The sequence below is a fragment of the Passer domesticus genome, chromosome 10 (assembly GCF_036417665.1).
Source record: "Passer domesticus isolate bPasDom1 chromosome 10, bPasDom1.hap1, whole genome shotgun sequence".
NCBI classification, from domain to species: domain Eukaryota; kingdom Metazoa; phylum Chordata; class Aves; order Passeriformes; family Passeridae; genus Passer; species Passer domesticus.
Genome location: NC_087483.1, coordinates 10,798,292 through 10,870,380, shown reverse-complemented (window position 1 = coordinate 10,870,380; position 72,089 = coordinate 10,798,292). Strand labels below are relative to the sequence as shown.

Here is a 72,089-nt window from a genome sequence, read left to right as displayed (position 1 = left end):
TAACCAGAAAAAATATTGTCCATGATACTATGTAAAATCTGAAAGATAGTTCCCAGGGTGAGGCAAAACAAGCAAAATGTTGAAGCTTTATTTTGCTGATTGGGTGGGTACAGACACATTGGGAAAGGGGTAACACAAATTACAGAAGTCCATCTCAGTTTTTAAAATAACCTATATGTACAAAGAAGAAAATAACATAATATTAATATGAGCTGAGAGTCTCTAGCTACACATTATAAAGAATGTTGAAGAGGCAAAGCTTAAATTTTTCAAAGCATAATGACAGAACTGTACAATCAGCAGAACTGAAGAAAATAAAAAGGAAAGTACTACCACAAAAATAGTAATTTCCACAACACTGCCAGTATTGCATGGTAACATTTTAACTTCATAACAGAAAAAGACGACACAGACAAAACCCTTTTTTCACTCCCTGCCAAAATGCAGAATGTTATTTATGTGACAAGATCAATTGTTTTATAAACTAACCCTGGAAGATGCTTAGAACCCATTTCAACCTGGACATCACTCACCACACCAGATACCCGCATCCAGGCCCAGCCAAACAGGATGATGTGGGAGCCAAAGAAACAGCAAGAATGGCTGATAGATAATGACTTAAAGTTTTAACTGAGTTATCACATAATTAACTATAGCATCTACTGCATTTATGGAACTAGACTGTGTCAATGTACCCTATGCTAAAACATTTTGTTCTACTCAAGCTACATCCATATGGGACAAAGATATTTAAGCACCAGAAGTAACTGTTATATCCTACATCAGATACTTAGAGACCTGCCAAAGGTGTCTGCAATGATACAGAATGAGCTTCAAGGTATACAACACTTAAGATGGTGTATACCCAGAAGCAGAAAATACAATTGGAAAGCAGAAATCATTCTATGCACATGTTGCTGGCCCAAGACCCTCCATTAGCCTTGCATTCCTTACTGCTTTCCTCAACAAGTAGAAGACAAAATCAGGTATCTTCTGACAAATCATCTGGAATGCACCATTAATATGGTTTCTTTCATATAAAAGGCAATGTATTTAATGATGAACACTATCCTGTTTTAATATGAATTAGAGACTTGTTCCTATCATGCCTTGATATATTTTTAATTGTTTTATAGAAACATCCTTATATGAAGCATGCAGTGAATGAAACCATATGTAGAGCCATATTTCCTCCCTCACAAGCAACATCATAATGAATACAATTTCATTTCACTGACATTGGGACAAAATATCACTGCTAAATTAATCACAGCTTGTGGTGAGGCCCTGGCACAGGTTGAAGTTGTGAATGCCCCATTCCTGGAAGTGTTCAACAGCAGGTTACAATGGGCTTGGAGCACCCTGGTGCTCCTGCCCATGGGTGATCTTTAAGGTCCCTTTCAATCCAAATAATTCTATGATCATCTATTTTTGCAAAATTTAGCTATAACGTATTTTTATCACCCACAAAACTATAAATTGATGGCACTAGGCTTGAACTCAATATAAAAAAATACCAAACTTTTAGTTCCATATTTCTGACTCAGAACACATTAGAAACATCCTGATGATTTACAAAAGGCAATGATATTACCTATGGGGCATGCCAAAATGAGCCATAAGAAAGGTATATATTTGAGCTGTGTGGGAGAAGGGGGTCTGGTGTCACTTGTATAGTTTGAAATTCAAAAGCAGTTTAAAAAAAGAATTCAATTAGCTCATGCATCTACTGTGAGTAGGAGGTCTCATTGGGGCTGTCAGAGGAAATGCTATTTAATCAACATGATGTCAGTCAAATGCTTGTCAAACATACCACAATTTTTCAAAATCCAAAATGTTTTAAATAATAATTGATGGCAAATTATATGTAGAGATCTGGCCGCTTTGAAATAAATTACAGTATTTGAATTTTTTCTAGAAGTTTCTGGCAGGAGACATTGTTACCACGTTTATTTCAAAAGCCTCCATTTCTACTCTATGGAAGAAATGTTTAATACCCATCCGCCCAAGTAGGATTTGGACCATCTACAAGAACACTTAATTACATAATTGTGAAATTACATGAGACAGGCATTAATTTAACCTGCAGCACTTTCTCCCTGAGTTGCACTACAGCAAGTGTTTCTGAAGAGCTAACCACAGGATCATCCAGATCCAGGCTTCCCCCAGAAGTGTGCTGGGGCAGGTTTCTCTGGAGAACTCACACCTGCTGCTGCACCCACCTCAGGGGTTGACCAGCTTTACATTAGACCATTTCAGTGGCACTGCCTGGTGCACAGAGGGACTAGACCAAGGTTAAAGACTCTAGAGAAGACAACACAAGATCAACAAGGTCCAGAAAAAGCTGCAAGGAGCTCAGGGCTAACACCAAAGTCAGAGCTATAGATAAGTCTCCAGACCAACTGTTGACCTCTGCTTTGATGTTTGAGTAAGGTCAGCCTGGAAACCCCTGAATTCCTGCATGCTGCTGTGTTGCATGGTGAAAATCCTGGAAAGGACTAGAACAGGCACCTTGAGACAGCAGTGGTCAAATCAACATGTGAAAGTCTTGCAGAATTCAGTCTTTCTGGAGGACTGAGAATCAGAAGCTCTGAAAATCTCTGGCACAACCTCTTTTTAACTTACTACATCTATCCATATGCCCAGAAAATTTCTCTTAGGTAAGAGAATACTATTTTTTTAAAATAAAGTGAGGGTCTAAGCAGCAAATGAGATCAACAGTATTCCATAATTCCTAAGTACTGTCTGTTGGAAATACCATAGGTTTGTATCATGCAGAGATACAGGTTAGGCTAGGAGCAGTGTGGTGAGCCACCATAAGGCTCATGATACTAAAGAACCATGAGGGCTTCTCCAGAGGACTAAAACCTCTGCATCAGCTTTTCCCAACAAAGAGCAAGTTCACTTCAGATAAGTGTTGGGTCACAGAACAAAGCACATTCCAGCTTGTGCAGAAGTACATAAAAAAATATGATGGATGAAAAACAGCTTCATAAGCATTTCTGAGTTTCAGCAGGAGGTCTCAGCACAGACAAAGCTCTGCAAATTCAAAAGGAATTATTCATAAGAGGAACAGGTTTTTCTGCAGCAGTAGATGAACAAACTATTAGACCTAAATCAAATGGAAGAGTTCATGTTTCTGTGCTTGAGACTCCGGTCACCAGCTCCCCCCTAACTGAGGAGGACTTACTACAACTACACAATAGGAGACCAGAGGTAAACAGATTTAGATAAATTGGAACAGAAAAAACTTAAAGTATTGGCAATATCACAGTAAGGCCCTACTCAAAGCAAGAGGTAGTTTACTGAAAAAGCTTAGTTTGATTGATAAATTTTTGAGTTATTGCACCCATGAGAATTATTTGCAGCCTTCCAGTGAGCTCAGGTTATAAAAGGTGCATTTCTGAGAAACATAACTTCATTTTTCTTTGCTTTGGTGACTGACAATCCAGGAAAAGGCTTTTGAAATCACTGGGTTGTTTTGCAGCTACTGCTAGAATCAGCCAAGCAATGAAAACAGTTTTCTGTAATCACATTGAACAATAAATTGCTATTAAGACAGCCATCCCTTTCACAAAGCATGATCCAAAATGCTTATTATATACATAGATTTAATAAAGAAATTCCTGCAATGTCTCTACACACATAGCATCACCTGGCAAAAATGCAGTTGGTTATTTGGACAGAAAACTCTGCTTGATCACTAATTTGGCTCAGAGCATTCCCCACTACTGATACAGATGTACAGATGAGATGTACAGATCAGAGCAGGCCTGCTGAGTAGGACTTGGGGACCCTGGTGGACAAAAGAAAGACATTGGAATAGGGCAGCAATGCACACTTGCAGCCCAGAAAGCCAGTCTTAACCTGGGCTGAATAAAAAGAGTGGCCAGCAGGTCAAGAAGATGATTCTGCTCTACTCCACTCTCATGAGATCCTCCCAGAGTACTGCATCCAGCTCTGGAGGCCCCGTAAAAGACAGACCTTTGACAGCAGCTGCAGAGGAGAGAGAAAACAGAAGGCTAATCTTAGATCAGAGAGGAACATTGTTTGGGGAATGTTCAGTCTGGAGAAGAGATGACACCTCAGAAACCTTACTGCAGCCTTTCAATAAAAGAGGTGGGCAGGGAGGTAGGCTTATAAGAAAAATGTAGAGGGGCATTTCACCAGGATCTGCAGAGTAAGGACAAAGGGAAATAATTTCAGACTCGACCGTATCCAATTTAGATGGTTTTAAGTAAGGCCTTTTTGTTTACTTTTTTGTTAACGCAAACAATGAAGGTGGTGAGGCACTGGCACAGGAACAGAGAATTTGTGTCTGCCCAATCCCTGGAAGTGTTCCAGGCCACACTGGACAGGGCTTGGAGCAACCTGGTCTAGTGGAATGTGTTCCTGTCCATGGCAGGGAGATTCAAAGTGGTCTCAACAAGCATTAAGGTCCTTTCCATGGCAAACCATTCGATGATTCCATGAACCATCCAACAGCTGACCGGGACAGCCTTAATTTTCAAGTAGGAAACCACCACCATAGAGAGAGTTTTGGACTGGAGGGGTTTTTTGTGGGATTTCAAGGGTATTTTTTGTTGTTGGTTTGGGGTTTGTTTTTCGAAGTTCCTTAAAACCAAGGTATTTTAGACAAGCAGCAGATCAAGTAGTTAGTTGTAGAAATGGATGTAGCATTTTATATCATATAACTGAACAACCAGACATTGGTTCACTCTCTCCATCTTTACCAACAGAAATCTGAAAACTCAGAATAATGAAACTGCTCTGGCTGGTGTCCTTGAAGAAGTGGATGTCAAATTGTTTATTATCATAACAACCTGTCACCAGAGAACTACTCTTATGTAGCAAATGCACTATAGATAGATGCATTTTAGTTAAAAGCCTGAAAACTCTGAAGCATTTGGGGGATAAAATAATGATTCCAAACCTAAACAGCAGATTTAGATGCCTGCCTGTTGCCACATCTAACCTCTGCATCTTCAAAACTGATCTAAACAGTGCAGTCAAACAGATTCCTGCCTCCACTAAGAGTCATGATTTAAATGGACTTTTGTTCCACACTATCACAAATGCTGTAGTCCATTCCACAAACACAGGATTACAGTTTTATTTGAAGGTCTTTTTCTTACTGTCAGGCTTATCCTATATCATTAGAAAGACTGAATGTTCAAATTGGCAATCACCCAAGTTATGCTTTTGTTTCTTTATGCTTGTTTGTCACTGTGTTTCAAAGAAGCTCAAATGTAATTTTCAGAATTTATTACAACCTATTTTAAGTAGTGCAGAAGGTCCAATGACAAATTTTTTTTCGTTTTACTGTTTGGTATAAGATGGGCATTCACATTTAATCATATCCAATGATTACCTCAATGAATACAAATGTGTTACATTATCTTTAAATAAATGAATGTCAATATGTTCCAGGGTAACAGAAGTAATTGCATATTGATAACAGTCATTATCATAAGTCATGGTTGCTGGCAGAAAACCCACTTGTATTTTTTAATAAGGTGCAATATTATGGTCTATTTTGAGATGATAGCTTTCTATTTCCCCATACATAATACAGTATCACTTCAATATAGCTGGCAGACTGTGGAAATAGATAAAAATTCAGAATGCAAACCTGCACATTGTAAGATTTTACAGTCTTTTGAAACTAGTCTGGATAGTCCAAGTACCTCAGAAAAAGTGATATGAGGGAATCATTATCTATGCCAGGCTGATGTACCTTCTGTTCCACTCACCACAGCAGATAATAGCAACCAGCACATTATCCCAAATTGATACAACCAGATATTTCAGACTTTGCATTGTAGCTCATTGCAGTTGGCAAAGTAATCTGAAAGACACTTGAGAAAGGGACACGTCCCCCCTGTTTTTTAAGGGGAACCAAACTTTAAAGCTAACTCAGATATTCTGTCTGCATCTGTTACAGGAGAGCAGGGAAGTCCTAACATCCCATATCAGCATTGGAGGCTCTTGTTCTGCACTACTGCTCTACTTTATTGCTTTAAAGCAGCACAAAGTCAGGACTTGTTAAAACAAGCAGAGAACTGCAGAGTCCTGCAGTGTGGACAGATTATCCCCTGGAAACTGCCCAGGCTGAAGATAACTGTGTAGCAGGTTTTGCAAAAAAAAGCTCCTGCAGGGTCTTATCTGAGCAAGGATTTTAAGTTGGATCAGTAGTGTGTGGATGGGCAAGGTCGCAGCAAGGTCAAAACTCACTGATTCCCTGCTACTTGGCAGCTGTGAGGCCATGCCTGGAACACTCCACCTAGTTTTGAGTTCCATATACAAAAAGTACCTACAATGAGCCCTGAGGGGAGACAAAAAATAAGAGTGCACCTTTAATTTTCCAAAGAAGCCGAGGCTTTAGTTCATGAAGCATAGAAAGAGACTGAAGAAAGAAGTTTTACTCATGCTGGAGAACAGCAAGTTTGTGAGAAGTGGGTGTTGCTGCTGCTCTCAGCAGCCTAGCATAGCAGTGCAGAAGACATGGCTTCTACTCCTCCCCAAGATCATCAGAGAAAGGATAAGCAACAAATACTGCCTGCAGCAATGGAAACTCCCATTGCATGGAAAAAGGACAAAACACCAAAAAAAACAACCACGAAAAACCACAAGTGCAATTTCATAGTGGGAATGGATAGACTCTGACAAAGTGAATAGACTTGCTAACAGAGAATTCACCACCCCATCACCTGCAGAAATTTCAAAAATCCAAACAGCTGGGCCTGCCTAGAACAGAGTTTGTTTCCTTCACAGGAGCTCATACAGTGCTGTAGGTTAGATTTTTGACCAAAACAGTTCTGGTAACTCAGTGATGTTGTCACTTGTGCTGAACAGCATTGAGGCCTTTTCTTTGTCACTCTGCCTCACCAGTGACCAGACTGGAGGAGGGTGTGCAGTAAGCTGGGAGGGGACATAACCAGGCAGGTGACTCTAGCTAGATATTCCATGTCACACAACAGCGTGCTCAGCAGTAAGAGAGAAAACAAGGGGGTTTTGGAGGGTTTACCATCTTTTGCTCAGAAACCTGTGTGCTTCATCCTGCACACAGCAAGAGACTGAATCACTTCACAGCATCACCAGTGTTGAGAGGGACCTCGGGAGATAACCCAGCCTAAACCCCTTGCCAAGGTAGGGTCCCCTAGAGCAAGTGACATAGGTAGTTGGGAATGTCTCCAGTGAGACATCCTGAGCAGACTGTTCTAGTGCTCTGCCACATTCAATGCCCTCATGCTGAGGTGCAACTTCTCACGGTTTAGTTCATGGCCATTGCTCCTTGTCCTGCCACTGGGCACCACTGAAAAGAGCCTGGCACCATTCTCTTGACATCTGCCTTTGAGACATTTACATGCATTAAATATCTTGTTTTATTTTTCCTCTAGTAAAACAAGTTTATTCCTTTCACTCTTGACACCATCAAGTCAGTTCCCTAGCAGTCACAGAAAAGTTTGTGTGAGGGATTCAGCAGAAACCCCGGTGAGCAGCCCCAGCAGAGCACTGTGCCAGCCCTTGGGAATGCACTGCCACACTGAGCCCCACCACTGCCCCAGAACACCTCACCAGGGAGAGCTTCACTTACAATCACTCATAACTTCACATGATAAATACATAATAACACTGTTTTTATAGCACTCTTCTATCATTCCACTGCAGTCTCCCACAGGGAAAAGCAAAGTGTCAGCTCTAACTTTTCTTAGTCACAGGCACACAAATAAATATGTGAAATAAAATGCTCAGGCACCCAGAGGTCACGGGCACCATTAAAACTTTTTCCTCATTTGAAGAGTGAAGTCTTGGGGTGGGGGGCAAACAACCCCTGAGTGTTCTCCTGAACTCGTCTGCGAGGAGGCATAATTAAACCTTCATTTGTTTCTATGCAACTATTCCATCAAAGTCTCAAGCCCGAAGCTTTCTATCCAGCAGCCAAAACTTTTTAAAAAGCCGAAATTTTTGAAGCATTATCGCATAAATGCCTCAAAGGCATGCCCTGAAAGCAGCCTGCACCGCCCCGAGCCCTCAGGCGGGTGGGCACAGCCACCACAGTGGCAGCACAGTGGCCCTCGGGGCACCCATCAAACATGTGGTATGATGTTTTTTCTGGGGTTTTCGTGGGGTTTGGGGTTTTTTCTTTTGGTTTTTAAGTTATCTCTGGCCCAGGCCCGGCTCAGTCGGGCCCGCCGGTTGCCTGGCAGCCCTGATCCACTGCAGCAACCGGGGCCGGCCGCACAGCCAATGCTGAGCTTCTCTAACTAATTATGCCTCATTACCTGGTCTAATTAACATTGTTACCTCTTCATAAGTATTGTAATTTTTCCACTATAGCCAGCACGTAGCAAAAGTTTTTTGACAAGTCGCTATTGTTAGGATTCGGGAACATTACTGAGTTTTGCTAAACCAGCCTTGGTATGTATGAGAGGACAAAAGCTGGGGGAGAGATGGATTGCCGAGAAGTGGACACAAAAAAGGCAGGATTTATGGACAACGAGACGTGTTGCAGAAACCTGAGAGGAAGAAGAAGCTAACAAAGACAATTCAGCAATTGCACGGAAAAACTCTCTGAGAAAAAGATAATAAAAAGACTGCAAACATGGTCTAATTAGCATGCGAATAGAGAAATCAATAAAAGAATACTAATTAATGAAAGTAATCATGTAATTTATAACCAATGCACACAAATTTCTTTATTCGCTAAAAACACATAAATATTGAGAAGTTTTCAGTGTGAGTGCGTACATTTGGGGAGCAACTACACACACACCAAGTGCTGTGAATAAAGTAACACCTGCCTGCTAATACTCACACTGGTTTGATTCATCCCGACATTTTTGGTGACAACAGGGCACCACCACAAATTAAGAGCAACAACAACAACATGTGCACATACCTGTTCTTCAAGGCTGAGCTGCTGGTTTTCCTTCAGGGAGGAAAAGTGTGCTCCTGCAGTCCCCATCCCTACTCCTGGAGCAGCCCCAGGGTGCAGAAAGAGCCCAACCCCGTTGGCAGCAATTATATTAAACAGAGTTAATTGGGAGCAGCTGTGGCGCTGCAGCCACACCTGAAGCTGATCATCGTTAATTGGGTGCAATCAGGCCAGGGCATTGTGTTGGGAGAACCTTCTGGAAGGGCCAGAAGGACTTGGTGGAGTTCAGCCTCTTTTTTGGGTTGTCCCCATGATGCTGGATGTGCAATTGGGGCTTGCCTAAATGCTTTTCTTGGAAAGCATGCCAGGTGTTAGGATTTCAGAAATGGTTCTGGATTGGCGTGATATGAAGGAAAGTCACCTCTTTCACTGTGCCTTTCTGTCCTTCACAGGAACAATGTGATTCCTGAGAGCCTCCAGGATTCACCACAGACCCAAATTCTCCATGTGGGAGATGTGGAAAACGTCTCTGACATCCACCAAAAGACACAGCTTCTATGAGGGAAGAGAGGTCAATAAAAATATGTCCTTCAGTAACCAGTTGTGACTGAGCACATGAACTTAAAAAAAACCTCACTATTTGCATACTACTTATTTTTAATGTTAGAGGCCCAGCAATATAGTTAATTAGTACAAGTATACTGTAAAGTCAATTTGAAAGTGGGCATGTAAAAAATACTGAATTTGTAATATTTTACTGCCTCATGAAGGGCATCTAATTTGGACATTGAACATTTTTGCAATGAGTAAGCACTTCTATGAATTTCAATGCACATAGTTTCCCACAGAGTAAATTTTTATGGAAAGTTGCACAATTCTGAGCTGCAAATGCTCTGTGTGCTTAGTTAGCAGTTTTATGAGCAGCCAAGTTGTGGTTGCTATCAGGTATCTTTTTTTGTTATGTGCTCTTCTTTAACTTCACAGCAAGTATAAAGGCTCTTCTTAGGAGAAAATCGTCTTTCCACTGAGAATTAATCTTTTTTGGTATGCTCTCTATTTCTGGCTTTCACTCTTCTGCTGCTGTCAAAATCCAGGTTCTCTGCAAGGTGACTGACACATTGAGTACCTCTTCCTTCCCTCAATTTTAATAATAAAGAACCTACAGACATAATGATTTGTTTACGCTTTTGTGCATTTTCTGTTGAAGGAATTTTTCTTTTTATATGACTACTCTACTCCAATTTAAGGCTGAGATAGAGCCACACTGTTAAAACTATCCAATGGGGGCCAAAGAAGTCAATACCTCTCCAGTCTGTATAGCCTATTTCCTACCATTTTTGGGGTCCTCAAGACTTAAAAGGATTCCCAATTAACTGTAGTAATTCTGAAATTTGACAAAACTATCATGAATGGTTCAGTGAAGATCTCTACTCACTGAAAACAAAAAAGGGTAATGAGACTAACACTGATGTTATTTATAATGCACCTGGGTACAGTGGCAAGGCTATCCTTAGTATTGATCAATATAAGAGAAGTTATGTGACAAAAGGGGGTTAAAACAGAAAAGGTTACAATTTCAAACAAATCTTTGAATATGAGGTTGTTTATATTCAACAGGAGATGTATAAGGGAATACTTTTAAAATAACAGTATTTCAATTATTATATTTCAATTATTTCCATGCATCTCATAACACTACAGATTTGGCCTCTGTCTCTGTACTTACACATAGAAACTATATTATAATGTGAGTTATCCAAATAAAATAAATCCTAAATTGGGAGGGCGAGGGCATGGTATAAGCAGCAATTATAAAGGATTTCCTGTGTGGAGGGCTGGTAACTCTGTCACTGAGTGATGTAAATGAGATCAGAATTTAGTCCAAGGTTCTGTTCTCCATTTCTAAACTGGTTACCTCCCACTGTGGCAGATGTGAATACATATGGGAGAAAGAACAGAACGGATCAGATCCATCTAGTGGGAGGACAGGAACAATGTACATATTGATCTACTACATGTAACCACAAATCAAAGAATTTTCACATGGAACAGGAACATATGTATTTGTTCCATATATTACATACTTGCATTTTTCATAAGCATTACATTTAAAATCATATAAAGTAATAGCACATGAAGATATGATAAATGAACACCCAAAGTTATGTCACCAGGTATTCTTTAAATCAACACATTCTAATTTTTTAGCTTCATAGCTAATGTTAAATTCAGAATTTTTCCATGTTTGAGCTTGGAGTCCCTTAAATATACCTAATAGGAACTGAAATATTTCTAATAAGAAACAGGGCATGGTAGAACTGTTTCTTTCTAATTTTTCATCCCTGCCCTGTTTTTATTCTCACTCTTAATGCCATTAGTATTTGTTACTTTTTACAGTGACTGGTTTCCTGGAATGTATTTTCCAAGAGGAGTTCATGATAACTATTTATTGTGATGGAATCTTGTTTTTTGTTTCTGCCACATACTAAAAAGTTACCTTTACAACAAAAGAGCTGAAGTCATGATGAAAAATCATCCAGAAAGTTTCTGAATTATAAAAATATGTAAATTATGCAAAGCCAAGTCTTGCCTGAAGGGTGAGAGACAGGAAGCCTTAAAGTAAGTTGACACAGTTTGTGAAGTGACAGACAGGCCTTGTTCTTGTGCAGGTTTTAAAATGGTAAGAAATTCAAAGAAAAAGACCTATAGTTAAACTGAAAATCACACATCTCTGCAAATCCAAAGGAAATGTTTCTTGGGATGATTAATTTGCTGGTGTGAATGTCCAGCAGCTTGGCACATGAGAGTCACCCCTGTCTGGTCAAAAGTTTAATGGAACATGGGGTTCATTAATACTTCCACCAAATTTTCCAATATTTTTCAATTTCTGCAATAAGCAGAAATAGCAATTTAGCTGTTATTTTTTTTCCTCTATCTCTCTGTGTAGTATTTTTCTGCAGATGTCCTCAGCTGCATTGATAATGGAAAATGCATTGGATCAAATTATTCCTTCAAAATGGGCACAGCCTTGCAGGAAAAGGACAAAGAGGGCACATGAAAGTGAAGGATGTCATTCTTGATGCCCACGATGATGGGAGTGGATCCTGGCAGAGAGGTGCACCCATTCACCTGCCTGTTGTGCTCTATACCACTTTTATTCCTGTTCCTGTTAAAAGGAGTAACTGGCTGGAAATAAGAGAGAAATGGCAGAGCTCTCCAAAGATGGTGGAAGTTCTCATCACCATGACAAGAAAACAGAAGGAGGGAGATGTGTTGGTGGTTTTTCACAAACAGGAAGGGACTGCTGTGACACTCCTTGAGCTTTTATTGCAGCATCAGCCTCATTACATGGCTGAGACAATTGGAAGATGGCAACAGCTCACATCCTGTCAGCATCAGCCAAAGATTTCTTTGTTACAGGGCATTTTAAAAACTTTCTAGCCAATAGCATATTGCTAAAGCTCACAGCCAGTTGTTCTACCAATCACCTGCTTCACACAATGCTTGTCTGCTCTCTATTAACAACACACAATACTTCATTATTAAGCCTAAAACCTTCAACTATCTTGCTAAGCATATTTTTCTGCAGTCTTAAGGTCTATCTTAGCCAGGCCTAAAACTCAAGCTGTTGTTTCATGTCCTTGCTTGCTGTACTGATGTGACTTTTCTACTTTCAGACTTTGCAGCTGTAGCTAGTTCTAAGTTTTCTGTTCTTTCTGTCCTTTCCCAGCTTTCTGAAAATCATCTTACCTTTACTATTTCCTGCAGGGGGTGGTTAAAACCCTCTTACAGCTGTCCCCCCTCTAGAATATATCTGCTTAGGCCAGTGTGCTGTTTTACACAATTTCCAAGTAATATAATCAGTGCTGAAAACTGTTATTTGCATGCAGGTTCATGTAGCAGCTTTAGATCTTGACCACTGTGCTCAGGAGTATAGAAAGAAACACCAAAAAGTTGATTACTGTCCTGTAGGGAAAAATAAGCACTTAAACCTACTAAGTTCCAAATATTCTATTTTGCTTTATAACTGTTTTCCTAGAATTTAGAAAATTGGTTCGAGGGGGAGTACATCTGGTTTCCTGTGAGTCCATTCTTGTAAAGCTTAATAAATTATGTATTCATTTCATTTTCTGAGTCCCTGCAGTGGTTTTGCAACACATTTGTCCCAAAGCAGAAGTTCAGAAGAGGCCTTAAACCTGTCACAAGATAAAGAGGAGAAAACCTGAAACAGGGAAAAAAAATAAATACTTTCAATATATATTATATATATAAATATCTATCTCATATATACTTTAAATTTTATTTACATATATATGTACACATACAAGGTGTATGTCCTAAGGGCTGTATCTGCAAACAAAATCCTTCAGTTTGCCAGTACAGAGCTGCCATTCTGACACTCTATGGAAAAGTTGGCCCCTTTTATTGTACATCTTATTAGAGGAAAGAAATGTGAATTCTAAATCATCTTTGTACAGTTTCCAGGGCTACAGTAAACTATGGTACCTGAAAACAACCCAGAGGGCAAGACTTCATGTTTCCTCAAAAAGCTCAAAAATGTCTAAACCTAGTAGTGACTTAGGAACAGAGGCAAAAAGGAAAAACAAATACAAAATGTAACAACTAAATCTAGAGCATCTCAGCTCTATGCAAAAGTGATTTTTTTGAGATGCCTTCAGTCCCTCACGCACATGGTAAATTATTTATGAATATAACCTGGTACTAAAATTATATGAAGGGAAAAAAAAGACAAAATTAAGGCCATGGTAATCAGTTATCAAATATTCACTATCTAGATTTTCAGAGGATTTTTTTAAATAGTATTAAGTGCCTAGACATTGTTGGGTTCAATCATATCTACTTAGGACTAATTCATTTGTCAAGACACAGCATAATAACTACTAAGCAGTCCTGAATTAAATGTCCATATGTCAAATTGCTGTTCTGTTTGCTATCAGCTGATGTTTATTTGTCCAGAAGCCCGTCTATACTCTTCAGATTATCACCTAAATTTAAATTCTTTACATCTATACATTATTTGTGCTGTCTAGAGGAAAAGATGTAGGACCTTCAAAAGATTCTTCATAGCAAGAACTTAGTTTAGCATTGTGGCCTGTCCTCTCTCTGTCAGTCATATGATAACCTGAGGGAAAACATTCTTCTAACCTAGATATTTCAGTTGGTTGCCAAGTGGCAAGAAAGATATATGTCCTCGTTCCTCTTCTTTTTAAATACTTCCCTCAGGATCTCATTTGTTCTTGGGGTTAATTTACTATTTTAAAAGTAGAAGGATTAAGCCTTTAGCTAAAAACAAAATTACAGAGAGAAAGAATATGAGAAGAAATAAACCTATTAACTTGGCAAATAATTTAGCCATTTTTCTGTTTGCATTTTAACCACTTCTTTATAGCTAATTAAATCAGAACACTTGGTCGTACTTTTTATCAAGATATTGATTTTTTTAATCTTCCCTCTCTGAAATTATCAATTTGAAAGATTAGGCTGTAAAAAAACCTGCTTTTTTAATCCTGAAATGATCTTCCAGTTAAAATAGAAGTCAGTGAGGTTACCAACAATATAAAACAATCTACTCTAAAGATACCAATTTGTGCCTTTTGAATTCACCTGGTTAAAAAAAAATAGAAATGTTTTAACTTATTTGGTTCAGAGAAAAGTGATGGTTTGATTCTTGCCACTTCTACAATTCAGAAATTTCTAAATCTCACCTCAGTTCTCTTCCAGACCATTTCTTCATTATTTCTTGCAGCTTTTCTAGTTTCTAATATTCCACATAAAGTTTTATTTTCATTAATAGGTACAACATAAAGTCACTATAGACAGCAAGCACAAAATTTTAACAACAAAGGTAACTGACCAGTCAAACAAGCTCAAATTAACTGTGGAGTACTCAAAGCATTATCTTCAAAGCAATGCTGGGAGAGATGTGTTAGGACAATAGTGACCATTAGAAAGAGAATATAAATTAGGTTGGCCAGCCTCAGTTAGGGTGTTTGATATTTCTAACACAGAGGTATCAGGGTAAACATAGACAAGATGGTCTATATGTCTTTTTCTTCTCTATAGATTCTTGATATTTTAAAGTCATCAAAGCAAATGCTTCAGTCATGGCAAACTGCTGAAAATTAGAATTTGAAATGTGAGCTCCAGCACTGCCTTCTACATCAGCAAATTACATATATTATTTAAATGTATGCATATTTTTATGTGTTACCCACACTGCTGCTCGATGGATTTAACCTCATGTTTTCAAATCACATGTCTGGCAGAGTTCATAATCCCAAAATCACTAAGGGCCCTAAAACCTTGCAGTAGACTAACAGGGTAAGACACTGCCATAGAAATAAATAAATATATAATAAGCCACGCAGAAGAATTTAAAACTTAAACTATATATATATATATTTGAATTTTCCTAAGGCTTAGAGCCAATTCTGAGCAGAATGTTAGCTGGCATGAATCCAGATGGTGCCCCAATTTCTTTAAGGAGATGCCAGTGTCTAGCCTGGTGTATCTGATATTAGAAGAATAAAAAGAGGACAAATATTAAGCCCTGTTAAAGTAACCCATATGGGCCCCTGAAGTGATTAAGTGAAACAGCACACAGCGTTCCTTCCATGTGCTAATTTGCAGCAGAAATTTCTGTTCACTCCCCTTTTCTAAGGAGAGCTGTTTCTTTCTGTTACTAAAGGGAGTGAGGAGAGCAGAATAGTCCTGGAAATAGCAATTTAACCTCTTGCTGATTCAACAATTTAGCTAAACAAGTGGAGTCTTCAAATACATACTTATCTATGAGGAAAATTGCTTCTCTTAAACACTTATTGAAAGGTCTGGGGGAAACCATGTGTATTCTTGCCATGGGAATCCCCCCTTACATTAAATACTCCTTGCTCATCTCTGCAGAGATGATGTTCTCATTGGTCTAGAGGCTGATAAGATCTTTTTCGTAAGATATATTTTATATACTTTACCAGATATGTATAACGTATTTATATTTTAAAATATTGTTTTCATTACGTACTTTTGTGAAGCATTTATTGCACTTATATTTGCAATAGTGCTCAAAATAATTGTGACCACGTCTCAAGAAAAAGTAGGAAACAAAAAGGAACATAAGGGGTCAATGGAAAGGAAGAAGATTGAGACCTGTCTGACAGAACTGAATGTAAGACTAAAGGTTAATTTAGACATCTGATATCTGACCCAGAAATGTGTAAATCAAGAGAGCAGAACCCCTTTCATAAAGGCACAAGGTTGTTTCTTTAGACATGAATAGTTCAGTGTGAAAAACAGTGGTTAGCAGGGCATATAATTTAAAAATCCTGCTTCCACAACAGATGGCTTTATTTACCCTGTTTAGAAACTTGACATGGGGAAATCTTCCACTGGAAGCTCAGTTGTGAGTGCTGCAAAATAATTAGATGTGGGTCAAAAATCAGATTTCCCTAATACTTGATGCCAGTGTTTATGTAAGATTGTCACAATCTGTCCAAAGCAGAAAAAGATTCAAATAATTAAACGTATTTAGTGTGTGATGTTTTCCCTCCTAAAACAATTGTGACCAAGTCTCAAGTGAAACGTCCATAAGGGGACATCTTTCCACTGCTGCTTTTTTTCCATTTCATACAGTGCTTGCAGTGTGACTTTTGCAACATCCTTTCTTGCCTTCTGATAAGTTCTGGGAAATATGAAGCCATACAAAAATCAGGACGTGCTGAAGACTGAAGAGTGGCTTATGGATGGAAACACTGAAGAACAGCTCTAGGAGACACTAGAAGGAAATGCTGGAAACACTGCTCAGTGTTTCTTTGCTAGTGAATGTCTTATACCTGAGAGAGTACCAAGTGTTTTCCCTGCTCCTTTTTTTTCTGCGCAAGAATGCTGCTGGCCAGTCTGACCAGACAAAAAGTAAAAGGTGCTGTAGCACAAGGACACGCAAACAAGTAATCAAAGGAGAGGCTGGAAAATAGGAGGCGGGATATCAGAACTCTGTGTTGGGTGATGGGAAATAATGTTTTATTTGGAGGAGAAAATGGCCTAAGTTAAAATGGAGACGTATGTCCAAAAACCATGGGCATCTTGTGTGTATGATGATGATCTGCTAGGAGATGATACCCCTTTAAAAAATCCTTATCTTTCTGAGTTCAGTATCCATCCTGGTCATACAGTAAAGGACAAAATACCCAAAAAAAACCCAAATGTGTGGTTAGTTTATGGATTCTGAGGGTTTGGGGTTGGGGGGTTTTTTTCCAAATTTGTGTAAAATCAAGAGCAGTTTCTAATTAAATTAAGGTCATTAACCAGTTCCAATGTGAATTGCTAATAGCAGCAGCAACAGGACCAAATTCCCACAGTGGTTCAATCTTAAGCATAACCTAGAATATATTATTCTGTTGTTTGCTTCAGAGGAAGGTCATTATCAAATCAAAACTATGCTGGTCTGACTGGACATCTCTTCCTTCAAGCTGTGGAGCCAGAACAGAGAGAACAGAATTGGTAAATTAAAGTACAGAACTGGGATGGTGTTCAACATTACTAATTTCTAAACTATCATTAACCTAGAGCTATTACTAATTTTAAGTGGGAATGAACCAAACAAGAGTTTTATCAGTTCACCAACAACACATTTTTTAAGGGAAGTGAAAAGAAGTGATATCAGCACTCATCTACAGCTTCATTGGTACTGTACAAGAAATTGGGTGGCTCAATGGCGAGCTAGCAAAACTGTTTTATACAGACATTGGCTGAACAGGATAATCAGGATCTTGGGGCTTTTCAGAAAAAGAAATGAGGACTATTTTAAATGCAGTTCCTTTAAAAGTAATTGTATGTTGCAAGGGCTGGCAAGCTGATTAATGTTACCTTGGGGTTTATGGCTTGATTAGGTATAAATTCTGCAGTGCTGCTGCAACAGCAACAAAAAATATATGTAGGGTTTTGGTTTGGGGTTCTTATTTTTTAATTGTGTCATTAATTTCTCTGTTTGCTTCTCTCATTTTTCTTATCCTGAAAGTTTGACTCGCTGATTTTCACGCTGTTGGCTGTCCCAGCTGTGCCTGCCTCAGCCGACCCAGCCTGGCATCTTGGCTCCCTTAAACCGAGTGGCAAGCTGGCTGCAGAGGGAAGGGTTTCATGTGTTCACAGCAGATGTTCGAAATTGCCTCGAGGGCATTCTCGCTGCAAAAACAGGAGAACACGACAAAGCCTACACTTTCTAACATATATACCAAGCAGCTGGAAGCTTCTCAGGCTCCCCGTGTGCTGTGGAGGTATTTTGCAACATATCAACGTCAGAAGTTGCTGCTTCAACAATTTCCATAATTATTTCCAAGGAAAGAGCTCTAGAAGTCAGGAAAATGCATGGGTTAAGTGCTGTGCAAATTGTGTGTCGTTTGACATAAACTAACTCCTTTGAAGTGTTAATTTCGAGAATTGTCTCCTTACTCCCTAAGTTTAAAAGGCAGATAAAGCACCCTGGTAGTGATAGATTTTTGAGATAAGATAATGGATAACAAGGCTTAAACAGAATAGTCCTTTTCTTCTCTAATTTTGGGTACGGCACAAATTTCTTATTAGGAAGCCTTGGGGGCCACTAACAAAAAATATTTTTCTTTGGAGGAAATTTAATTTTTAAAAAAGGTAAACAAATCAATCAATGGATAGATATTGTGGACAAAATACTTTGTCCTTGCCTCCATTCAAAACAGTGGATTAAACTGGAGGGGGAAGAAAGGAAAGAACGAGACACTATTTTGCACATCTCTAACAATACCATGTATTTTACTTTTGAATTTTTCCTGACCGCAGCATTGTCTCCTCAAGGAAGTGAAGTTACTTAAATTGCTCCTGTATGTGGTTTTTCTATTAATACCACTTGCAAGCAGCCTTCCTGCAGAGTTTGACTCCGTGTCTTTCCTGGGCCACATCTACCGACTGCGTGGAAGCAGATGTGTGGGATCGGTGACATTGAGGAAAGGCAGGACACTGACACCACATTAATTCTCTGTGGCCAGGCTCTGCACAGGGGTGCAGTGGGGCAGTGACCCTTCTCCCTGCAGTGGTCCCTTGGAAGGGCATGTGCTAGGCAGGGACAGCTTGTCACAGCACCTGTACAGACTGAAGGCAGCTCTGCACATCCCAGTCTGTGATAATGGACTGCAATTTCTGCTTTGGGGGCAGAAAATGGTTTTTGTTGAAAAAATTGATCAATGTGATTGTGAAAGTCACAGAAATGACCATGTTCTGAGGCTCATGAAACCATTTGGGTTTGTATCATTATCACTGCTTTTAATGAAGGAATGGGACCACGCTGGGCTAAGAACCATTTATTGCTCAGATAAACATCAGTCTCAGAGGCACTGAGATTTTAAGGGAGCAAGCAGTCAGCCAGAGCTCCAAGTAGTCACAAGTTCCTTGTTACAGGACAATATATAACTTTCTAATCCAGTAGAGAGATGCCACAAAGTTTATTTTGTTTTTCTAACCTATTACCTTTACCTCATTTTGCTGCACTGCAGATGCTTTTGTCCAATGGGCTGCTATCTCAAATAAACACATGTATTCCACCATAACACACATATATTCTATCATAACACACTTCTATATTAACTTCCAAACTCTTAGCTTACTCCACACAACCACACCCCTATACTATAAACTCTTCACCACCTTATCAATACAGTTTCTCACTTACTTAAGGCACATTCTTACTTACAACTATAAAAACGTAAGTTTATGATTTTTCTACTTAATGTCTGTGTATTGTATTTTTACATCAATCTGAGCTTCTTCCAAGTCTGCAGATCAAACCCCTCAGTGCCTGTGGAAGTTTCTGTTTTTCCACTTCCCACAGGTTTGTTCAGAACAATAATTCCAATCGTGTATCATTGCTACAGTGATAGCAAATTTTCACTAGGTCCTACAGCAGTGAGTGTGGTTGTGGTTTTCATGAGCTTTATATCAAAACCAAACATCTGTGCTTGATTGCATGGGTGTTTTCTGGATAATGATAAACAATTAATTAATAAGACTTCAGTATTATCTTGTTAATAGATTTTTTCAAAAGCACTGAATTTTGTTAGACTCTAGCATTATGTCCATGCACATAAAAATTCAGAAGTCACTTCATTGACTTAAAATCAGTAACCTAACATCTGAAAGAGCCCTGTGGGATGTGTTTGATGGTTTGAGATGTGTTTATAGTGATAGATAACTACTTCAGGCACCAGGCCTCCCATGGTGAATGATCACTCTGAGAAGTCAGGGTTTGTGGAAGGTGAGGGTGGAAAGTCAGGCCCCTGTGAACGAGTTCATCCCTCCTTGCCAGACACACTCCTACCTGCTGGGACTTTCCTTCAAAGAGCAGCACTTTCCCTTGCCATGACCTGGCCCTGATCTCTTATTTAGACATCAAAACAGGCAGATATTTTCAGGCTGATGCGGTGGATCCTACCAGCAATGTGCACCTGAGGCAAAACACCTGAGCTGTCTGCGCTGAAGGGATGTGACACTGAACACAACTGCCTGTAATTAGGGAGATACAGAGACCCACAGGTGTAGGGGCTTTTTTAGTTTAACAAGGAAAAAACAAAAAACCTTCGATTTGAAAGAGAGAAAACAAACATTAGAATTGTTTTCAATCGTTTAAGCTACCTAGTTCTCACTTGAGAAGCTTTGATCATGTATAATCCTGTTGAAAGGCTGACTTGTAACCAGCCTCACATACATTATGTTGAAATGCTGTGGCACTAGTGCATGACAGAACTTTATTTTCCATTAATTCATTCTTTGCTGGAAATATAAACACTCTATATGCTTAATAGCCCAAAAAATGAATAGTATTGCTTTTTTAAATTGCCTGTTAATGAGAATTTTGCTTGCTATTAAAGAAATCTGAGTGCCTGAGGACCATCTTTCAAATGCTGACACACCTATTTTCAACACCAACAGTGCTGAACAATCAAAACAAAATCATCCCAGGCACTGCTTTTAGTAAAAGCAGCCATGTTTCCTAAATGATCAAAATAGATGTTTACAGCATCTGTGAACCACGACTAGATTCTAAAGTAGCTTTTCACTGAACTTATTAACAACTGCATATCGCATATCCACTCCAGTGCAGCAGTGATGGCTGTGCAAAAACATCCATGGAACAGGCAGTTATTTTCTCAGGAAAAAGCCTGTTGTAAGGAACAGGAAAAAAAAAAAGAAAAAGAAAAAAAAAAAAGGAAAAAAGAAAAGGCAGGAAAGTCTGCATTGAGCTGAGTCAAAAAATCCATATGCAAATACAGGGTTGGCACTTGTAGGAAGAACCCTTTTCCCCAGGCAGGGATACTCTGAGTGCAGGAGGGGGCTGAACACACACTGGTGTGTGAGGAAGGCTCCCACAAATTCCAGTCACACCCAGTGCACCAGCAAAGAGGAGGTATTTGTAAGGGCTTCTGTGTACTAACAAATCACCCGATCAGGAATAGCTGAAAGCACAACTGTGCACTCCAAAGCAAGAATGGAATTCACGCTGTTATCAGTTTTACAGAATATTAACTAAATCTGGATTATCCTACCTGCAGGGTTTCATGTCAGAGCAAGGGTTTCATGCAGTCAGAATCTGAAAGCAAACAGTTACCCAGACTTGTTGATAGAAATCTTGTGCCACAGGATTAAAAACCCTTCTTCCCAGTTTTGCAAACTTAAAGCATTACAGGAGAAACAGAACAATTCCTTATCTTGCTTCAATACATAAGTAAGGACTTCTGATAGCTTCTGGTGACTGATATTATACACCTGTGGAGGCTGGATTTAAAGCTTAGTGCAGTTTGAGCGTTTGGATTTTTTTTATTCCTATTTTCTACTTTCTTTTTCCTGGGAAGTAGGAGGGGGGAATCCCTTCAGCTTATTCTGGATATAAATTTTAAACTTCTGGGTATTTTGGAAAACTTTAAACATATATAGAATGTGACACTGATGAAGGAAATAGCTGAATAGCCTGTTGAAAAATGTTGGGATTATTTCTATGTAGCAACAGTGAAAGAGACAGCATTTCCCCAAATTTCTAAGTCTAGTGTCTTCTTTTTGTAGCTGCTTATAGATCTGTGATAAATTTTTTGGGTTATTATTAAATCTTAATCCTATCTGTAGTTGTGTGTAATTTTTGGCTGGCCCTAATAATGTAAAGAACATTTCCCTCTCCATGGAAGGGGGTTTGGAACTAGATGATCTTTAAGGTTCCTTCCAACCCAAATTATTCTGTGATTCTAATGTAAAAAAAGGTTTACAAAATTAATGGTTCTGTGTTTTCCATCATATTGGGAGAGAGATACACAAATAGGGGCATACTCAAACATAAAATATGGCTAAATAATCTCAATGAGAAATCATGTTTGCATTACATTCTAGTAGGATACAGAAATACCACATCAAAAATATTTCATTTTGTCCTTCTGCTGTCCTGTGGTGGTGTTCTGAGAGGGAGCTGGAGAGCTACGGGCAGTCATGGGTGTGTTTGTGATTGTTCTAATTCTGGACAAATAAAAGCAGGACAGAAATTAAGTTCAGGGGGAAAGAAAAGTTTACCTCCATTCAATTCTAAGTAGAGAAATATTGATACCACAAAACCTTCATTGCTGGCACCAGGTGCAATCACTGATTGACTATGTTTTCTCTATTATTATTTATACTAAAAATAAGTTGAAAGCAATGCAACATAATTTTTTTAAGAAGAGTTCACTGAAGATGCATTTGTAATGATGCATCCTGCACAGCCAGTCAAGTTTTATATCAAACATCTAATAATGTACCTATTGGAGAGGCCCAAGTATCATTTAGGAAACCCTATATATTCCCAGCACACCGCTGAGAATAGTGTAAAGAAATACTTTCTCTCCTGGTTTAATTTCCAGCATATCTGTTTGTAGGAACTGTGCACTATTTCGTTATGTATAAATACATTTTTTTCCCTACAGGCCATCACCACATAACACATAGTGGCTGCAAACCTTAACTATACATAAATAAATAGTCCCATAAAGGCTTTCTACAGAGACTGTATTTTCTGATATTCAAAACCACATTCTCCTGGTCTTTTGTTAGAGTTCTAATTTCTTTTTCACCTAAAAATATAGAACAAGGAACCAAGCCAGATCTTCAAACATTAGGAAACCCATGCATGCCCACAGTACATGGAATTATTGGCTCAGAAAGTCACCAGAAAGGTGTCCAGACACTAACTTGTCATTTGTTATATCAGGATTTGATACCAATCCTTATGTACCAGTCAAGAATTGCAACTTCAGAGTAACCTTCTTTAATGCTCTGCTTAATATTTTGTCCTCAATTCCACAAGGTTAGCTCATACACTGAACCAAAAAATAATACATCATTTCAGTGTTAGGCAAAATGCAAATTTGAAGAACTAAGCCAAGAATTTTATTTTCTTTCAATGGAAAAAGTGGTTTTTTGCATATTGTACAATTACAGACCCAAATGGAAGTGTGGTATAAACTACAGACATCACGGAGGGAAGACAAGCCCTGCATGAAAAGAGTTTACAGTTACTTTGCTTGTCTGCTATACTGGTGTCTGGAATAAAGATTAAATACTAATTATAAAAGGCTTAAAAATCTTGAAAGAATAAGGAGGAATAGGTCTTCCTGGTACCTGGAGCCCTGTTTCTAAGGGTAAGGAAATTGAAATCTGTCTGCTGAGTTCTGTCCATGTGACCTGGTTTCCTAATAGCATCCTGTAGGCCTGTGAAGTGGTACAGATGGTAATAAGCTGAGCTTCAGATTAAAAAAATGTACAATATGAGGAGAGAATACATAAATTGAAATTCCATAATTTTAAAATTATTTGAAGAGTAAGACAGTGTTGTAATTAAAGTACCTACATTTTTGAATAGGATAAATGAGGTCTACTCAAGTTGCTACGTGCACTGCAAAAAACCAAAAAATGAATTTGTTAGTTAAATAAAAATAAACTTGCAGCAGGTGTTTTTTAGCTACTTTTTCATGTACAAAGATATAGTGAAATAGTTGCTATATCAAACACAGGAAAAATTAGCTCATTCAACAAAGAACTAAAAAGAAAAGACACAAGCAACAGGCTATAGAAGGCACCTGGAAGTATTATTTTTAGATGCCTGATTATAGCCACTAAAAAAATTCTTTTTCCAGCTCTCACTCTGCCTCTATTAATCATAAATTAATATACATAATCCCTAAATTAATGACACACATTCTGGCAGAAATAGAACTATGTTGCACACTTGCCTCTGAAAACAGAGGTGAAACACATCTTCTGAGCCAAACAAATAAATCCAGGCTCTCAAAATCCCAACTCTAATAGCAGTCTGTGAAAGCAGGTGTTTGTTTCAAGCATTCAGGTTTATTTTACACCAAAGTCATATAATGCCATTAATGCCCACTTAAAAAGATTTAGAAGACTAGACAGTCTTCTCTAGAAGTGATGGCAGTTTTCATGGAACAGCGTAATTTTCCATACAGAAGAAAAAACAAATCAGTGCTTTAATGACAGAATAAACATTGTGATTAAATGCAGCAGGTCAGCAAAGCCTGCCTGGATTTATAAAGAACAGCTCACAAACTAAGATTTTAAGAGCAGAGTGAACTTTCCTTGACTTCTCCACTGTCCCTGCACAACACAGCAGGAAATGTTCCCTTTGGCTCTCATACTCCACTTTGCACATCTACTACCCAACAGATACACTAAACAACAAGTTCAGCAAATATTAAACAACATCAAACACTGTTCAGCAACTGTTTTCCAGTCTTACCTTATGATTATAAGTCAGTCTTTTCCATGCAATTAGGTCATGTAAGAATGGAAGCAATGCCAACAGCAGCTGCTTTATGTAACTCACTTCAGCTCTTTCCCAAGGTGAAGAATTTTGCCAGTCATAATTCACAGAAGGGATGAACGTGCTTCTTCCAGGAGTTTGAGCCCTGTGGTCAGACACCCATGTTGTAGCACTGCCTCTGTCATCACTGGCCTTCCACATCGTATCCAGCACTGCTGAAATACAGAGACGTTTCAAATGACAACTCCCTAGAGCCCTTCTATGAAGGACTCCTCTTTCCCAAGATTAGTGGTGATGTTCTGATGTGCAGAGCACTTGGCATACGTGTAGTGCATACGTTAATGTGCAGGCCAAAAGAAAAATTCAAACTATTCAATAGAAAATTAATTTCTTAAACTTTCCAGTTTTCCCTCAGGGGGGCAAGTGAAGATGTTCTTTTACCTGAAGGAGACTAAGAACATCACTGTGACTTTATTCCTCTAAACAATTTCTATCTGACAGATCTTAAAAGTCATTACAATCAAAAGCTGAATACCCAAAGGCAGAGCTGAACTTCTGTGTCAGCGAGCTCTGCTCAGGCCATGCCTTCACCCAGTACTAACCCTACTCCTCAGACAGCTCCTGTGTCACCAAAGAGAAAGTATTTCTTCAGTGTGTGACTGATAACTGGCTCAGAACATTTCACCCCAGCATAACTGCTGCCAAACCTCCATCCTTGGAGATACTCAAGAGCCATCTGGAGATGGTTGGAGGAGATAACTGCCAGCCTCAACCATTCTGCATTCAGTAAGGCCTCACAGTATAATTATTAAGGGCTTAATAGGCTTTAACAGGTTAGATGAAACACTTTTTTGATGGTGGACAAAAGACTGACCCTGAAGATGGTGGCAAGTACACCACAGTACAACATATATACTTTTCCCCTATATCATACATATAACACATGCTCCTTTTTGCATTATCATTGGCTAACAAACTGTGAGCATTTGCCTTCTACCCTTTTGTAATTGGCCATAAATTTCTGTTTCATGTTATAAACATCAACACACATCCACATTCCATGCTTCTTCTCCCTCAAAGTTGTTTACCTGGCTTATTCAAGGACACGGCTGCAACTCAAAGCCGAGGCTGCCTGCAGCCCCATTCCTATTCTCCTACATTTTATACTGGATTTACACCTGTAGATTATATGTTCATTTTTCAGGGCCTTCCCTTCTGTCCTTCCTCTCCATTCTAACCTTCAGTAATGCAGCTGGGCTGTCTGCAAGGCACAACTGGGTTGTATGAATCAAGCACATAGAGACCACCTCAAGGTTAAGGTTCCCACTATTGTACCTTGACTCCTTGAGTGATAATTTTCAAGTCATTACTCTGATGGATATTATTCTTCAGATTTCTTTGTGAGAATTCTTTTAATGTTCAATCAATTTCCCCTCTATTTGCTAAGAACAAATTTAAAAACTTAAAGTTGCTAAGAACAGCAGGAAGATGAACAAGAATAAAAGTAACTTTGCCTACATTTGGACAAGCTGGACAAGCCACCCACATAACAGCCAGTGGAATAATGTGCCTCTATGATTTTGGTCAAAGGGTGGCTATGGCTTGAGATCCTTTGCTTGGTTTTGAGTCTTAAAACTGAGGAGCATTTACCATTAAGACTTGTGCCATCTGACTCCTAAAGGGGATCTTTTCCTAGCTCTCCAGAAGAATAAAAAAAAAACAAATCTTCCCTTTGCCTTTCAAAACAACTCTGTGAACAAGGATTTCAGCTTCAACCTTAAAGAACCTTGGGCAGGGACACCTTTCACTAGACCAGGTTGCTCAGAGCTCCATCCAGCCTGGTCTTGAACTCTTCCAGGGATGAGGCATCTGCAGGGTGCCGTATGTGAGCCCCTCACTTTTGGCTGCCCCCCTCATGTTGCATTTCAGGGATGCAGAGCAGTGCCACCTCTCTGGTACAGCTTGGCAGAGCCACCAGCAGGTCAGCACACCCTGAGGGGCAGGTTTTGAGACAACATGAGGGGCCATGGACTAGCAGGGATTTTTTTGCAGGCTCCGAAATGTTCCTGTTCAGATGAAAATGGCAACACTGGCACTGTTTCCTTGCCCCCCAATAGCTGATTTCATCTCAGTGTTACACAGTCCTAGAGGAATTGGAAGGGTGAAAGCAGGAAGCAGCTTTAAAAAGGAAAGATTTTGTATTTTCAGGGTAGGGTTTATCACTTTGTTCTACACCATTAATTATACATATCATGCACATGATCTGACAGTTTTATATGCTTTGCATCTTAGGTGAATCTTTTCCCTGGGAGGGAGGAAAGAGAAATTAAACATTTGCCAGGGTTAAGACTCAGGAGGAGAGCTCCCTTGTCAGGATATTTTTATGGGGTTTTTTAAGTCTATACAGTTGCTGAACACAATTTTCAAAGAACAAATTTGTGTCTAAAACTCAGATCCTTAAACTCACACTACAGAAACTTAAATAAGAGTCTTGATGTAGTGCCGAGCAGGCAGTAATCCCAGGAATGCCAGAGAGCTGCTGAATGCTGCACAGGCCGAAAAATCAGACTAGCAAACTGCAGACACCACATTTGCAGGTTTTCATGAAGATATAGCTGTTGAAAATTCCCTGATTAGTTGGAGAATAGAGCTCTGGTTATCTTACAGGAGGAAAAGGAAAATTGATCATTTAGATTTAGATGCTGAAAATGAAGTCTAGGAAAACTTGCTTCCTACCTAACTCTCAATCAAAAATTTGAACCTTCACCTCTGAAGTATCCATGTCATTTTTTCCTACTATTTCTGCTAAGCTCTGAAGGTCTCCAAGGGCCCAATTCCTCTACTGTGTTTATGGAATGTGTATGCCCAGACACTGCTTTGGTGTACACCAGAATGATATCACACCAGGCTAGGGAGCACGGATAAGGGTTAAATACATATTTGTGAAAAATAAGAGTGTATTATTAGAAGAAAAGTCCATCTTAGTTGGTCACATCCTTATTCTCCCCTCTCCCCATCCCTGCAGCATGTCTTTGTTGGCTGGCTGTCCCTCATAACCAGGCCTGTTGGTGCCCCAGGCAGGCTCTATGTTTTATTGCCTTCTTCCACTCCCATAACCACCAGTGGAATAATGTGACTCCATGACTTTGGTCAAAGGGTGGCTGTGGGCTTGGGATCCCTTGCTTTTAATTTTTTTAATTAAAAATATATATTATTTATGTTTTATAAAATATTTTTATTCTAGTACTTTTTAATTAATTGTATGTTTTTATGAATGGATTATGAATGATTAGATAGTTTTATGTAATACACTTATTTAAATTGTTATATTTATTTTTATGTATTAGTAAACAAACATTTATTGCTTTGTTTTGTAGAGTTGCATGTTTTACATCTTTGATACTGGTTAATAAATTACTTAATGTAAGAACAGTAGTATTCTAATAATAAGAAACTCAAATATATTGAAGTTCCCTTAAAACCGAGGAGAACTTACCATTAAGACTTGGCTGAGCACCTTCCTGGCACATCACACAATGGCCCTGTCTCAGCCAGTTTCGAGCTTATTAATTTATGGGAGAGATTTTAGGCTTCCCAAATGTACCATCTATTAATAGGCAGCTTGATGATCAGCAGGCTCCTGCCCTGTAACTTTGATTTAAGTACATTTTCCTCGCCACAGCCAAAGCACAGCCTGGGAGCTGCCCAGTGCTGTACCCCAACACGTTGCTGAGCCCACGGCTTCTCACTGGCAGCAGTCACCCCTCATAAGAGTTTGCACTTCTTCCCTGCACCCTGAAGCCTTGTTTTTGGAACACCTAGCATCAACCTTCTGTGGCTGGCCCTCGCTGTATGGAACGAGCATCTTTTATTTCAGCAGCTCTGCTGCTCTCACGCTGGGGTGCGATGGCTGCTGACGAGGTGAGCGCCTTCGTGCCGCCGCCGCTGCTGCAGAGGCCTCAGCTTAAATGGAAGTGGCAGCACTTCAGCAGGGCCTAACGTACATTCCTTGACAGAATATAGATTCCCAAGGAGAAGTCATTCTTGCTGCTGTCATAAAACACGGCTTTTTCCCAACGTCAGCACCATATGGCCCTGCCATCCATAGAGCAACTGCTACCACCATCTACTGGCAAGCGCATAGAAGGGAAAGAATGGAGGGTGGATATTGCCTTTGGGTGGGTCTCAGCAGGGGAAAAAAAAAACCAAGAAATGCAGTACATTGTGAGAAATAGTAAAGGTAAGACGATTTTCAAAAATCTGGGAAAGCAGGCCTTAGAAACAGAGCAGAGAAATTAGCACTAGATACAGCTGCAAAGTCTGAAAGTAGCAAAAGTTGAAATAGTACAGCAAGCAAGGACATGAAACAATAGCTTGAGTTTTAGGCTTGGCTGAGATAGACTTTAAGACTGCAGAAAAATATGCTTAGTGAGATAGTAGAAGGTTTTAAGCTTCATAATGAAGTATTGTGTGTTGTTAATAGAGAGCAGACAGGCATTGTGTGAAGCAGGTGTTTGTGTGCTTTTAGTGATTGGCAAGAACTGTCTGTGAGCTTTAGCAGTGTGCTATTGGCTAGAAAGTTTTTAAAATGCCCTGTAAAAAAGAAATCTTTGGCTGCTGCTGGCAGGATGTGAGCTGTTGCCATGTTCCAATTGTCTCAACCATGTAATGAGGCTGATGCTGCAATAAAAGCTCAAGGAGCATTCCCCAAAAGTCCTTTCCTGTTCTTGAAAAAACTCCAAATAGAGAATATTATCATCTTTTACATGTCAGCAGCCAGTACTGCACTAGTGATAGCTCTCCAGTTGCATGGGTAGGGAAGAACCTCAAGGATGAGCTCCAGGGTAAAGCCTGTGTGTTCCCCGCAGCTCGTGGATGGTACTTCACAGTTCAGTTCTGCCTTGCAGCAAGAGAAAGCCTGGCTAATCTGCTCTGTGCACTGCCTTTACTGGGAAAACATCACCAGGATGTGGTGCCACAGGAAAGCAGAGAGAGCATCACATCTGAGTGCTCAAAACACAGAGACCTGGCAGAGGATTTGTGTATCTGAGCAGAATTCAGATGATGGAGCTGTGTCAGCATTACAGAGTAACTGGGAATTATAAAAGAGTTTAAAGAAAAGGAAAAGACTGTGCTGTGGTACAATGATTCACTGTGAATCTGCTTCAAATATTATCAAATAAGAACACCTTCTCTTACACCAGTGGGAATTAAAGCAAGCACTAGACAAAATGTACTGATGGGGAATGTTGATACTTCATAACAACTTTTCTGATTTAACTGTAAAACTGTCTTTACTTAGAGAGATGATGGTGTAGTTGACTTAGAGATATTAAGCACAGATTCCTGGGTGGTTTTTTTTAACTTGAGTTTAAATGAACATGCAGGCAAACAACATCTTAGCTTAAGAAATCACAGTGTATTTCCCCATTTTTCACTGACACTGATTGAAAGATAATTGAGGGTCTTGGATTAGGTTCTAACATGAGGCAAATAAATTAATCCTGTTGTGTTCAATCAATTTTAGTTGTGTTCTCTGCATAAATCAAGTCCAGAAGAGGTCTTAGCTAAGGCATTTAATTTTGATTCTTTCACTTGACAATAAAAACAGAGCCAGATCGAGATGATTTTATGCTCTCTTACAGACTGCCGTAAGGGATCATAGAGAAATGCACCAATGTCAGAATCAGATATTCAGACTCGTAACCAGACAAATCAGGGCACGCTGAAGTCCCAAAGCCCTGGCCCCACATTTCTTTCTGAGCAGTGCCTGGGTCATCTCTGCTGTAACCTGCAGGACAAATGACAGCCCAAATCGTCTCTGCCCAGATGTGAAGACACCTGACAACCAGTTACTCTCTGGAAGAGACTATCCCATCTGAGGCTGTGGTCAGCAACTTCCAAGCTTCCTGACAGTGAAGCTGATTCATCACCACTTCATCTTGCCAATCTCCTGCTATCCTTTACTGGATAGAGGGCACAAACTACAGCTGAATGCCAAGGAATAAGATCTGGTACGAACATGATGTAACGCAGCAAAGTCCTGAGCCAAGATCTGCTGGACCAGCCAAATTGCATCCCAGTGAGCTATTGGAAACGATGAAACCATCAGTTCTTATAAGTTGTACCCTGCATCAGTGCCCAACACCAAACACTGCCAAGAACTCTTACTATATTTCACTTTAAGTAACCCAGGCACTTGGAAGATTACTCAGAGTGAAGACCCCTCTGCCTCTTTCTGTGAGCTGAGAACTCAACTGCTCCCACAATTCACTGCAGTCCTTGAGAGACTCTGATACTTGAAAGAAATTTTACCCAAAAAAAGTGGTGACCCAGTCCAAATTCTGTGCAGTCTAAAGAAACAGCCCCTTGAATTGTTGTTCTGCTTCATTCAGGACACAGTTCCCCTTTTCTTCCCTGAAGTGATGTGTTATTTGAAGAAACCCATCCTCAGGGGAGAGTTTTTGCAGTTGTTGCTTTGTGACTTGGGATGAAATGACCACTCAGATCTAAGATCATAAAACTTCCCACCCTCTGTGTTATGTGCCAAGTACATCTCTTTGCTATTGTCCTACAAGATATACAGAGTCCCAGCTGCTGACATCCAAATGCCAGAGAGACCCAGGCTTAAATCTGGACAGTTCACCAGTAAAACAACCTAAACTGCTGCAGAGCTTGTGTTGTGAAGCATCTGCTGCCTCTGCCCTGCCTGCTCTGCTCCACCAACCCCTCCTGGACCAGCCACCAAATTGCTGGTGGCTCTTGAAGCTCATCCTGACAGCTCTGTAAGCAGGTTGGGTTTGATCAGTGCTCCCACACCCACATGCAACAGCCTATCAATCCTTTCCCTCACTTTGTCCTGTGGGTGAGGGTCCATAATGACAGAGACCCCAGGTAGGTGCAAAGGAGAGACCTTCTTTGCAAAAACCAGGCCTTTTTAAGCAGTGAAGCCTTTATCAGTTACAGTTTTAAATCATAACAAACATAATCCAACCATACCCCACAACCTCAACACATCATGGTTATAAAACTTTGTTTTCTACCTCTAGTTCAGCTGAGTCACTTTCCCACAGTCCTCTTCTGCTTAGTCAAAGTAGCAGGCATGAGCCATGATTTTACAAGGGTAAAAAGGCCCTTATTTTATAAGACTTTAACTATATAGAACATTTTCCCTTCAGCAAATATCAGCAGTGCCCTCATCTTTTCCAGGCTCCCTTCCCTGGCATCCAGAGGGGGCACTGCCACTGGAGCTCATGGATGAATTTTCATTTAAAGGAAAATCTTTGAACTTCCCTTGACATAAACACAGACAACTAACCTCAGATCTACCAGCCTCATGACAGTTCAAACAGTTCTTCAGGCCCTCCAGAAGTATCTGAGAAGTAAGAAAACAAAAGAAAGTAAAATGGTTTGTCCAAGACTCTCTGCACCAAAATAATGCAATTTCTCTGATGTTTTGTAATTTATTTATTTATTTTGGAATTAAGGTTAGAAACCAAAGTATGTAATTCTGACTTTTTTCTCCTTTTTTTTCACTTCCTTTTCACCACACTGTAGCAAATAGTGTTATCTCCTTAAATAACTTAGTTTTGCTTCAATCTTTTTGGCTTGTCACATGTTCAGGTGTCCAAAGAATGTTGTTTCTCTGCATAAAAAAGCCTAGATAGCCCAAATTTTATGTTTGGTTACTTCATTTATGTTTAAAACTAATTGGTTTGTTGTTTTCCTTCAAGTCCTACCCTGGATTTTAATAACCTGTGACTGCAGGAAGATAATTTTGTAGTAAAAGCATGGTATAGCCTTGATTCTGTGTCATAATTACATTACTTTCTTTATGTCCTATTTCTGGGCCTAATTCTGACCCTAGAAATCCTGTCAGATGCTGCAGGTACACAGTATTTCCATTTTCTCAATTTCCTACTGATTATTTTATGAAGTCATTCAGCACATCATGGATTTGAGCTTTGCTGGTGCCAACAGCTCCCAGCTGGGTGAGAGAAGAGAACTGAGCTCTCTGTGCCTGTATCGTCTTCAATAAAAATAATTGGGAGGCATTGAAAGCATCGATGCACTTAAAAATTGGTCAAAATTCAGGTGTTGAAGTCTCATTTTCTGAGGTGACTTGGTCACTGGATGCCCAGTCACTACACCCAGTACTCTTACCACTGAGAATTTTTTGCAGCAATGTTTCTTCTGTTGCAGCAGTGCAGCAATGTTTATTAATTGCTCCAAGAGCCTTTGATTAAAGGACTTGCAAATGTAGAATACACTATTCACTCTCATTAATTCATTCTGTAAACTACCTCAATGTCCTTCTAAAGCTGCTGCTGCATCTGGAGCTGTTTCCAGTTACAGTTGGGATTAGCTTTAGACAAAATGGAAATTTGAATAACCTGGCTGTGAAAAGAAAAGAACAGGCTGTTCACATTTTTATTTGCAATATTATGTATTTTTACATATAATGCAAACATAGATGAACAAGTAAATGTTGGCTGTTGGGCTGCCTTCTTTCTGATTAATGCATTTCCTCATAATAAGCTGTGATCCTCTACATTTCCCTCCAAACCCTGCTGCCTGAATTACTCATTAATACTCCAACTAAAAAATTCTTTAGTTAAACTCTTATGCATCTTTATTGCTTCTTTAAGTTTACAAAGAGTGCTGGACATGTAGAAATCCCTATTTGTTTGCTATGATTATGATTAGGTGGTTTTTAAATTATCTGATGAAGTAAACCCAACAAAAATAGAGACATAGGATTCAAGCATGATTGACTGGTTGCAGCTGCCTTAAAAATCACAATCTTCTTTAAAACATGACTTTTCCTTCAAGGGAAGGAAAGACCCAAATCTTTAGGGTAAAATTATCCCTTATTTGATGTAAAAGAAAATAGTTCACTGTAATCAGCTTTCTTCATCTCACTAATGAGTAAGTAAAATTCATTTCAGGAACAGATTAGTCTTTCTCATGATGTGACATACCCTGGAATGCTATTAATGCTTTTTGCTGCACACACAGTGTTCGTTGTGAGCTACCTATGCACTGTTCACAGCACTTTAAATGATTACATAGTAGGTGTGTGTTTATATATAGTATGTAATCATCTCAAATGCTGGGATTGCAATGTGAATAGGTAATAAGAAATAAACTCCACTTTTGATTACATAGGCCTGTGATTAATTGTTTGAACTTTGGTAAATGAAAAAGACTTAATTAATTAAAAATAAAAAATAAAAAAACAACAACCAAAACCAGCAACTCCTGAAAATGGGCTGTTATTATTTAAGGTTAATATATATTTTATGGGATTTATGTGCAGAGTATAGCACTTTGGGGTTTTTTTTTCATTTTTTATTTAATTTGGTTTATTACCTTATTCATTGATTTCCCATAATAATGCTTGTGCTTATATACTGCCTTTCACTTGCGCTCATAAGGTATTTTACAAACATTAATATATTTTTCTCACCCCTTTTATTTACATTCCCCTTCTAATGAAACTATCATAGACTAGCTGCATATAAATAACACCGAGTGCAAGAGAAGCCGAAGGCAGAACATGTACCAGATGGAAAAAAAAATTACAATTACTCAAAGGAAAGCCCAAAATGCCATATCCCAGGTGGATATTCCACCTTCTGGTCTGCCCTCGACAAGGAGAAGTAGGGTTGTAGATAGTACAGCTGCTTTGGGGCTGAGCCAGCCATGCAGAGGTCACTCAGACATTGGGTTAGCCTGTTCTTTAAAATCTCCTATTACAGAAATTGTCTGTGGAGAGCACAGAATCTGTTCTCACCCTGAACTACCTGTGCTGTTGGAAACCTTTTCCTAATGTCTAATTTAAATCAGTTGCTTCAGGTTTAGCTTATTACTCCATGTCTCATTCACTTGGACACAGAGAAAAATTGCTCCCTACCTTTGCAGCAGTCTCTTCTCAGTTTAAAGGCAATTATCCTGTAACACCTGTGTCTTCCTTCTTCTTTGGATGAAATAGCAGTTCATTACACCTTCACTAGTAGGCATTCTCATTGCCTTACACTTGCAGGTCTCTGGTGTTATATTCAGTGAAACCTAGTGTTGGAAATGGACATCAGATTTCACAAGAGCACTTTCATTTACCCTGCAGGGCTTGTTGCTTCTTATAGAATATTCCAAGTTTGAACAAACCCACAGGAATCATCCAGTCCAACTTTGGCCCTGCAGACACCTCAACAATCCCACCCTGTGCCTGAGAGCATTGTCCAAGTTCTCCTTGGCCTCTGTCTGGAGCTGTGACCATTCCCTGGGCAGTTCATTCAGTGCCCCACCACCTCTGGGGGAAAAACCTTTTCCTAATATCCAACCTAAATCTCTCCTGGCTCAGCTCCAGCTGTGGGTCCTGTCACTGGTCAGCAGAGAGAAGAGAGCACTGCCTGATCTTGCACACCCAGTGAGTGCTGGTGTTTTGCACAGAGCTTGACAGTGGTTTCTTCCACTGGTGATGCCCAGTAATAGCCCAGATATTTCCCTGCAGATCCATCACCCAATTTATTCTGAACTGGCACAGCTGGCTATCCTTGTACAGTCATATTGTTGGTCAGCATTGCAAAGTTGATATTTGTCCTTAATTCAACTCCATTCCATATTTCAGACCATTTCTCTATAAGGTTATTGGAAAAAATGTTCTTATTTTCCCAACATGCCTGAGTCTGCCTAGGATAGTATGGTCTGCATATGAACTTTTGCTTCATCATCCAAGTTATTGATGAAGAAGTTTCTGCTGCACCCAGAGTACACAGGATCCCGCTTGAGACCTTGGCAGTGAGTCATTAATAACCTCTCTGTAAAAAAGGCTTTCCAGACAGCCCTGTATCAACCTTAGGGCAGTTTAATTACAGACACACTTTTCCCAGTCTACTTTGGAGGCCAACATATTATGCTTACAAAGCTCAAAGTATTCCATGCTGGCCAGTTCTACTATAGCCACTCTGTTCTTTCACAGGAAAAAAAAAAAAAAGAAAAACAAAACCAGGTTTGAAACGGATAATTTGCTTTTGACAGGTCTTTGTTGTTTCACATTTCCTTGGCTTCATTTTTTTCTGTACTCTGGTTTTTTTCCTCACAAATTGTTCCTTCAGTTTTTTTGCTGGGAAGGCTGGCTGATCTGCAATTTCTCTGATCTTCCTTTTCCCTCTTTTTAAATATAAGGGCTGCATTTACTTTTTCCAGGATCTAGGACTTCATACATCCTTCAAACTTTCTCAAAGATGATTTTTGATGCCTCTGTTTGAGTGACCTCATTCATAGCTTCCCGTGAAGAGAGACCAAGTCCACCCAATTTCACAAGTCCAAAGTTGCTTATCTCCCTGTGATGATTTCTTTTCCTGCTGTAGCTCCAAATCTTGCTTCTCTGCTGCTGTTCATGTGCAGCTGATCTTCCTACTGAGAGCTGAACTCTGATTTATAGGAAAAAAAGTGGTATGACATATGTTGGCTTTCTCAGTGCTACGTATCAGGAAAATTGCTATCTAAAACAGTATCCCAGGACTCTCCATCACTGATAATCTCTCTGCTCTTTCCTGGAGTGTCATATTCTGTGCCCTAATGAAAAGGCTGACTACTGCAATAACCAGAATAACTCCTGCAGAATCCCCCTTGGATACAGCCTTCTCATTGCATCTTATATTGTACAATATATCATTATTAAACCAGTCTTTTATATATATAAAGGACTATTTGGGCATCTTCCTGCTCCTTCCACTTCTCCTGCAAGATTGTTTTAGAAATACAGATTTGACAGGAGTCTTGAGCAGTGTCCATGAAAGGCTCTTTAACCACAGGCACTCACCACTTCCATTCTGCCTTCTGGCATTGAACAGATTTCACTTACTTGGTTACAAAATATATGGCACTGGCATAACACTTGCCATCAGAAGAGTTCAAAGCACTTTCCACATGAAACTTTTTAATAAGGCAAAAGTGAGTGGAGTGACTTTCCAGAGGTCGCCCATCACGTTATGGGCTGAGCCAAGAACACAGTCCAGACCTCCCAAATCCCAGGCCAGTGCTCCATCATTATGTCATCCAGCCTCCCATACTATTAATGCTCAGCCTAAATATATTCTTGTAGCAATTGATTTAATGCCATTAGTTTCAGACAGCTAATCCAAAGCTCCTTTAGTTATCCAGCCTCCAGGGATTTACCGGAACAAAGAACTTCAAGACTGATCCAGAAAATAACATAATAACTTTCCCAGGAATCCTAGCTGGAGTTTCTTAGTGGTAAAGTTATTTTGAAGGAAAACAATCACCTGTAACTCTAAATCAAATGGAAAGACTGCATTTAATTGAGTGTATTTGCTAGCAGGCCCACAATGGTTTTGTGCATTTCCTTTTCAGATGACAACGTTCAATAGAGATGAATGGTAGTAATTAAGGGTATGAAGTGAAGATAATGGTCATGATACATGAAAAGAGAATTAAATAAAAAATCCTTATGGTCTTAAGGAGATGAGAGGGTGGGTGAAATTGGGGGCTGCAGAAAAATTAAATCCAGTCAGCCTCTCTTGGGCACAAGAGGAGATAAAGGTTCTCTGTGAATCATGGAAACAGACCAGGTTATACAACAACCAAAGGGAGACACCTACAGCCACAGAAAGTCTTTGGCAGTGCCCAGAAGGGTGCAGTTCAAAGTCCTCAGATGATGGCAGAGAAGTAGGAGGAATGAAATTTCATTAAATGTGTGAGAGAACACAGGCAATTGGGACAGCCAGACAAATATGTGCCAAGAGGAAGATGAGGAGGAGGTACAGAAATCTCCCCATCAAATAAGCCTCACAGTTTTCTATGCTTTTGGCTTTCATAATACAACTTACTGAACTAGGTGGGAGAGGGTAAATGCACCTTTCAGTCTACCATCTGAGACCTGCATATAGATTTTCTGACTCACCTGGATTCCACCATGGTATAGTTTCAAATTACTGAAACCTTCAGAAAGTTCTGCTCATGCTGTGTGTTCTCCAGGACTGCAGATCAAATAATGGAATATTACCTACTTCCCATGTACTTTGTGTGCTTTCTTTACAGGACATTTGTTTTTCTATTCCAGCCAGCCTTTGGATCAGACCTTATTCTTTACAGTGCTTTTTAATTGCCATTATATAACAATGCCAATTAGTAGGTTTTATGCCAGTGAAATCTCCCATACCTTTTACAATTTAGAATAACTTATTTTTATTATCTCTGCTTCAATACGAATGTCAGTGTTCTTAACAGCAAATCTAGTAATAGCTTCTGTTTTCTACAGCTGAGTACATTAAGAGGATGCCTTGTGCTTCAAACACTCTATTGTGTACACAGATAAAATAGAAACTAAAAATATGAAATACAGAACCAATTTTTCAAAGAGAAAATTTAAGAACTGTAGTAACACAAAATGGAAAAAAGAAGACTTCCTCAACTCTAAGCAGAAACAGCCCAGAACAAAAGAAAAAAATTAAATTGCATCCTACCACACTTTCAGCTTACTGATGCCACGTTTTACATGGGTAGAAAGATTAAATATCTGGTTTTGCTTTACATTCAGATTCAGCATCCAACAAGCCTGATGCATTATACTGTCTGACTACATCCCAATTTCAGAACTGAGATTTAAAATGGTACATCTCAGGGATGGAATATCGAAGAAAAAGTTTCTCACTATGTTTTGTACAACAAAGACCACTGTAGCTACCTATGTACCCAAGCGGAGATTTAAGTATATTTTTATGTACGTAAGCATATATAAAGTAAACACAAACTTTCCATAAAGTATATACAAGTATATTGTAAATATACTTTTCATGACATATCAGAAAAGAAAAGCCTGTGGCTCACATTTAAGGTGCAGAGCAGGTTTACATGCAAATCTCTCAACTCATTCAGGGGAGATGTTTGTCTGTAGGCAGAAAGCAAACACCTCTCCACACTAATCTCATGTGATTGATATCTCAATGTCAGAACTCAGGCTCCAACTCCTCAATAAATTGCTCAGGCCCCATATAATATGCTACTGTATCTCTGTCTGCCATGAGCCCTGTTTGAATCCAGCACTGTCAGTTCCGTGTCAGGCTGTTTGTCACCATCCTGCTCTCCGAGCACAGCAGCAGTCAAACATCTGCCTCCTGCTCTCGACTGCCAGCTCTGAACTTGGAGCACTTGAAGGAAACCATAATAAATCTCACACACAGTCATTTGCAGCGTTTTATCAGCCTCCACTAGTCACTGATCAGACTGCAGCAGCCCACAGTCCTCCCAGCCTTAATCTGATGCCTTGGGTTTTAGCTTTTATATTTTCAGATTCTGTACTGCTTTAATACATCATATTAAGGGATGGTGAGCTCTCTGCACAGAGTAGGGAGACAAAACAATTCCTTCTCTAGCTGGGGACCAAGGACAAATGATCCAAATCTCAGGCCCAAGAGCATTAACAACAGCAGAATGAACAGAGGGAAAACAAGGATGGGACTTCATAACCTAAAACTGTAATTGGACAATTAACTCCAATATGCAAATGGACCAGAACATATAAAAGTGAGAGACTCCATGACCAGTTGTCCATTTTGGTTCATCTTGGGTGCAGCCCTGGCTGGGCTCTTGTGCTGCCCAAGGTGGATCCATTGAGGATATCCTTTTAATAAATCCCTACTTTATTCTTCAACTCTGGCCTCTGTTCTAGGTCAGCCTTGACAAGGCATCAAATCCTTGTGATTCCTGCTGGCAGCCTCTCAGCAGCCTGACCTGCATGGCAACCTGCCTCAGCAGCACGTGGCTGCATAGACATTGCTTGTGGCCTGTCCAAGGAAAGATGAACGTGTTAAGAAACCTGCTTTTCCCATCCTAAATCTATATAGTGTCTCCTTTGTCCATATTTCCCAGTTCTCTGTAGTTGTCTTTTCTGAATCAGATTGCAGTCCAAGTGTCAAATGAATCGGTTGTATCAGCAATGACAGTATGATTTCTAACCACTTGTTTTGTTTGCCTTGTCATTTTTCACCTGCAGTAACAAGAAGCACGGGCTGGTGAAGGTCACTTTTATTACCTGTTTGGACACTGGTGGCTCAGGAATGGAGAGTAAAACTTGCAAGAGCAGCTGCAGTTCCTTGCACATTAAAGCGTATTAACTGTGCTAAATTCTGATTAGAGAGGGGTGTGCTCCCTTGTACTGGTTCTATTTGTGTGAGTTTTCACCTGCCCTTAGACAAGCACAAACCTGGTGGATTTAACAGTTTGCAGAGAATTTCCTTTCACCTGAAAAAAAACCCAAGCCTCCTTTCACCCTCCTGAACTGACAAAAACCCACACAAAGTTGCATGTACACAGTAACCTGAGCTGGAAAGAGATGGCCATAAAGCAGCAGCAGCAGCTTTTTGTGGCATTGATGTGTTTGGCCATTTTCCCTTTGTGCTGGCCTTGCCTTTTCCATGTGCTATACGACCTGCAAAAAGATTTTCAGGAGTTTCTTCAACTGTTCTGCACAAATGGAAAAGTTATACATCAGGCTAATGTTCCCCTCCTAAGCTGAGCTGAGTGGGATGCTTATAGAGGAAAAAACATAAAAACAGCCTGGAAGTATTTATTCTCTTTTTCAAAATTTTTCTTTGGGTCAAATTTAAGAAGTGGTTCTGAGAGAGTTCAGTGCATCTCCTGAATACTTTTTTTCAAATATCCCTCCAAAGAGCAAGTCATCACATACCTATAGGTGTCTGCACTTTCTACAGCAAGGACTGTGCTGAATGAACACAAACTTTTTATTTCTACCAAGCTGAAATTTGGTAGCATCAGCATTTTGAATTCTGTTTGTGAAATGAAAATGATAATGACAAATTCTTTTTATGGAAGTATCTAAAGAACCACTAGGAAGAGAAAAAACCCCGAAGCTACCTTTCTTTTTGGAAATAGGCATTTCTAAATGCCATACATCTTTTCAGCAATTGAAAATATGATAGTAGAAAGTTTCCTTTACGAATTACCACAGCATTTTTTTCTTGTACTGGAACAATTTTATCAGGTAAAGCTGCAGAAAAACTTTATATTTATATAACCTGGCAGATCTTTACCATCTTCCCAGAACAACCGTAACTCCTAGCCTACCATAATGATCATATTTGGCCAAACTCAGTGGAGAGACACGTTCAGGTCAGGAGGACAAGGTGGTGACATTTCAGATACAGTTCCTGTGACAGCCAGCTCAGTGGGGTTTGTCCCTTTAGGTGAATTTTCACCAAACATTCCTAATACTGTGTGGAGCCTCTAATTCTGTGAGAGAAATCTTAACTCAAAGCATGTACACTTTCTTCAAAAAAAATAAACTTAAAAAAGAAAATTGCATATTATTGCTACACTAGGCAGCTTCTGATAGCCCAAGGGAAACCTTATTGACCAGAACAGATTTGTAAATAAAATCCAGGACAGCCTCACACAGCTGATGAAGCATCTGATACTTATTCAAGTACAGACCAAAGTCTCACATGGGGCACCATGAACAGCTTGAGTTCAGAGGTAGAATAGAACAAGAAATTAATACCAAAACTTTGATAAGTTAGATCAGGTTCTCTCACGTATAAATGGAGACAACCTCCTGAGGACTTTCAAATCTGTTTCACAACATTATCACTTCTTGAGTAGTCTTAGAGTTCTTTGTTTCCACTTCACTTCAAAATATATCCCTGCTGGAACAACTCCTCAGGTAAACATTATCCTGATTTTAATATGCCAGCCAAAAAATGTCTTTGAACTAATCTTTTCTATTGGCAGCTGAACAATTTCTGCTATGTTGGAAGGACAAACATTTTACCACGGCAGGTATTTTTAAAGCTAAGTTGGGACCTGACTTTGGTAACCATAAATGTAATACATATTTGCAAACTAAATTTTGAAAGCAAAATTCACCATCTGCAGCTCCACGTGCTCAATTCACACTTTGATATGTAGAAACAAACTCAGATTTGTAAAGACAAGCACAAAAACGTGGGCAAAACACTTGCTCACATGAAGAAAGCAATTATTCTTCTGAATATCTGCTCCTTACCTGACATGTCAGTCCAAGGATTTAATGCCCAAACAACATGCCATCTTATATATAATTGCTAACATTAACTCCTCTGTTTATGCCAAAGTACCTAATTTTGTGATAGATTTAAGGTCTTAATATATTCATCCTTCTTTGGGAGCTCACTAGGTTTTGACATTTGTTATTTTTGGCAAAACACAAAGGTTTATAGATGTTTGCTATGTGCAGTGAATTAAAATGCAAATCTCCTTAGCACAATGAAGGCATTTTGTACTTGGGGCTGAAAATTTACCCAAAGTACAAAAATAATTGAATAAATGGTTGCACTCCTAACTATTCACTGACTTCTGCTCTTCTAATTTATTTTCCTCATCCACACTATTACTAGAGGAGTCATTTACTGAAAGCTCATTTCATTGTGAAGCCCAAAACTATTAAGGAAGGAAGCAATTCCTTCCACCACTTTGAAAGACAACAGCTTGACGTGCTGTGTATACTGCCTGAATTTAAAGCTATTTAGCTTTTCTTTCAAGGGAAGGTTATGACAAAGCTGTCTCAACATAAACCATCTTTTAATCACAAGTTATAATAATCATGAGATAGGATATTCCTGGCCTGTTTCACCTGACTGTATTTAATAGAAAATGCATCACTCAGCCATGTCGGAAAAATGAGACTCCAGCTCCCCTCTTCCTGCAATATCAAATTATCTGGTAATGCAGATAAAAACACAGCACATCACAGCTTCCAGCTCCAGCTTTGGGTTGCAGAATAATGGTATGAAATAATAGCTGGCGTATTTAAGTTTAGGATAGTTCCAGAAATAGCTAGTGCTGTGTTCTGCAAAGAAATATTAATAGAACAGGCCAGTTACAGATCAGAGACCCTGTGATTTTATCACTGTGATTTGGCATTATATACTTGCATACCAATGATATATGTCATCTAAGACCTAGTTCTATTTTCTCACATGGAAAGAGCCTTTTTCAGTTAATTTAAACTCCAGTTCAGCTCTGAATGGGGTCACAGTAAAAACTGCTTACCTTTCCACAGATTTATTTCTATGTCCATGTATAGCTGATACTTCACAGTGCTAAATCTCTTCTTTTTCCCTCTTCACCCATTTTTACTCTTTCAACAAGGACAGAATCAGTAGAGCAAAGAGCATTTGTGCAGGTTACTTGTCACCAGAGCCATCAAACCTGTTTACTATGATCAGAATAATTACATCGTTATCCGTGTTGGTTCATTAATGATGAATGATGCAAAAGGAGAGAACTGAGCTGGGCTCTCAGCCCTCCATGTGAATTTCCATCAAGGAAGCAAACAGTTCCTTGGCCAGTAAAACTCCTAAACCCTGTTCCTGTGGATTTATGTCCTGTGCTTCAACTACCAGTTGCCCAAAAGTGCAAATTCTCATTCCTCAGAGATAAGAGACAATTTCTTAGGGGATGATCTGATGTCTACATTATTTCCTAGAAGTTGATAAGACTGATGTAATAACTGATTTTTTAAAAGCAATTATGCTTAAGCTACAAGCATATAAAGATTTTCTAATGAAATGTAAGAGCTCATAACCAATTCTTTTCTACAGAAAGGTGAAAAATCTCTCTAAGACTAAACTTTTACAAAGATCAGAAGAAAATCAGGTAGTGCAGGCCTTCACAGAAAACTGAACATATATATAATTCCTGCAAAAAAAATTATATCAATCATTCAGACAAATAAATAGCATTTTTTCATAATATGAAGTACAAAAGAGCAAGGGAGATGTCAAAATCTGGTGATCTGGTGATGATGGTCTCCAACTTCGGAACATTTTAGACACTTTGGTGTCAGCACAAAAACATTCTCCAACAGCTACTCAGAAAAAAAAAAAGTGTCAGTGGACTTATTCCTAAAAGGTGCCTCTAAGAGGGAGACTTACTCTTTCATCACTTGTGATAGGAGCTTTTGTTATTTTATTTCCAATCTGTTGTCACTGTTGGCAGAGTGGAACCTATCTACCACTGAAGTCACCTTTGATCCTCCTGCTGCCTTCCTTGAAGATAACTAGGTAAGATTTTATATGTATGTAGTAGCATTTCTCTCATTTATATTATTTTATCACAGTATTAACCTAAAAATTCAAGTAATACAAATATGTCAGGCTATACCTATACATATTTTTATGTATAAAACTGACATGACTGACAATGACATACGTCCTCATACAAATATATAGGCCCCAGACAAATAGGCAGAGTTTCCCTCTATAACCAGAGCACTGAAATGCAATAAACCCATTTATAATCATCCTCCAAGCACATGAAAAGTTTGCCATAAATGTTGTCATTTGACCTTTTCAGAAAAGGTCACCAAAAGGCCATCGATCTCTCATTGGATTTCGATTACACACACTTTGAACCAAGGATCTTTACATTTACTGCTCTCATTTATCACAGAATGCTGATTACAGGAAACATCCAAATTCTGACATTTCAAAGGTCAGTTTGCAATTTTTAAAGATTTCCCTCCATTATTCATTTTATTGCCTGCTCTGCTCCACAAGTAATCCATTAGAAATACAAGTTTACTTGATCTAAACAATTTGTATCAGAAGCTCAGATTTGAGCAGAATTAAAAACCAATAAAATGAAAGACAAATTATTATGCTTGTTATTCATCAGAGGAAAACATTTTGCTCAAGATAAATATCTTTACATTTATGTAGCTGTAGAGGTGGTTGGTTGGTTTTTTGGAAAGGAAGGGGTTGCTCTTGGTTTTCCTAATCATACTTTAGATAAAAGGTGAGGCACCAAACTGGAAAACAAGTGGTGTGCATAGTTTTGGTTTCTGCCTTACCACACTGCCTGGTACAATGTCAGTAGCATTATAACTCTTCAAATTCCCCAAGTTCTTCAAGGTCATGCCTAGACAATGTGACAGGAATGTCTAATCAGCTCCTACATGCTGCTTCAACATTCTAGTGAAACAGTTTCTCTCTTTGAATGCCCACAAAATAAATGTCTTCTCAAATACATTTTAGTCAGGGATTACTTGTCATTATATATAAATAAATAACTTATCCAAAAATCTTAATTTGATATTCTGTTGCAGTAATAAAATGAAATAAACATTCATAGTTCTAAGCACTAACATGATTCTCAGCTTATGGAAGGCAAACGCTATCTGTGATTTTTTTTTTTCCTCATGAGGTACTTGCATCCCTTACCAACAGCAGTACTGAAGTCTTGGTAGAAAGGTGCTTCTAACTGAGCTTGAAAACCCCACAGATCTACATCTTCAAATAGGCACAGCTGCTGTGATGACCTGTAAAGGGATATTAGAACACGAGTGGCTTTTTCTATTTTTATTGACTATTGGATATGTGCAAATATCATTAATTACATTTGCAAGATCACCCCCAGTTCTCCCTTCCCCTGCTCCCTACTGCCCCACCCTCCCCAGAGTTTTGCCACAAAATTACATAATAATTAATTAATATTTAATGCATTTAATATTTATTTAATTTTTTATATTTAACTTCAGGAGGAGGATGGGTGAGCCCTGCAGTGGCCCCTTGGTCTGTAACTGATTCCTGTGCAGCTGCTGGCCTCGGTGGCCCTGGCTGTAAAGCGCCATGTCACAGAGGTGACCCAGCCCAAACCTGAGCTCCACTGACTGCCATCAGCCAGGCATTTATATGCACCTGTCAGCAGGAAAGCTGTGGCATGGGGGCAGAAATACACCATTAGACTTCATGAGTAACAAATGTGTGACACCCAACAATCTCACACAACTGAGTTCAGGAACACCAAGGCTTCCTCTTTTTTTGGTGCACCTTTTCATAGGTTGGGTTGACCTGTGGTGTTACATCTTTATTTTGAGCACTATACACTGAGGTGTATTTTGATATGACATATGGAATATTGGAGCTTTGCAGAGAAATTGTATGCTTATTCCAGAGTAGCTGAATAAACACCAAACAAACAAAAATTTGACAACCAAAGTAAATCTCATACGTCTGGCATTGCCACAGGACTGCAATAACATCTGCCCTTTCCTTCTGGGATATTTGGTCTGTACACTTCAAAATGCATAAAGTGGATTTTCTCAGGAGGGGTGTTATGACTCTTTGTGGGGGAACAGATTTACATCAGCATTTTGTACTGGCTGCCAGTTGAGGCCCAGAATCACTTAAATATCTGTTCTAATGCCATAGAAGGTGGCAAGAACCATCAAGTGCCATGACCAAAATGTGTATAAACTATTCCTGCTGAACATTCAGACTCTCAGATTCAGGATCAGCCCTCTGATATGAACTCATCTGCTACAGAGCATGGAGAAAGTCTCCCTGCATTAATGAATTCCTATGTGTAAAAAATCAAAATGAGACAAAAAGGAAAAAAACACCCATGCTTTTATTCCCACAGCCCAGACTTTTTTAACTTGCATTTTCTGGATTGCTACAGAACGTCAGATGGCTGCTCTTGTTTAAACCAAGAGCTGAATCCCTCAGGTCCTTCAGATTTGAAAAATGAAAGAAAACACTTCTAAATTATTTCCTTCTCCACCACTTCCATGCCCTGCTCTGATTATAGGTTTTCCTGTTTCTAATCTAAATGAAAGAAGAAAAAGTTCTAAGCCACAGCTGGCAGGATATCATACTCCATTTCATTAGTCTTTTTAATAGAGATTAATAATATTCTCTCCTGTTTTAATGGGATATCACACTTCCTTATGTACCATGAGAAGCACTTTTGATAGACTAAATTCCAACTGGTGCCATATGATCTTGTAGGAAGAGCTTTTAGGAGGTTTTCTATTTCTCTGCTGTGCATAAAAAAAAGAAAAGAAAAATAATTGAAAGAAGCTACATTTCCACTTGCAGATAACATTTTATCCACAGAGATTATCCAGGGTTTACTTTACAGATAATATTTTCTCAATCCTCGTTTAGAAATATTTGGGATTTTTTTAGTGTTTGCAATGTTGCTTACATTGCTGTTAATCTCAACCACATAAAAAAGTCAGGCAAACATTAATGACTTATACCTTCATTACAGTACACATTTGAGTAATGGATTTATTCAGAGCATTACAGCTCTTCATTATGCACTAGAGTAGTTTGGATTTGCTAGCAGCACTTTGATACTCTATGAAAAGTTAACTTTAGAATTGAATGCCTTATTTGCCATGTTATATTTAACTAAGCAAAAGAAACATCTCATATTCTAAGGAGGATCACAAATGAAAACCATTTGAAAGGACTGTTCAAAACTCACTGCAGCAGTACAATGCATTTCTTTTTATGTTCCTGAACTCAGCCCAGTTCATAAAATGCATTAATTTATGCTGTAGGTGCATCAACCATCTTCCATTACATTCTACACAAAAACTGTTGTTGGCTGAGAGATTTTTTTCTTTTATGTACTGAACTGATGAGTTTTCATCAGCACATTTGATAGGTCCTGGCTTTGATCTCTAAACCAGGAGGAGCTCTTTGGCACCCCTTCCTTCAGAAGATATATTACAAACCAAAGCAGAGCAGACACCTGGGTGTCAGCTCTGAAGGAGAGAAACCAAGCAGTGCTACGAAAAGACTGAAGTTCTCCAAAATTGCCATGCTTTCCAAGCTAGCTGACCTCCTTGCTTTGTATCAGATAGTTTGATCTCATCAGTAGTACAATTAATTGAGTTAGGACAATTCTAATGCCATGAAGGACTTCCAAGGTACAACCAGCCACAGGTGGGGCAAAAATCCCAGATTCCAAGTAGATACAGCAAAGGTCTGAGCTGAAGTACTGTTGTCATCTTATCTTAAAACTTCCATACCTTTTCAGTGATTTTTCATGGGCAACTCTTCACAGCACAGCCAACAACCTCCAGCTCCCCCCTCACCCAGCCAACCCACTCTGTTATCACACTCATCCTTATGGGACACAGCTGTGGCCTGTTCAGGGCAGGCCTGTTCCTAATCTTTGGTAATTAGCACAGCTGCAACTCCTCAGGGGTGAGATTGCCTTCTGCACCATCTCTGGTCTCTTACATTCTATCCCCCCAAAAGGGGCTGCTGGCTGCATCAAGATCGAATGTGAGTTCAACTGAATGTCCAGAACTGGACATAATTAGTCAAAGTCAAAATTACTTCTATTTCTTCTACTACAGAATCAGGCAGTGAAACTTGCTACACTGAACACTGACTATGAGAAAGTACTTAAATTCTTATTCAGTGGGGTGTCCCCCATTAGTCCAGTCAGAACAGAATTTGTGGTGACTTGTGAAAACTGTATTTTATGCAAGAAACTAAGGACCACTGAGATAATATCTCCAAGAAGGAGGAATGAGCTAGACCCTCAGACACATAATTTCTTTTTACTATTTTAAAAATCCTTACTGGTCTAATAAAATCCCTGTCTTTTAGCATATGTAGATGTTTTAGCAAGGTTCTTTAAAATCCACGATGGGCCAAGTCTTTCAGGAAACCTGAGAGGTTACAAGGAACATAATTTGGACTAGTTTTATCACAAAGAGGAATTCTCCATGAACTGTGAATGTCATTCATCTGACAGGTGCTGTCAAACCTGCTGGCAGTTTATAACCAAATCCCATATAGTGTAATTGCAAGGTGGTTTTGTTTTGACCAAGGGTCTGACTCCTTGTAACCACTGTAATGACTGGATTCCTTTCAGAATGGCATTTATTTAAAGTAGCACAACAAAATGTGCCCTGTTAGAGAAGAAAAAAGATTCTCACTCCTCTTTACCACAAATTAAATCCTCATAAGAACTTTCTGATAAGGAATCATATGTTTCAACTGCATTCTTCCCAGCCAGAAGTCAGGATAGAAGTTCTAAATGCATTTAGGCACATAGCAAGTATTGTTTTCTGTTGGGTTCTTTGTCATTGGTTTTGGTGTGGTTTTTTTGTTTGTTTGCGGGTTTTTGGCGTGGGTTTTTGATTGTTTGTTTGCTGTTTGGTTTGGTTGCTCTGTCAATTTGAGGATAGAAACTTTTTTGACAGGTTCAGTATTTCTTGTGTAACTGAGCATTTTTGAGGCAGGTACAGTCCCCAGCCAACCTCCCCCACTGCCCTATGCACTGTAAAGAGCCCACATGTGGAACAGGACTTGCCCACTGCCACTTTAACCAAGATATTCACCCTGTTTCTACCAGTGGACTCTCAGAGTCAGCATTAAATAAAGTACTTGAGAGATTATTGTGGAGGAGAGACTTTCACAATGCCAAAAGTGGACGATTAAAAGAGAGAACATGTCTTTCAATTGCTGTGACTTAGTCTTTACCCATTTTACACTCTCCTTATTCACTGTCTTTTACAGCTTCTCAGCAGATAGAAAAAACCTTGATGGAAATATATGAGGCCAAAGGTGGGTGAGCTTTGAGAGATGAGATGACTTTGGTTCCAGTAGGGAAATTCCAAAATTGTCTTTAATGGATCTATTTCAGAATTTAAGTACCTAAGACATTGGGGATACCCACAGACTTAGTTGGAACTTCAGTGTGGGGTTTGAATCTGAGCTGGAAACATTTTTGATAACAGAACCTATCATCCCTCCTACATCTTCTTAAATGAAAAAAAATCTAAGTATTGCTTTATCTAGTGATCCCTAGGAAATGAATCCCTCATTAAAATTTTAAGTTCTTAGGCACTAAGACCCAAAGGTTAATTCAGGGACCGTTGCTTGCTGGGCAACCTGATTTCAGCATCTAACCAGGAGAATCCCAGTTGTTTTGTCACTGAGGTAGGGTTTACTCAGGGTTTACTTCTGAAAGGCCAGCAGGTGTTTCACACCCAGCATATCCAACTTCAGAAGACAGCAAAGACAAAAATCAGATTGCGCATCAAGACAAGCTTTGTAAGCTTTTTGTCTTTGTTAAGTGAGAGCACAAGAGAAAGGGACTCCAGCACAGAAAATTACATGATCATGCAACAGCACCAGACCCACAGGTCGCAGCAGGACCTCTGCTTCATATCTGCCCCTTGGTACTGGTGTCAGTTTTTAACAAAAGCTGTGGAAGATGCCTTAGCAGCAGGTTAGTCTCATGAATTCTTATGCAGCCTGCACTTGTAAAGGAATAGCAGCAGGCCTGAAATCAGAAGGGTGAGTTAAATTACTTGGTTTTTTTGTATTTTTTTCTGCCTGGAGAGTATGGTATTTCTCGTGGTTCAGCCTGGTTACTGCCTTCACTGAACGCTGAATTCTAAATCCAGAAACCCCACAAAGAAAGCACACTCTGCACTTCCTCCACAATTCCATCTCCCCTACCCAGTGTCTCTAGATCCTTTGGCTCTCAATTCTGTTAAAGTTGGTAACAAACATCCCTGTCTCAGAGCCCCTCACAGCAGGAAAAGTGCCTGGGCTCAGCAGAGCAGTTTCCATCTCCTGCTCGTGCAGCTCTTGACCATCCTGAGGGTGCTCAGGGGCTGCAGCACCACTGTGCTCCATTTTCACTGAAGGAACTGACACAAGAACAGATTCATGTCATGTCACTTGCTGTTCTCACAGCCTTTGTCTGAAAAACCAAGACTCAAATACTACCGTACTTGTACTGTATCTCATTTGCCAGGAAATTGGTAGAAAGGCAGCAAACTTTTCAGTTTTTCCCATGTTCTGCATTGATTCTTGTCAGTTTTGAAGGGTTGGGGGCTTTCTAAGGCTACAGGGAGAGGAGAAATGGTAATCAGAAGGAAATAAAGATATCACAGCACCTTGCACGTGAAGGTATTACAGCAGTCACAAGCACAAAGACTGCTGTGGTAGACAGTGGGGTTGAAATAGAAATTCCAAAATTGTCTTTAATGGATCTATTTCAGAATTAAAGTACCTAAGACATTGGGGTTACCCATGGACTTCATTGGAACTTCAGTGCGGGGTCTGAATCTGTGTTGGAAAAATTCTTGTTAACAGAAATCCATCTTCCCTCCTACATCTTCTTAAATGAAAATTTAAGTATAGCTTTATAAAAACCATTATATATGTATAAAAATCATAGTTATCAAGGAATCTCACTCTAAAACCATAGCTGACATTCAATGCTTAGCCTTTGCATGCTGCCAAACCAAGACAGCAATGTAGTCCATTTGCTTTCTCAATCAGTAGTATTGTAAGGACCAAGGTATAATTAGCTGTCATTCAAAATCAATAGCTGGACTATGTTTGAGCAATTTATGCTCTGCTAATTCAAGAAAAAATAACTAAAATTTACTCAGCTTTATGCTGTGAGTGAACCAAACTGCTGAAGAGCAGTGGAGTGTGAGTTGTTCATGGACCAAGACCAGACAGGCCAATGTTAACCAAAATAAATGAGAGGCATCGATTCATGCAGAAGCAGGATTCAGAATGGAAACAAGGACAAGGCCTCAGAACATTGGCACTGCAACTAGTGGAGCTCAATATGGCACTGATGGGATCAAATTCCACCAGGGCACACTTCAGCATTAGCCAAAACCAAAACCTCCACAGGATGGTGAGAGTAGCCACTGGACTCACTTATGCACTTGCATTTTAATGCCGTTGCAGGAATTGTTGCTGACTGGCACAAAGTGTTTGCTCCTGTGGATTGCCAGGGTGAAAGAAAAAGAAGCTGGCAACGATTCTGTTTCCCCATTTTATCCAAAAGACCCATCAGGGTCTCTCAGACCCAAAGCTGCCATTTTATAGGAGCAGATGTAAAAAACCTTGCACCAGCTTAGCTGGAATCCACACAAATGACTGCACCTGCCTTCACCTTCTCTTACTCATTCCTCTTGCTTGCTTGTAGATATTTTTGTTTCTTTCTTCACTGGCTCTCAGAACAGTGAAGATTGTATGCCAGCCTCAAATATTTACTTTCAAAATAACCTTGAAGAGGGAAAAAAAAAAAAAAAAACAACAAAAACCAAACCACTTACATTTTATGGACAAAGAGTCTTTTAAAACTTTTCACAATAGTTTGCATTGAGCTTACTGAATCCACTCTCTCTCGTGTGATTGACTCATTATTTCCCATCAGTTCCATCAGTGAAAATGATTTCCAATATTTTTCAGGAAAAAAATACAATGTCAGTAGGGCACAGTCAAACACAATGCCTGTGAGTAGCTCAATAGACTGAATTACTCTTGCACAATTCTCTTTGCCCTGCAGAGACATTTTGCAGCATCAATTAGGTTCAGCAAGCATTTCGTTTAAAGTCAAGAGCTGGAAGAATAATGAATTTCTTTGAAGTCTGATGACAGCCTAGGCAATAGCACACGTAGAAAGAGAAACAACCTGGAAAACTCATTTACATAAGAAATTGTACCAGCTGACCTTTTATTATATCTGATCTTGTGAAAGATATCACTATATGAATTTATCACTCTCACAAGCAATTTCTCATTTAATAAGGGCTATTTGCTGCAAATCATGGCACTGGGCTCAGTAACTCCCTAGTAAGGGTCAGTGAGAACAGAAATGATGAATGCAATGGACAAGTGCAGAGTGCTCAGGTCCAGTGAATTTCACACCTCATCTACATTTAGTGTTAATTTGCAAAAGGAAATATCTGCTCGCTACCAGGAAATATCAGAACACCAACAGACTTGCCAAAATCTCTCTGTATACCTTCAGTAGTTTTTGGTTTTTCATTTTGCACAAAGCTGCCCAAAACATTAGGAAATTGAAGATGTATGCATGTATAGTCATATATTTCTGGTTCTTACAGGTGCCACAGGACCCTCAAACAATGATTTTTTTAGGGGCATTGGTGTACAGCTTTCCAAGAAAATTTAAGCAGGGAAGATGCCAGAGAAGGTAGCAAATATCAATGTGGAAAGTTTAGATTGACACTCTTCAGCATTTGGAAGGAATAGCACAGAGATACAGGATAAAACAAAAGTGGGTAAACTGAGCAGCAAATTTAGGGGCAATCTGAAAAGTCGTGGGAGTGACAAAGAATAATTTGACTCAATGGTACAAAACAGATATTCTGAAGTTACTGGGGAACAAAAGCACCTGATAACAGTGAAACAGAAACACTTCATTTCCAAATTGTCAAAATATACTCTTTTGCAGCAATCTCCTTGTGGGTTTTTAGCATGTTAAGTTGCAACGTGAGCAGATATTTCTTTTGGGATTTTATTGCAGCTTTCAGTAGCCTAAAAGTGAAATTCTTTTTTCTTCACAATAGCATCATTCCGTGACCATGCCAACAACTTCAGCTGAAAACAGTGTTCCAGACACTGCCAAATCCAAAATGCCATTGTCAATAAAGGATTAAACCAACTAGCACTGATTTGTTTCTCCAAGAAACATCAAAGAGCTTCCTAATAATTGTGCCAACTCTTGAGAAAAATAAACATCCATTATTCAAAACAATTACATGTTGTAAACTTATCTTTTTCCCAATCAGTTGATATTACATTGACAACAAATCATAGTCATTGATGAGTATTTCTGAAACAAAAGGAAAAACTAAACCTTTGAGCATGTTTTTACAATATAGCACACACATACGGATAAATAGAAATAATATTTGCTCTTGTTTTTGGTTTTCAGATTACAGAGCATTTGGTAATAGAAAACATTATTAGTGCTGAGGACCTCCTTGCTTTGCAGCTTGAGAGATGTTTTCATCCTGTTTCTTTCTGAGAGACTGTGTGTAAAACCTTTTTTTCCTTGGGTTTTATTTTTTGAAGGGAAAGAGAGAGTGAAGGAAGTTTTGTTACACCAGGAGTAGAGGCATTTTTCTGTCATGCTCCAGCATGGAATAATCACAAGCAAGATGAATCCTAGTTTCATGGGAGTGCAGTATTTATTTCCCATGTACTGTTCAATCCCCTTTCCAAACATCATGATGCTATTTGCCATTAATCTCCAGCTGAACTGTATAAACTACATCACATCACTAATGATCTTCCACCACATTCTGTGATTTTTGCTGTTTGTTAAAACAGTTTATTTTATGCTTTATTAAAGCAGTTTGTTTTGACTTGATTAAAAGCACCTGCAGATCCAGATATTATTTGTATTAAATTAATAATAATAATTTAATGTTTATTTTTCATATTTATTAGGAAGAATAAAAACTTTATGAGAGTATTTCCATATATTTTATATTTACACTTTGCTATGTATCTTTTCCAACATGCAAATGAAAGTGGCAGATCAGTTACCCTGCAAACTCATCCAGACCAGTTTTACAGCTTCAACAGTAGCCAATTATTTGCCACAACCAATTTGGTTTTGAGACAAAACAGATGAGAAATAAAGTAATTAAATTATAAAAGTGGTCAGAAATGCTGCATCCCCTAAAACCTGAGGTTCTGGAAAAACATCACAGAACAAACTGTTTCAACAGAAAACTGAACGCTCATCTGAAAGCCCCAAACTCCCAGAATGGTTTGTTTTCTTGAACAGCTACCACAAATGAGTTTTAGGAAATCTTAGGAAAGTTTGGGTTAATATTCAGATCTGCCCTGCCAGAGAAGAGTTGATAAACTGGCAGCCTGGACACACACACACACACACACACATATATATATATATATATGTATGTATATTTGTACATTTATGTGCATCTGACACCAGAGAGATGAATCCTACAGTCACAGGGACCAGCACTGTCATTCCAGCCAGTGCAACCAGACATCAGACCACTCTTTGACCACAGTTCCCACCAATAAAACTGCTCCTATTGCAGATGCCAGCAGGAGCAGAGTGCTCAGAGCTGTTAATAAATACACTGAATTAGAAAATGTCTCTGTAGGAACAATGCATCTGAGCTAGACAGATTAGAGGATTAAGTTTCCCACTGCAGCAGTTCATATTATGGTAACACAGAAATGTCAAAGATAACAGAAGTTACTACTGAAGCATTTGAAAAACTAAATGTAAAAACCATGAGTTTAAAGCAACAGGAAAAAAAATAATAGATTCACAAATCAAATTAAGCAAAACAGTGAAGAAATAAATAAATTCTGAGTAGAAATTACTCAACTTTATTGATAAAACTCATTAAAAGGTCAGGTCTCAAATAATTCTGTGTGATACACTAAAACCAGGGGATTCATTTTCTAACCTGCTGAAAGGGACATATTGGATAAGTTTAATCAATTTACCTCTTAGCAATTCAAAGCTTTCTGGAAGTATGCTTGCATCTAATAAAAGCTGCAGAATGTCTCTGTGTGAGAAATCTAGTTACTCATTTTTCTTCCAAAGGTGGCATGGAGGGTGTCCATCAGAGACATCTTGCAAAACAAACTAAATTGTCCAAACACATAAACATCCTGTTTTAAAGCCTCATCTCAATTCCTGAAATTGCTTGCCAGTTTGTTTTAATTTTCTTTACTATAAAACTAGTATTTATTCTGTTCTGCAATTATTTTTTAGTAATAACTAACTATAAAATAAATTGCACATTAAATCAACCACATTGGAAGTAAAGAAGTCTCCTGTTTTCCCAGTGTCACCCATGTAATCGAAAGAAAATCCTGCATGGATTATTCTTCTTCTTGGTTATTGCACCCGTGGGGCTGGAGAAACACTTGTGACCTTCAGGAGACTAAAGATACTTGATGTCAAACCCAGGGAAAAGGTAAATTCGCTGCTGACGTGGAAAAGGGGATGAAAAATTGCAGTTAATGGAGTCAGTTCCCTCTGAATCGGTCCCTTTGCACTTCCCAATGTTTTTCTGTCAGGTGAAATAATGAACTTTAGCCTACAATAAATCACGAGATGCCTGTTACCTTCTGGAGGGTCAAGTGTTGCTGTTTGTATGGGCAAGTTGGAAAGAAGTGTTAATTTTAAATGCATCTTTAAATGCAGCCCCTCATGTGCACCACCAGCACAGGCTTGGTCTTCAACTTTCCAACCAAAGGTATCAGCACCTTCTCCAAAATTCAGAGCCCAGCTCCAAAACTGAGGTTTTGCCACCAATATTTCACATTTCTTTGGGGAATTGCATCCCAAGAGAAAATAAAGTATTTGCATAGCCTTTATAAGCTCCTGAAGCAAAGGCAAATGATAAAAATACTTCCTTACCATGCTTTTCACACACATAAACAAACAGCTATTTCCAGCTCTCCCTTGACACAGGCAGTGCCTGGAACCTACCAGCTGTAATTCTGCCAGAGCTCTGAACTGTGCCCTCTTCTGGCTCGGTGAGTCAGCCCCTGCTGTTAAAGGTAAAGGATTACACAAGAGCTTGTTTTCTTCACAGTCTGAAAAGAAGATGGAGTGAGTGGGTAGCTGTGAATTTTGGGTTCATGTGTGGTTTTTTTTAAAATTTTGCTTATGATTGATTTGGTTTGGTTTTGTTTGCTTGGTTGGGTTTTTTCCCCTCATAATACAAAAACTAATGTTTTTCCCTTGAACTGATGTGCCTGGGCTCCCCGGTCTTTTTGTTTATTTATCTTTGATTAAAGATATGTTCAATATCAGATAAGAAATGGGAGAAGGAAATGGAAAAAAAATGACAATTTTCAAAAAATGTCCAATAAACAGGCATTTAGAATGCAGATGTTTCTGAGCCACCCTGTTGAGCACCATTAAATTCACCTTTATGCTGCAAATCCACCATAACAAGAAGACATGTGCCAGCAAACTGAACCACAAAGGAGTTGCTGTCATACCCAAGCCTCTGAAACCTGGCCAAATGACTGTTATTTATATTTTAAATCTTTGGAAGGCATAAACCAAACTTACTTGATGCTACATATGCAAATGTGTTATCAAATACTGGTGCCTTTTAGATTACAAAGCACTTATTTTCCTGTGGTGTTTTCCACATAATCTAGCCTCAAATAAAGACATCAGTAATTTTGACTTGATTACACTATAATTATTTAAATATCTTTAATTTCATACACTGGACTAATTATTGTATCTGTTGTTATCATTAAAAGAGATCGTTACAGATAACGTATCTCATATATTCCCCCTAATTGAAAAATGCAGTTCTTGAACAATAACAGTTGTGACAACAGCAGCAATTCCATTTAAAGGCTGCCCTGGCAGTACAGCTGGAATTATTGCAAACAAACTACAGCGAGGCACCACAATTAACAGCAGAGCTGAGGGACAAGCTGCTGACAGCTGACTTGGTCCTTCTGCCAAATTCCTTTTCCTTCACAATGATCCAACAGACAACATTGGGATTTTTCCAGGGAGCTCCCAATGCGTATTATTTATAAAAGTCTAAAATATCCAGGTTTTATCCCAAATTCTGTGTAGTTGTCTTGTACTGAAGACTCTCCAGATCCAGACCCCCAGAAATTGTGAGTAGAGGGGCAGGGTCACTTCCCTCAACCTTCTGGCAATGCAATCACCTTCTCTATTAAAAGGTGTGCTTTCTCCACGTGACCTTTTCCTGTTGGCAGATTCTTGCTGGATATGGGAAGCAAAGATGATGCCTCAGGTTTTAGCTTTTATATTTTCAGATTCTGTACTGCTTTAGTGTGTAATTCTGAGCTTCATATGAGGGGATGGTGCGCTCTCTTCACAGGGTAGGGAGACAAAACAATTCCTTCTCTAGCTGGGGATCAAGGTCAAATGATCCAAATCTCAGGCCCAAGAGTATAAACAAGTGCAGAATGAAGAGAGAAAAACAAGAAGGACTTTATGAGCTAAAGCTGTAACTGGACAATTAACTCCAATATGCAAATGGACCAGAACTTATAAAAGTGAGAGACCCCATGACCAGTTGTCCATTTTGTGACCATTTTGGTTCATCTTGGGTGTAGCCCTGGCTGGGCTCTGGTACTGCCCAAGGTGGATCCATTGAGGATATCCTTTTAATAAATCCCTACTTTAACTCTGTCTGGCCTCTGTTCTAGGTCAGCCTTCACAAGGCCTCAGAAAGGGACAGAACAATTCACTCACCTTTGGACAGATGATGGCAGGAGTTGTTTGTTCACAGATCTCCCTAAGGGAAAACCAAAAGGGAAAATGTCAGACAAAAAGCATCCATGGAAAATATGAGAGAATTGTGACAATTGTTTAAAAATGGAGACTGAGACAATACAAGAAACTGCAGAAAAGGAGTGAAGAAAATAAGAGAAGGGGAATGTTAAGTGTGAGAAGAAGAACCACTGAGGAGAGGAAAACCAAACAATAGTCAGACATAAAAGTGCAGATGCATGAGTTTCAGATTTGCCAAACACCAACACAGCTCTGAGGAAGAAGTTCAGGTGCTATGTACCAGAATAAAAGAGGATGGAAATACCAGATGAAATGATGAACACTGTGAATATAGAGTGGCATTAAGACTGAAAGCTCTTCAGGGGAAAGATTGCCTTTTTATTGTGTGCTTTAGCAGAAGTCAGGAGGATTTTTAGCATAACTCTTTTCTCCAAGTGCTACTTCAGTACAAATAATTAATAACAATAACAGTCAAAATAATTCATAAGACTAATGACTTTACAAATGATCTTGTGCAGTTCTCAAGGGTAAGTGCTCCCTTCCCTCAACTCACTCCCCAAAATTCACCAGTGAATGTAGCTGCTTCCCTTGACAGCTCATCTTATCTCTCTCTTTTCCTTATTTCAGCTTGAATTATGGACCAATTAATATACTTTCTACCTTGTAAGTGGAGCCACAGTCAGCTCTGTGCTGAAGCTGACTGCATGTTGCATTGAATTTGCAATGAATATCCTTCTGGCTGGCACTCAGCACTGCTTTTTCAAAGCAAAGCATTTTGGATAGGTAAATAACAAATGCTGGATTTGTCAGATCTCTGGAACATTGTCATTCTACCATGGATATTGCAGTGCCTGATTACCACACTGCAGTGTTAATATCTCTTTTTAAATGTATGCTCTCAAGAAAATGAGTTTCTCTAGGAGCACATTTGATCATGAACTTACACTTACAAGGATGGACCAGCTCCAGCACAGTTTACTCACTCTTCCTCCACGCTTGTGTTCTTTCCCAACACTTTCCTAACACGTTGGGCAGGAACAAAACAGCAGAGAAGGAGAGCCCAGAGAGTGTTACCTGGTCTGGCTACAGACTCGAGCCATGGGGATGGGGATCCACTCCAGCCTGGAGTGGTGGATCCATGGCTTCCAGCACATGGCAACCATCCCACCTTCACCATGCCCACCATGGTGTCTCCAGCAGCGTGCCAAGGTCCTCACAGGAGCACCCACCCTTCTCTGGCAGCCAGATGTCAGGGGAACAAGGAAATTATCCCATACATCCCCTATCCACAGTGTTTGTCCGTGATTCACCTGTCTCAAGCTGTGAGAAAAGGGAAAATTGGATGAATTTATTTAATTGGAATGCTGGAAGCCTTTTGTTATCATCCTACAAGCTCCTTTTAGATCCCTGCTATCTTGATTTCTAAGTGAGAACATTCTTAAGGTGCAATTTCTCAATAGGAAAACAACAAACCACCAAACACCAGAGCGTATCATCACCTTCCCTTACAGCCCTTTTGAACTGAAGTGGACCAGCAAGGACTTCTCTTTCTTTACAGTAGTCGTGCCCCTGTGTGAATGAGTTCTTCCCAAAAGCCACTTGTCAGATATGACTGTTGTATTTTATCAGTGCAATTTTCACTTCTGTAGATAAAATTATTGTAATTGAAACAGAATTTATACAGATTAAAAGGCAGGCAGGCTGATCTTCTCCAAGATCCTTCTTCATGGTTCTCTCCATCCTCCACTCTTGTTATCTATTGACTAAGATGTAAGATTCAAGGAAAAAAAGGAAATTTGTATTTCCAGAAAATAAGGGGTTTTTTCTTTTGCTGCTGCATTTTCTAACATTGCAGCCTCTCAATTCTTGAAAAACAGGTGGACACATGAGAAGAGAACCAGGGAAAAGAAACTAATTCATGCCAGCTTTACACTGGCCTGCTGATATTTCACCTTTCTGCTAGCTGTGACACCAGCATGGAGACATTTAGAGGGTTTTGAGGTTTTTGGTAAAGCTAGAAAAGGGTCTGATATTTCACCAACTCTATTTATCAGCACAAGCAGAAACAATAGATGGGACATCCATCTGTAGGCAGAGCTTCCTTAACAGAGGTGACTTGAAGAGATTTAAGGAACATCACTGTGCTGAAGTTCTGTTGTCACCTCTGCAGTTCTGGGGCCACTGCCACCACATTTGGAACTTAATGTACATATTTTTAAGTCACAGATTCATTATTTCAAAGTAAAACCTCACCACTATCTCTAATGAATGCATTTTTGTGCTAGCAGCAGCCTCACTGCAATGCTATTAACTTTCACTTGTGTGCAAACTGATCCTGTCTCAGCATATTTGAATGAGCAAGGCTACCCTGTAACTGCAGTTTTGTTATAAATCTAATAAATAATAAGGCAAGGTGAAATTACATTTGCTCTTTATGCTGTCATATCACATCCATGCCATATGGAATGATTTGTCTGCTCTCAAACGAGAGCAGCACTCATCAAGCTACTCTCCAGTTTTTCCCTTCTGTACTTCTAAGTAGTATTCCCTAATACTGTTGGGAGAGCTAAAAATGGGGTTGGGGGGGAAGTGTCTTGCCTAGGAGGCAAAATATCTTCAATGTTCATTAAAAAAAAATAAGCGAAAACACAAAATCTGCATCAACTTTCCTAAAATAACAGCAGGGGGCCAAGGCAAGCAGCAGTGCTCAGAGACAGCTGGGCCTTGTGGGAAAGGGAGCGGAGAGAGACAAAAACCAAAATCAGCATTCCTGAGCACCAGGAGAATTAATTTTGCGCATTGTAAACATCTCTAAACAGGTCCTGCAGTGCAGGATACCATTTTAGACTGATCTGTGATACAAAAACCTTTCCTACAGCAGGAGAAACATGACCTGGTAGCATGTTCTAGCAGGTACCTACAGCAAAGCCAGGCTGACAAGTCAGGAGGGACCTTTCAGCAGCAGGGAGGAAGGTTTCTATTTTGGAAATATTCTCAGCACTGGATCTGCTTCCACACTTCCAAAACCACTGTCAGATGCAAGCCTCTAGTGAGTGATTGATTTGACACCAGGCCAAAACTGCCTGTAGCAGACTCCCAGGTGCAATGAAGGCACTGAGCAGCCCCTGTCTGCTCATCAGAGGCTCAACAATTACAATTAATCTGATAATGCCGTATAAACACGTGTAATAACAAAAGAAACACCAGGAGCTGCAAAGTTTGCAGAAGATCCTTGGGACTCTCAAAGCAGACTGAGTTGGCAGTGGTGGCAGCTTGGGTCTGGGAGGTATCTTGCACTGTGCAGAACCTCAGCATGCAGCTGGCCACACACGGCACAGACCCCTGAACAAAAATGCTGGCCTTTCCCCTGAGAAACAATACTGCCCACCCCAGTTTCCTGATGTCAGTTTGCAGGAGGCACTTTTTTTTCCCCCACATCAGTTCTGGGATGATCAGCTGAAACCAGTCAGTCTTCCCTGGCAGTGTCCAAAAACACTTGTGTGTGTTACTTGGGGACATGGTTTAGTGGTGACATTGCAGAGCTCCATTCACTGCTGAGTTCAGTGACCTCAGAGGTCTTTTCTGGCATTTTTGTTTCTGTGTCATCCTATTCTATGACCTTTAAGCAAATATCACAAGCAGGGACTTAATGCCCCAGAGTTGTTCATATAGGCTTTACTGATGGCCTACGTTTCTATTGCAATTGCATTAACATCTTTCTTTATGACTTTGGCTGTGGTTTTAATCATCTATTCCTCAGGCAGCGCGTTTTTGGTACTTACCTCTTCAGGCTGGAGCTACCAGAGGCCTGAATTTGGAAAGAAGTGGTCGGCTGCCTTCCAAACCAACAAATGCTGGGAACAGTTGGGATCAACACCTCAGTTAACAGGAGACACAAGTACAGAGGGGTTGTTTTACATATAGGACCACTGCAGGCACTTCTTCAAAATACAGATATCCAGTTTCCTCTGCCCACAGCAGAACTCTGCAGGCATTCTCATCTTTTTTCACATCCTGAAATACTGGAAATTATCCGTGCAGGCCAAACTGAACAAAAGTGATCTGCACTGCAGATAAGGGAGGTGAAAGGCATGTTTCAGGAGAAAAGGTTCTAGCTGGCTGGCTAAATTACCTGACTTAAATACTTGTCTCCAAAGATTCTATGCTTAATCCTGTTGGTATTTGCATGGTGATAGCTGGGTTTTAAGATTTAATCTGTCTGAAATAAAGTGAATAATTTGGGTGATAAATCTTTAAAAATCAAGCTGCAACTTCTATCTCACTTATTTTATCCTTCCTTTGGGACTCAGTGCCATTTGATTAAATACTTGCCCTTTTCTCTCTATTCCATATTATACTAAATCCATTATGATGATTGCTATAATCTGTGTAGCCCTAACTGTAAAAAAAGCCTCCTCAATAAATCTTCTCTGCTTTGTTTGTGCCAGGTTCTGGAGTGGCTTCAGGACATGCAGGAGAGGACAGTCTCAAGCAGGACCCAGCCTGTGAGATCACTTTGCCCATCCCATCCCTGATCCAGTCCTGGGGGAGTCAAGGAGCCACATTATCACCTGTGGTGAAGGCCATGCAAGTGACAGCAAGGAAAAGGCCCTGAGCCAAGGGAGCAACAGCCACCTGTGAAAAGCCTGCAGAGATCATTAATAACTCACTGCTCTAAAATTTATGGTTTCCTGCTGCCTGGAAAAGAAGGAAAAGGGAGGAGGACTTCTAGAATACAGTAGATATTTCAGTTGGAATGAATCAGGTATACAAAAAAATACAGAGTTTCAGAAAGAGAAATCTTAGAATATTTACCCTGAAAATTTTGTTCAGATTTATTAAAATAAAAGAGACAGAAGGGGTTTTACTGAGTCCTGCAGTAGTGCTGCTTAGCCAAAGCATTCAAAATTCAAATCAGACCATTAAAAGCAAAAGGATAAAGAATAATGCACAACGATGACTTTTGTTCACTGCGTCAGCTTTGCTCGACAGATTTTAAATATACTTAAAACCCTGGTATTCCATTACCTCTTAAGTTACTTCTTTTTGTAGTGAATATGCTTTCCTAACCCTAACTGGGATGTGGTAGAAAGTTGAGCTTGAATGACAGTGACAGGCTTACAACTACAAACACGAGCTGCTGTGTACACAACCAGTGCATGCATTTTATCAGGAAATAGTGGGCTGCATACACCTCTCCCTCTCCTTTTCTCAACTGATACATCAGCTGTGCTGCTTCTAAACAGCAAAATCAAATAAGTACATAATCTGTTTAATTTACTAATACCTGAGGCTCTAATATGTGAGATTAAAAGACTTGATTTCTTAGTATTAGGAGAGTATCAAATAAGTAGGACAACTCTGACTTGATTTTACCCCTCCTGACTAATGAATCCCTGCAGTCGCTGATCCATGATTGCTGCACTGTGGATGAAACAGCAAGTGCCTTTTGCCTTGCTCAAAGTGTGGGGAAAGGTCCTGTGCACTAGAGGAGCCCATAAACATCCAGTGGGCTTAAAAAGCAGGAATGTGTGCTGCAGTCTTGCTGGGGGAGTTGAAAAGCAAAGCTGTGCAAACTATTTGGTCTGTGCTGGCTGCCCCAAACACAGTGTGCTCCCATTCCAAGGAAGAGCACAAAATAAAGGAATTCCCTGAATTATCATTCCTAAAACAGGAATCTGCAGCAACTGCATCCCAGAGTGGTGCTGGCCCGGGGACTGCCAACCAAGGGGCAAAATGGCAAGCAAAAACAGGACCTGGCTCCCAAGGATCAAGCAAGGAAGGAGGGCAGGCTCATCCCTGTTAGTCACACACCCTTGTGTGCATTGAATGCCAAGTGAGCCATCATCTTTATATTCCTTATTAACCTGCACAGGGCGAGAGGAAGATGAGGTTTATAACTATTTTCATAGCTGTGTAAAAATTCCAGCATTATGGACTAATACCTCTTGGCCTTCCACAACTGTGGAAAAGCTTAGCCTGAAAATCCACCAGAAATCCAACCTATCCATGCTAAAAGTCATTCAGCTGTACACTTGTAGCACTCTGTCCTTTACCAAAGAAGATTGGTTTAAACAAAGCCTTGTGCCAAAGCATCTACAAAGTTTCCAGTTTAGACCAGTTCTGTGCCTCAAGGCTTAAAATGCAAGTATAACAACCTAAAAAACCAGGTCTTTAAGGTCTTTCACATGTAAATTAGTCAAAAGTACAAAAAAAACTCAGCTAGGGAGGACTAATTTTTCTTTGCCTTCATATATTTTATTAATCAGAGCCAGTTTAGCAGGGAAGCACTTCCAGAAAGCACATCAGTCAGCAAATCTGACACTGCCTCTCAGTCAAAGGCCAGCTCATGTTATGTTGAAATTTAACCCCTTGTATTGCAAGCAAGGAGTTCCCTCACTTGGAGGTGGTCAGGGAACTAAAGGCTGAAGAAGAACAGTCCCAACCAAACCCACCAAACTTTCTGTAGCAGCCCACAGGTGTCCTGCTCTGCTCCCTGACCAGGTCTGTGCCACAATGGCACTTTTTCCAGGTGAGACACAGCACACTGTGGGACTTGTCACTCAACCAGGACTGCATCAGTGCTGGCTAAACTTTAAAACGTCAGTGAAACAACAACTGCTCAGTTTGCTCCTCCAAGAACAAGGCTCACGGCTTCTTCCACGCTTCCACCTCACAACAGCATCAAAGGAGTTAATGTTTGAACTCCAGGTGTGAACTTGGATCCCAGTGCTCATATTGGCTGAAATAAACAGCAAGTGTTTATTTACCACCAATCTCCAGCAGCAGCAGCCACAGGAATGTGGGTAGCTGGGTATTAAATTGAATTTTATTGCATTTCCCTGGGTTTCCCAGAAGCATTTTGCTCACATTACGCTGCATTCAGGAGCATTTCTAACCCTCCCACAAAAGGGAGGGTTAGAAACACAATTTTAAGAGATTTTAAATATTTATAGACTGTGGTTTCATGATTACAATAAAGCCTATTGCACTTTTGGGGCATCTCTATTGTTGAGGTCCTCAGGTTCTATGAGGACTTCTCCATTATTAACAGGAGTTGGCAAGTAACTTAATGGTCTTTTTAAACACTATGAGCAAATCATTGAATCAAGCCCATATAGCCCTGGAAGGAATTTGAGTGTGCTCCTCTGTTTGAATCTTGTCTCCAAAGATGACATGATTTTCTCCTTACTCACTGCTTCTGGCTCTAAAGCTAAATTTGTGTGGCTTACTCAGAAATGGAGTAAAAGAGAACATTGGAGCAGCTTCTGCTGCAAAGGATTCAAGTCTCTGCAGGGCTGCACAACTTCTCCCCGTTCTTCAGCATGCATTTTTCAACATCACAGCCTCCCAGAAGTTTTGAAAAACGAGCAGGCACATTTTAAGTGGATCAGAGAAGGAAAAATAATTTGTATCACTTTTTGACTGCTCCAGTAGTAAGGTTTTTTTGTCGCTGTGTTTTCTGCTAATTGTGACCTCGACACATAAGCATATACACACACATTTGTAGGGATTATTTGTTTGATTGGTTAGGGGTTTTGTCTAAGAGTTGTAAAGGGGATGTAATCAACTTTTTCATACCCAGAAGGGGTATGTCAGCCTGCAGCATTCCAGCCTGAAATTTCCAGCACCAAATGAGCCTTTTGGTTTTGTATGAGACGGGCAGCACCAAGACCAAACAGACAGACTTGTTTACCTATCTTTCCAAAAAGCAGCTTCTAATTCACCATTATTAAGTGGAAATGCAGAGATGTCTTGTCTGGCATTGATTATTAACATCAGGAAATGACTGTATGGGGTAGAAAGCATCTGGTTTTAAACTGCAGACATCAACCAAGAACTGACTCGTCTCCTATAGACACAACTCCTGTTTTTCCCCACAGGAGGCAAAGGTGCTGAACCCCCCTGTGCCAGATGCTTTGAGAGCCATGAGTGGCAATGACTGCACCCCTCCACGAACAGGGATTAAGCCAAGTCATGGCTTCCCTAAAAAACTGGTTCTGTTTGTAAGGACATTTGGAGGTGTTTCAGCCATGTGTATCAAATCCAGCTGCTTTCTTCAGCAAAAATACACATTACCTCTACAATTATTGTAAAAATTCCATTTCTTAAAATGTTAGCTTCTGATCAGAGCATATAAAATTACTTGATTTAATTTAAACCCAAAGGAAACCTCAAGATCTCAGCATTTCTGTAGCCAAAACCAACACCATGGCACCATCTTCTGGGCACTTTATAAAGCAAGTTCTGGAAAAGCCAACACTGCCCACAAGGTACAGGCTGCTTGTTCCACCCCTGAGCTCATACAGAAGCACTGTGTCAAAAAAGGTTTTAAAAACTGAAATTCTTCATATCCAGCTCTTTGGAAAACTATTCTGCAAGTTCCACAGCAGGTTTAGGAGAATTTATATACATTTTTAGTACAATTGTATCATCAAAAAACCCTAATAAAAATTAAAAAAAAAAAAAAAAAAAAAAAAAAAAAGCAATCCTCAAACTCTGCAGGTAACGTGAATCTCCCAAGATCCTCAGTGTTAATCCTAAATGAGACACATGGATATATACCATGCCTTCAGGAGTAAATCTCCTACTGTCATGAAGTTTTTTGTCTTAGAAGGAAAAAAATAATCTGATTTCTAGCCCATATTTTGATTCTGGTTTTAACCACAAAACCATATCTGGCTTGAAACTCCAAGTCCTGACACAGTGACACACTACATCAATCTATCCAAAATGCCCAAAAATCTTATTTTTGGCCAGCAGAAGAAGGGGAAGCAGAGTAGGATACTTTTACATTTAAATTTGTCTGCTCTTCCATTTGGGTTAGCAGTTCTTTTCATGTACAACTTTTCAGCTGACAGAAGGAACAATTGCACTTGGAATTCCATAAAAAAATTGCCTGTTACCTGCTTGTTCATTTTGTGTCTTTTCTATCCCTGAATGTTCTGTCAGAAAGTCTGTAAAGACATGAAGAAAGTAATTCCTATATTCACTGATTTTACATTTCATTTTGGACCTTTGAGGAGCAGGGTAGGAGTGCACACAATTACTGAGGATGAAGAGCAGAAAAATCCGTTTAAGACCTCCCAAAGACCACACCATAAAGATTGAATTGCCCTGTAAAATAATTTAGTAATTGAGGGTACAGATGAAGCAGTAGTGGTTGGTATTTTATGCAAGTTCTTGTTTGTATTTGTCTGTCTTGTCCCTAAGCCAGAGGTCAGGGGCTCAGATAAATTCAGTTTTGCCCCAGCAGCCTGGTATTCCCTTCTGGGCTCCGGGGAAGTCACTCTTGGATGAAAGCCAGAGGTATCAAACTCACAAGCTCTGCACAGTGCTGGCCAGAGGAATGATTGAACAGTGTGAAGAGTCATCTCACACCATTTTTCAGTGACAATAGACCTGAAAACGACATTTCAGTTGCTCTTGGTGAGAAGGTTTCTGAACAGGGAGAAAAGCATCCTGCCTGGCAATTCCAGGCTATTGTAGCAGATGTCAGTGGAAGTCATCTCCTGCAGCCCTGCATTCACCTGCAGCTCTCCTGACACTGCTGCCCTGGATTCCTCCTCCTCGTTAGAGATTGAAATGGCTGAAGTCAAGCTGAAATATCACACTACTGCAAAAATCTGTTTGGGAATTCAAAACCCAGGGATGACTGCACTCTGCAACAGCTCTGATGCCCTACTGACGCTTTAACATCCTTTCCTCCCTCCAATCTCAGCAGTGAAACCAGCTCTAGGACTTCTCTGTGGTTTTGTTGTAGTTGACTGATTTCTGTTGAGTGCCATTATCCTCTCCTCCCCTCCTCCTTCAGCTGCACCAAGCTCACAGGCAGAGAGAGAGATTTAAAACAAGGAGAAAACTGAAATCCTGGCTCACCCTGCCTCATGCAGGCAAGGCAGGCATGAAAATCATCCTGAAAATTCAGGTCTCCACAATCTTTCAAGTGCCTCCTTGAGAAACTCTCCAGTGATCAAATTGTTCCTAGACCTGCTGAAGCTTATTAAGAAACACCTCTGTAAGCAGAAACAAGACTGCTCTGCCAACTGCTGTATCTCAGTGGAGAATTTGTTGGGTATGGATCCTAATTGGCTTCTCCATAATTCAGTCCTGACACTGGCAGCATCCATGGAGAGGTCTCCAGAGGCTGAGCCCCTGCTGCTGTTGAAAGCACAAAGAAGGGACTTAAACATCCAGCCAAAATTGGACAGCACTGAGTCAGCAGTCACCTAGTGCAGGACCTCTACAAAATAAACTGGATAGAAAGTCCTGCCATGTCTTCTGTGCATATCAGAATTCACAGGTGCAGATCAAACATGATGCACATTGAAACCAGAGCCAGAACGAATAAAAATGCAAATAATAAGTACAAATAATAACTCCTTATTTTATAAGAATAAAATACAAAGTGGTTTTGGCTTCTTTGAGCTGACAAAGCATCAGTTTGAGCTTATTAAGTACTCAGCTGGGAGGCTGGAGAACTGGGCTCACTGTTCCTGCCCCTGACATCATGCTCTAAAACAAAACTATTAATCAATGTAAGCATTTTATTTCATCGGAAGAGACATCATCATGGACACAGGTGTAAAAAGCCCCCTGGACTCTCAGCACTGCTGCTGGGAGACAAATTTAAAGTTAAGGATAATGGGGAAACACATGGAATTACAGCTCCACTGCACGCAAGTGCATCCCTAAGTGCTCAGGAGAGACCCAGGAACCAAGCACTGCCTGAGCTCACAGGAAAAAAAAAAATCCTCATTTTCTCTCACATTTGCTCTGGCTGCTTGCCAAGGGTTTGGACTCAGTTCCTGCATGGATTTCCAGACTTTCTAGACTTTTTATGCTCATATATATGCATATAAAATCTCAGAGCACTCAGTAAGGTGTTTGGAGTGTGATCAGCACAGACTGGAAGGGAAGCCAGCTCCCAGAGGCCACAGTACATGCAAAGCAGACCCACTTAAACACAGATTTCATTCTTCATCTATTTAAGATAGAGCTCCATTTAGCTGTATTTCTCTACTGGACTTTATATATACATAATATACACAAATATGAGCAATACATATATTAAACAGTTATGATTTGAAACACAGAACTGGCATTCTCATCAGAAGAAAAAATACTCCTCAACTACTGAATTCTTCCAAAGAAAAATGAAATATACCCAAAGGCATGCAAAGGCCATTGAAATAATGACAGAAATCTCAAAGTGGTTACCAAAGGAGATGTACCAAGTGCTGGGCCCCTGTGAGTGAGCACAGGTTTGGACCCTGTTTCATCACCAGGGCACGTGGGCATTACCACACTCTTGGCAGGTCGAGCTGCCTTGAGTGGCACAGATGAAATTCCCAAGTTTCACCTCCTCTGCTTTCCTACTACACTTTAGAGTAGGTTATATCCACACTGTAACATTATACTATTCTCTTTAACATGCACAAAATTGTCTTTCACAAAGTTATTCTGATCCTCTTGTACCAAAGCAGAAAATTAACTCCTCTAAGAAGCTGCAGTGCTCTGTGACTTTTCCAAGCCTGCAATATCTAGAAGTTTGTAAGAGCAAGCAGCTTAGGAACTCCATAACCAGTTTATGACTGTTATTGGCAGATAGAAGAGGGACCCAAAGCCCAGCTTGAGTGAATAGTTCTGCAAGGTCATCCCCAGCAGATACACCCCAAAAGAGAAGTACCCTGGTCTAGGAGGCAGAACCATGAATTTACTCCCCTCAGAATTCACTTTCCTCCCACACTCTGCCAAAGGGTGGCAACACCTCCAACTGCTGCAGCTGCTCACTATGTGAGCATGAGTCCTAAATCTTTCCACTGGATCTCCAGGATTAGTCCAGCTTTACCACTACAATTGTCCAAGCCAGGTTAATTCCCCCCTTCACATCTTTGCCCTCCACCCCATCCCCTCTGTGCCTCTCATGCATTTTCATAACTAAAAATTTAGAGTTTCATATCTTCTTAGCCATTGCTCTATTACCCAACATGAATCATATCTATTTGTTGTACTGAAAGGAGGAAGCTTGGTCAAATAATAACCTAGGTATGAATTTCTGCTCTTTGTCATGCAGCTGAGTCTCCGAGTGCAATACAGAAACAGCTAAGAGAGATACTCAACCACTAACCCATTATTTCATGGAGTTCTATACACCAAATTCCTTTGCAGTTACAAAAAACTTATATTTTATTTTAACTGGAAGGGCAACAAAATTCAGAGCAGAATCCTTAAAACACCATGGGGACTTGTTCTCTGAATCAAGAAGGGGAGGGGCAGTAGAGTGAGATACTCCTTGTGATCCAAGCAACAGACTGTGTTTCTTTTTCCTTAAACACCTAGAAAGAAAAATAAATGGCCCCAGTGGCCAGTAATTTTCCTCTTTTCCAAGGAACTCAGAGACTAATGTGTCACTTTGAGACAAAAGAGACTTTGGCTGCAGGCTTGTTCAACACACAGAAAATTATTTCTGGGACTCTGTTAAGAATGCAGCCTGCCTCTGTTCATTTCTCTCTTAATTTTGCTGTTTCCAAACACACAAACAAGCGAACAATTAGCTCAATGGGCTACTACTGATTGCAGTCTCTGTGGAAAAAGTGAAATGTGAGCTCTTCAGCTGGAGAGTGGCAGATCCAAAACCTCCAGCAAATATCAAAAGGGACAGGGGAGTCCTGTCTCACCATCCCCAGCCCTCTCCTGAGGTCCTTGTCAGCTCAGGTGTCTCCCTCAAAAGGACAAACACCAAATCCTGGTGGCTCCTTTCACTGAAGTCTGTTTCTAACCACAATGAGGCCAAACAGCAAAATTCCTTTTAGACTGCACCATCATGCCAACCTCCCAGTTCTTTTTGTGCAAGCAAAAAGGTTTTCAAAGCTCATCTTTTAATTATTTTTTTAAGACTCCATCACTGCTCTTGGAAAATTTCCTCTTGCCAGGTCACTGTGCTGCTTCAGGGCTCTCCTTTCCCCTTTACAGAGCCCTGAGTATTGGTTCTCCAGTGGTACCAGAGATGTGGGCAGTGCCACACTCCCTCTGAGGGCTCTTTGGAAAACAAGGGGCTCAGCACAGAGGTTTTATCCACTTTCCTTTAGCTCAGTGTTCAGCACCAACCTACAGACCCAGTGGGGAAGAGCATTTTCATAGGACAGCAAGGATGAAATGTGGAGAAGAGTCACAAATGAAATGAGTATAGATCCCTGACTCAGATATCCATAAAAAAAAAAAAAGACTGCAAGGCCTTCAGGCTGCCCAAAAACAAGCAACTTCCAAGTTCTTATTTATCTAATTAGCCTAGAGAAAAACTATCCAACTATAACTATTGGATTTGGGCTTCATGGTTCTTAAGAATTTAGAGATTAAGTTATACTGTGGAAAAAAAACTCTGACAAGCCAAAGCTTAAAACTGAGGAAGGTTCCACCATCTTCAAGGCAAATTTATGCTAAAATACATCATATTTCAAAACCAGAACCCTGGGTTTTGCCACAGATTATTACAGTTTATGAAAATGTTGTTCCAATTATTAAATTCATTATTAAATTAGTATTATTAAAATTGTGAGGGAAAGGTGCCCAGTGCTTTCACCAATCTCCCTGTGCCTCATGCAGACTGCTGGGAGAGTGTGCATGGAAAGGAGCTCACCTGGCACTCCCAGAGTCCTCACTGAGCAAATTCCCACCTCAGACAGTCTGGGCAATCCCACTGAGATCTTCAGATGTGAGAGTGGAAAAGAATGAGCCCAGTGCATCCAACCTGGTGACAAATCCTGGCAGATTCCACTGCAGGAAGAGCAGGAGTGTTTTAGGCTTAGGTGGAGGGGCTTTTGTAGCCTCCATATTTGCAGAACACAACAGGGGGTGAACTGATTAATCTTCATCAAACAGCAAGTGGAACAGCAAACAAAAGACTAGATAACCTCAATTTTAAAGCTGATTGTTTTTTTCCTGGCTTTGTTATAAACTAGCTACTCCAAACACAAGGAAAAAAATGAAATCATCTGCTGTCAAGCTCTAATGAGAATGCCTTATAATAGTCATCGATTTAAAACTTTAATAAAGCTTAATTAAAATTGGTTTTCTGCACCCATGTTTCTGCAAAGCAAGCATCTGCATTTGTGTTCACATGCACAAAATGGGAAAATAAGCTTTGGAAGGAATGGCTATGGGATTGCATCTACCCAAGTGAATTCCAAGTTTGCAGGAGGTGGATTTGATTTCCTCCCTAGAAACTGGACAGAAACTACACAGCCTGAATTGCATCTCAGTTGTGAAAAATATCTACACAGCTCTTGTTACCCCTTGGTGTTTCCTGACAGAACACAGGCTGAACTGGCGATTTATATGTACCATATTCTGTTTCTTACTAATTATCCAAAAGGAAGGTAAAATGGATACACTGAGCACCTCCATTTTGTGGCTCACATTGCAACAAAATGAGAATTTTTCTCTACAAGCAATAGCCACACCAGTACA

The 72,089-nt window shown here is 39.7% G+C and overlaps 2 long non-coding RNA genes across 2 annotated transcripts; both read right to left on the bottom strand.

Moving 5' to 3' along the window:
* Positions 1-19,258: 19,258 nt before the first annotated feature.
* Positions 19,259-47,661, bottom strand: LOC135308591 (uncharacterized). The gene is made up of 7 exons (XR_010368976.1): positions 47,557-47,661; positions 44,954-45,051; positions 32,029-32,085; positions 24,687-24,925; positions 23,781-23,825; positions 21,460-21,503; positions 19,259-21,075 (listed from the first exon to the last, which is right to left on the bottom strand). It is a non-coding gene; the product is annotated as an uncharacterized LOC135308591 (long non-coding RNA).
* A 6,719-nt stretch (positions 47,662-54,380) lies between these two features.
* Positions 54,381-71,391, bottom strand: LOC135308592 (uncharacterized). The gene is made up of 4 exons (XR_010368977.1): positions 71,260-71,391; positions 58,850-58,940; positions 57,582-57,624; positions 54,381-57,086 (listed from the first exon to the last, which is right to left on the bottom strand). It is a non-coding gene; the product is annotated as an uncharacterized LOC135308592 (long non-coding RNA).
* Positions 71,392-72,089: the final 698 nt, after the last annotated feature.